The sequence below is a fragment of the Panthera pardus genome, unplaced genomic scaffold (genome assembly GCF_024362965.1).
Source record: "Panthera pardus isolate Hobbes unplaced genomic scaffold, ASM2436296v1 HiC_scaffold_16, whole genome shotgun sequence".
NCBI classification, from domain to species: domain Eukaryota; kingdom Metazoa; phylum Chordata; class Mammalia; order Carnivora; family Felidae; genus Panthera; species Panthera pardus.
In genome coordinates, this window is record NW_026526721.1 from 118551990 (window position 1) to 118624078 (window position 72089).

A 72089-nucleotide genomic window follows, 5' to 3' on the forward strand; every position below is an offset into this window, starting at 1 on the left:
GTTATTGGTATTACATATTATTTATTTAGCTACTGGTAGATTTCCCCTGGCCAATGCATCTAGTGTTCTGTACTTTCACAGAATAAGCCTTAAAGAGCCCAATAAGAGCACCTAAAAGTCTCTTCTCATGAACATGACTGGAGGCTCGTAAGTAAAACTGGTAGAGCTATTGCCTCCAAACACCACCTATACCTTCCACGTCCCCATTCCCACCCATCACAGCCAACTTTTACAATGGACCACATGTTATTCTAAATCCTTTATGTGTACCAAATCAGTAATCCCTCAATACCCCTCTAAAAGGAGATGCTATTATCATCCCCTTTGTACAGATGAAGAAATGGAAGCCTATCTTTGCACAAGATCTCATGGGCAGAACTGATATTTGAGCTCAGGTAGTCAGTTGCTTGAGTAAGGGAAAATAAAGAAAAATGGAGAGGGAAAGTAGAAGGCAGAATAAGAAGAGAAACAAGAGGTGGTGCTGCAGGATGGACCACCCGGAGACTGTCAAAGGAGATGATAAAATATGAGTGTGTTTTGTATCTATCAGCCCTACTAAAATATAAAGGAAATTAAACTAACGGGATCCAAAGTGGAGCCAGAAGCACTGCTCAACCCATTTCTGAAGCAACATTCATAAGCCTCGTGAGGAAGAAAACCAGGCTTACTGGAACCCAAGGTCTCCCTGTCAGAGTGAATTATTTCAGAAGCCCTGGCCCATAAACAGAGCTGTTCCATCTCTGCCTTCACCAGTCTATGACTCAAAGTGGGCAAACTAAATCATTAAAAGCTCTGATGGACAAAACCTATTGTCTTGACCAGTCATGATTTCCAGGTCAGGAAATAGAACAAAACAAGGCATGATAATTAAAAAAGAAAAAAGAAATCAGACAAGCTATTATGTCTATATCCAAATTCCTGGAGGAGATTGCAGAAAACTGCTCATTAATTCTGGTGCAGAAAGGATATAAACTGTGCTAAGCCAAATGTTGCTAACCTTTGGGAACTTGAATGCATTTCCGAATAGAAGTGCTTCTTGAAAGAAAATAAATAAATGTGTCCCCATGTTGATATTTTATTGAGTTGTATGCTGCTGAAGATGTGGCACAAACTCATAGTATGATTCATTAAAGCAATTTAGACGATTATCAGTCCTTTGCAAAAAAGAGCTTTTCATCCAGAAACAGCAGATGCTGTACTTCCCTTTGTCATGGTTGGACTCTGATAGTCCTTGCCCAGTCTCAACATACTTTTTCCTTAAAGGACTGTTTGCCTCTGTCTTGTTTTTTTGCTTGTTGGCTGGTTTTTATATTTTGGAGCTTGGGGCGGGGGGGGAGGCAGGATTTTTGATCTGCGCTTCTAAATTGGAAATTATTTTGTACCACTTCGTAAAATCACAGTATCACAACAATGGATCTGCAGAAGTTTAGTAAGGTAAGGAGTGAAATAAGGTGTAGAGGTTTAAAAAAAGACAAAAACACTTTTTTGTCTGTATGCTTTAGTATCCCCAACTTAAATATGCCTCAGGTTTCTCCAGATCCCTCTCTCTTCTCCTTAGGGGTAACCAAAGAAGGCAGCAAGAAGGTAACACCACTGCTAGGACTGCTTGCCCTCACGGCTTCATTCCAAAGTGAGAGAGAGGCAAGTGTGTGGGCCTCTGCGGCCAACACATTGAGTGAAGGCACAGGCTCCTTTGGGGAAGAAATGTCAGGTCTTCTTCTCTTCTCTGAAGGAGGTAAGTCATTCTCCTTTTTCTTTTTGTTGCAACTTCATTCTTCCTCTTCAGTCTAATTCTGAAATGGCTTATTTTAAAATTCATGGTTTAATTTTCCTATCATGTTTACAAGAGCCAGTAAAATTCTGAAGCAGACAGAAAATGTAAACCAGATGTTTAAGGCTACAGGCAACATCATACAGTAGACTCAATTTTTGCCATCTTTCTTTCTTTCTTTCCCTTTTGGAAGTAGCTACAGATAAATAAGCAATTCAAACAATAGCAATGGAAATGATGGAAGAGATGATGGAATAGTGTATTCAAATGCAACATCCTTCATTTCCTCCTTCTAGTTGAAGAATCATTCCAGCTGGTTTTATCATGAAACTTTGCCCCAAAGGAGTAAATAACTAAAAGCTAAAACCTCCCATAAACTCTTCTAGGATAGTTGGAAAAATGCCTTAGAATAAAAAATAACCAAATATTGGAAATGTGCTAAAGTGTTGTGGTAAGATATTGTGTGCCCATTGTACGTTTCCAAAGTAATTACAGTCCGTTCAATACACGCCCATCAATTTCCAGGATCATACTATTTGTTGTTCTCACCAAAACCCCTAAACAAAAATGAAATATGCCATGACTACTATCTCTTCATGAAAATGTTTCCAGACCAATCCTTCAAAGATACCTCTACAATTGATGAATGAGATTCCACTCATGTTTGACTTGGCCCAGTTTATAGGCTTCTTTAGTCTCTTTGAAACATCTAAGAGCTTAGTTATGAAATACAGTAAGACTTCACGAATTTAGATCATTTGTAGGAAGGATAGCATGTCTACATGATAAAGGTTTCACTGAAATTTAGTTGTGGTGTCATGAGACTATATGCGTGAGTCGCTGCCGTTATCAAAGTACTGCCAAATTTTACAAGACCTAGTTTTACTTAAGCAATTATTTACTGGGTACAAGAACGTCCCTTTCTCAGACACTACTTTTTTTAATAAACTAAAATCTGTTCTTTTACCTGAGTAACACAGATAGTCATGACTTTATCCTTAGAAGATTAAAAAATAAAAGCGTATAATAACATGGCCTCTAAAAAGGCTAATTTATTCCTATCCACTGATGGCCCCAGTATATTTATAGCTGTACCCTCTTGAATGCTATCTGCCTTGAGAACATAATTTGGAAATAAATGCTTATAAGATGACTCCTTACCTCTTTGATGGGAAAGCTTCACAGGGTATGCAAGCAGGGACCTCATATCACCAACCTCATTATTACACTAATTGGGAAGAGGGATATAACCTACACAGTCTCAGAATTACAAAAGACTGTGATAACCTTGAGAAGCAGTCAAAAGTTGAAAGTGAATCTTCTTGAGGATTTACATATATCAAGCTTATTCACAAACCAACTCTGAATCAACAATGTAATTTCTTTTTAAGCATGTTAAAGTACAATATTATGTTGCATTCTGAACACAAGCAAAAATGGAGACACAATTTTTACATCCATTTTGTGAAGCTAAAGTGGCTACTTGAAACCAAGATCTTTCAGAACGAGTGAAAAATAACCCTATGACGTTCTTCAAATCAATTAGCACAGTATCTTATCTATAATAGAGAACAAGTTACTGCCGATGAGAAATATGAGTGATTACTGGCAACCTAGAAGAGAAATCAACACTACTAACTCAGGTTACAGCTATTTTTCTGTAGTTACCACATTATGAGGATGTTTGATAACTGCATGTAGTATTCAGCTGAAAGAATTTCAAGCTGCCTAAGCTTCAGAGCTTCTCTGGTTGGAGAATCCCTCGACAGTGTTTTCCAATACAGGGCCATTCAGTTTAACAAGAAGAGGCTTAAGACCCCAGGGAATTATAATACCATGATGCTCATCCTTGAACACACATCAAATTTCCACTTCTTATCTACAAAACCATTTGGAGAAAAATTATATACTCTTCTGAGAAAAGAAGGGCTTGATCAAACGTTTTCAAATTTGTTCTTGAAGAAAAACAAAAAACTAAGAGCGATACTAGTAAATATACTTATGGACACAATAAAGAGAAACCTTCCAACATCTGAAGAGAAATCTTGCCGTTTCAAAAAGGCCCAAGCCAGGCACTAAAGAATCAGACTCAGCTGGCTGAAGGGATATTAATTTGTGTTCTGAGACAGCCAGAAACTAATTCTATTCTGGAACAATTTTATAGCTAAATAAATCGTTTTCAACCTGATTCACATTATCTTCGCCCTATTACTTTAACTTCATTTTCCCTTGTCAACGGCCAAAGTTCAATCATTTACTGCCTTGAGAAGAATCTGGAACATGCAAGTGAGGTCCATGTTTGGAAGAGAAATTGCATGGGTAAGGTGGTCAAGAGAAAAGTAATAGAGAAAATTCTCACCATTTTAGCTTCTACCTCATGGAACCTTACGACTTGTAAGTTAGAAACCCCAAACCTACACACAAAGGTATAATTGGCTCTGCTCTAAAGCACTGTTTACCTTACTAAGCATATGACCCAGAAAGATTATTGCCAACATATTTAGCTTCAGAAAGTAAAAAAAAATGCTGAAAAGGGAATGAATTTAACATAAATTATATACAGCTTCTCCCCCAGGAGATATACATTTTATGAAGAAACAGCAAACTGTACATATATATATATATATATATAGCAAATCCTTATTTACTCAGCATTAACAGGAAATCTGTCAGATTTCTCATAACCAAAGCTTTTCTTAGCCACTTAAAAATATTACACATTTCCTTTTGAAACATTGATTGTATTTTGTTTTATTTTTCTCAAGATCCTTGGCATTAATTATTCTACAGTGACATTCTTACCATTGAGGAGTGTTATATACCCACATCATGTAATGTTGGTTTCAGGGCCGTTGCTTCTAGTATTTTTTCTCATCATCATATCAACCAGGTTGTCATCTCTCCCCTGCTATATGGGCAAACACCTAATAGACTCTGTAAGTGTCTAAACAGAATCACTCTAATTGGTTACTCTGATCTGGCTGTGTTCTCAGAAACCAGACAAACGAGCTTGTTAAAAGTAAACTAAGAATACACAGAGAGGTGCCTGGGTGCCTCAGTCAGTTAAGTATCTGACTCTTGATTTTGGCTCAGGTCATGATCTCATGGTTCCTGAGTTCAAGCCCCGCATCGGGCTCTGTGCTGACAGTATGAAGCCTGCTTGGGATTCTCTCTCTTTCTTTTCTTCTCTCTCTCTCTCTCTCTCTCTCTCTCTCTCTCTCTCTCCTTCTTCCCTCCCTCCCTCTCTTTCTCTCTCTCACAAAATTAATAAATAAACTTAAAAGAAAAGAATACATAGATGCTAGATGAGGAATTTTTTTGGTTGGCAAAGACCACAATACTTTGGCTACTCAGAAGCCTTTCCAAGCCTTACTTTTAGCTTGTTGACTATTTCCTGAGTGGCAAAATGTGCCACTTACCTTTCATATAAGTGAGGTGTTGCATGGTATATATGTCTGTTTGTGGGCTGTTGTTTTTCCTTAAAACAAATTTCATTGTTCCGATAATTTTTAGTCTTAAATAAATTGAGCAGTGGATCTTTCCAATCACACACTGCACATGTATTTCAGACTTGAATGACCTTCTATAACCAAACTAAATTAACAGAACCTATGTAATGGGGATGAGGGAATGTTCTCACACATGGAATAAACCAAGGTCACTGTTTGGCTTCCGATCATATACTCGGTTGATGTGTGTAATCCTGTGCAAGATGAGAACACAAACACACTCATGCCATGTGCTCACACTCATGCACACAATGACCCCCAAAGGCTTGTGTGGTGGGTTATTCTAGTAATTAAGTCCAGTTCCTCTTCTAGCTTGAGTACACTCCAGACTGAATCTCTTTACTTCCCACATTCTACACATGAGATATTGCATAGGTGGTACTTTGTTCTTGGATGTTATTAGGAAAAGCAAAAGATTCCTGGGACTAACAAACAGATGATGCCTCAAGGCATTTTGGCAAAAGGAAGAAAGCAAAAGAAGATCAATGTGTTAGAAATAAAAAATATTTTGAAGAAAATTCAAAATCTCACTCTAACAATCTATTCATTTTTTAATGGTTTATTTATTTTAGAGAGAGAGAGAAAGAGGAAGAAAGAAAACACGTGGGGGAGGGGCACACAGAGAGGGGGACACAGAATCCGAAGCAGGCTCCAGGCTCTGATCTGTCAGCACAGAGCCCGACACGGGGCTCGAACCCACAAACCGTGAGATCATGACCTAATTTGAAGTCAGAGTCTTAACTGACTGAGCCACACAGGCACCCCTAACAATCTATTCATTTTTATACCACTCTTAGAGATGGCTCCTCTTCCATATTTCTACCCTTCCCTCCTCTATTTTTAATTTTTATTATTATTTTTGTATTCCTCAAACATGAGAGCATTCTCCTCTCTAGCCAATATTGAAAGTAATTTCAGGCAATGGGATGATTTGAAGCTGCATCATTACCCTAGAGAAAAATGAAAAGCAGTACATTGGCCATTATCATCATGCCAAAAAGGGAGAAAGCACACTTAAATAACTGCTGAGTTAAGCCATAATCTTCATTGCCCGGGCAGTTGCTGTCCGAGCAGAAATTCTCTCATCGACTTATCTTCAAATAGATATTAAAAGCCTAGTTTCATTTTCATTTCTGAAGATTATATCTGATCAGTAACCATCTTGGAGCACAGGGTAAAAATATTATGCCTCTTACATGCTGATCATTAGGTCTTCATCTATTCAAAACTACTGCTAAGTGTCTCTGAGAGGAGGAAGAGCCATTACCTCTATCAGTGAGAAGATCAACTGATGTTGAAGTTCTGAAAGACTTGGGAGCATTCAGAACTAACTCAGAGTTCCGTATCCACATTGTAATACTGTGGTAGACATCGACTAGTCACATGCCCTAAGAGATTTGACATCTGCAGGTAGACATTTCTCACCACTCTCCCCTTTCTATCCCTTCACTCACCAGCCGATTTGGCTAAGACTTAAGAGACTAAATTTGAGGGCTTAAATTTTAAACCTGAATGCAGACAACATCAATTTTCCCTAATGCTCCATTCCCTCACTAAACACTGCTTAGTACAAAGCATACAGATTCATGGAAATGGCATTGAAATGTTGTAAATTCTGCAGCAGGATGAAGAAATAATGCAAAAATGGGTGAGCTTTGGGGCAAGTATTAAAATAGGTGATTTGCTTGTGTAACCTCCTCTTCTCACCTCACTTCCTCATTACTTTTCTTTACATTTACCCACCCTTTCTTCACCAAACATACTTAGGGAAACCGTACGTTTTTCCCAAAGCTTTTGAGCAATAGTTAATTTCTTTAGACCCAAATGTTGGGTTTATCACCAACTGAAGCTGCCCCCTCCCTTGCCACCAGCGGGCTCCGTCTTTACTTCTCTGTTTCTGTTGATGTTCTCTTTTCTCCCTTTCAATGCTTCTTTACTCAGTATCTTCTGCCTTCTTTCACTCCATTTAATTTTTTTATTTCTTTCATATCTTTGTTGGCATGGCAGAGCATCAGCACCGAATGGGAACCTTATAAAGATCTGTAGAAAGAAGCAAGGCAGGGAGGGAGAGCAGGAGGGAAAGAGTCAGCCCAAACTCAACCTGATTCCCCAGCCCAGAATGCTTTAGTTCCTAGACCCTTTCTTCCAGTTCAGGGGCAAGATATGTAGAAAATAAAAAGAATAGTGTATTAAGAAAGTACAAATAGAAAATAGATTTTGAGATATTCTCTTTTTCTATTCTTTATAGTTCCAAGGAAATAGAAGAGAGAGTCATAATTTCACGACTGAGTTTATTTTGTAAGCAAAGGTTAGAACTGAAAGGGACCAGTACCCATCTCCTTGGGGCCAATTAGTCCATTTGGTTTCCATTTATGTGATCATCATTCATCATACTCATTTATTTGAGTTTAGATTCCTTACTGTGACCATGTCTTTCCTGTTTCTATTTTACAAAGAGTCATCTTTTTCCATGAAGAGAAACTACCCACACTCCAGGCCATGTTGAACTCCCCACCCCCCATTTCCAAATTCTGCTCTCTGTGGCCAGAACTCTATCAGTATCCCCTGGTGAAGGCCCACCTGTGCTGCCTGGGCCTGACAATGATTGAGGAGCCATTTCGACTTCCAAGGCCTATTCATATTATTTTCTCCCTCCCCACTTCCCTTCCCTCAAAGTTGTTTTGAGCCAAGAAAGAAGCTGCTAAATACAGCTTATTGTCTTAACATACCTTGTGGAACTGAGGAAATCACACAGCATGCTTCAGCACCTCAGAAATAGAAATTATCAAGTTTTGAGATAATATGCTTAATAATCACCACAGCTTCAATTAAGGACATCCACTAATAAAGGCATTTCTTTCTGCTTAATCATCTTTTCTTTGCATTAGTAAGTTATTTCTGGCAGGAAACCCAAGGATTGTTAAGCTGCTGCATTTCCCTACTTCATTTCTAAGTATTTCCACCTGGACTGGATTTGTGAAGATTCAAACAACCCAAAAATATCTCATCTTTCAACAAAATATTTGGACTCCAGAATGAACTGAATCTCTGAACACAACATTAGAGAAAATGACAGCATCAGCTCAATATTTTTAGGGATGTGTTCAGTTTAGTCTCTTTTAAGTCATTACCAGAAACATCTTGGGAGCCAGTCCACCAGCCTTCCATAGTACCAGTGCAACTTAAAACTGGCTGCACTGCATCTCATGTCACTCTGCCTCATCAGGATAAGATAAAAGGCAAAACTAACTCATCACTCAACTCCAAAGAAGAAAAAGTATTTATCTGAGAGACGGTCTTGACTTATCTAAGAAATTACTGCAGCCTGTCATAATTTCTTCTCCGAAAGCTAACAATTCTGGGTATTCATTAGTGGTAGTATTTTCAATGATTGCTAATGAAGAAGATATTTAGTTTCTTACATCTTCTACTTGTGCTGCATTATAAAATGTTACTTGAGGGTTTGAAGTATTTCTTAAATCCTAAAATTAGAAATCAATCTGATTTGAATGAAGAACAGCTCTGTTTAGTTCAACAGTAATTTTCTGTATTGAAACATATTTCCATTAGTGTAGTAATAGAAACTTTGATATGAAGATTAATCAAAATAGATCCCAGTCCTTAAAATAGAAAGCATATGTAGAAGAGGATGCTATTTACAACCACAGTCTTCTGTATCTCTGAACAATGCAGAAATAATACAAGAGAAAGAAACTAGATGAACATGGCTGACTGAACCCACTCAAATTTGTTAGGATATATAGCTAGTTAGATAATTAAATAAATTCATACAAAAATATATCCATAAAATCATTGCTGACCAAGAAACAATGTCAATAGTGAATCAGAAATTTGGATGAATCTGTGAAAAGCATAAACAAAGATAAGGTTAGCAAAGGAAACCACACATCAAACACATGCAGGCAGGGGACCGCTGCAGAGGTGAAGGTGGCTTCAGGGTTGTCAGGGATTCAGGAGAGGCCCCAGGGAAATTACTGGAAATGAGAAATTGCATTGGAAGCAAATCTGCTCGTTGGCTCCTCTCTCCTTCAACATTTACGCTAAACAACTGGCAGCAGAAGCACGTGTCCATGAAGGACACCAGTAAGGACAGAAGTGTCCCCACCTAGTTTGAAACCAAAAGACAAGCTATGCATAAAGTCCACACATTGAAACTCTCACCTCTTCTGCACAAAACAGTATTTACTATAGACAACCTCTGGTTATCAGAATAGCCTCTCACAAGAGGGGAATAGAGAACCTCAAATACAAAGGTGAACAGATGATTGAAAATCACAAGTGGTTCAGGAAAAACACCACCATGAAAAACAAGTACAAATAACCAAAGAGCCCACCCCCTGAAAAACAGAAGTACAATAAGGAACAGAAGAAACTTTAAAATAACAATTGATAACTTCAGAGAAAGTTGAGAAGAAAACAACTAGAGATCAGAAATGTTTAAGATATTCAAAAACGAAATTAGCAAAAGGACTAAATAACAGAATCTAACAAAATCATGGAACTGAAAGTAAACTATAAAAGACATGCTAAGAGATATGAAGGATAAAGTAAGAGATCAGAGAGGCTAGATGCAAGAAATAAACAAGAAATTTCTAAAAATATATCAAAGACCTAGTGAAACATGTCTTCAGTTTAACATGGCCCATCAAGTACCCAACAGGATGTATGACAAACTGCCCCACCCTCCCAAAATATCCTCCTGTAATCTCAGAGCACAATAAAAACTGACAAGTCAATTTTCATTAAGGACAGATTTTACCTTTCTTAGAAATCTATACTATTCTTAGAAATCAACAAATCATGTAGATTAAACAATAGTAAATTATAAAAGATTTAGATTAACAAAATAAGGTTGATTTAGTAGAGATATACAGAACACTATCTTGAATATACTTAAAGGAAAAAAAAAATATATATATATATGGCAGAGAGAGAGTGCACTGGGTGGAGGGGAGGGGCTCAGGGAAAGAGGGAGAGAGGGAAGGAGGAGAGGGGGAGAGAGAGAAAGAGGGAGACAGAGAATCTCAAGCAGGCTCTGTGCTCAGTGTGGATCCTGACACAGGGCTCTATCTCAAGACAGTGAGATCATGACCTGAGCCAAAATCAAGAGTCAGACAACCTACTGAGTGATCCAGGTGCCCCAAAAGGAAAATATATTTTAAGCTTAGAAAGAAATCAACAAAATATCATTTACTTCCTAAACTTTCAATAATTGTTAATGATTCAATGCTATGCTCCTCAAAACCAGAAACCTCACCTTAAAATACAGAAGTAAATAAAACATGAAAAACCTTAAAATATAATTAGCATAGTCTTAGAGGATATGGAAACAACAAAAAAACCCTCAAACTCAACATCTGAAGGACTTTTCTAGGGAAAACACAAGCAGGTTATCTTTTCCAAAACATTCTTCACAGGATGCAATGCTCTTTTTGTCATGTTTCTGTTTCCTATACCAAAAGATGCCACAAGCAAAAACCCTCCAGAGAAACAGAATATTTATGATAAAGCAAGACACTTAGAGAACAACCAGGCTCACTGGCAACAGCAAGAACAGAATAAAGGATGATGGTACCACAGATAAGTCAGGTACAATTTAGAGCCACAAACTGCCTCAGCACCACTGTCCTGCACTCTTCTCCCTACAACAGAATTTGAAGTGGTTAGATCTTATCAATATTCCAGTTGTGCAAGTTCTTACTGAGGCCAGTGGATATTAAAGGAGGAATTCACAGAGGCTGCCTGGCAATCAACAAGTCCAGGACTCCAGCTTTTTATATGAGGTCTTCCTGGTTGGGCTAACTTCTCCAGGCCTCCCTGGAGGAAATGGTGTTTTAGCTTTATAGGGCCTCTGCATTGCAGGAGACAGAAACTTTGAAATGTGTGCACTACTGGAATGATCTAGCAGCAGGTTCATTGATTTTAGGTCAGAATGAAGGAGAAGGAATGGGATTCACACCTGAAGCAGCTGGGAGGGGTTTTGCCTGCTTTCCAACTGCTTAGGTTCCTTGAGAGCCCAGTCCATCAGTTTGCCTAGAAGAGGTACAGATGTGGCATTTTTCCTAAATCCCAGCTTGCAAAACAAGAGCCACACCTCTAGAGATTGGTCGGAGAGGTGGGAGTGGCATGTGGGAAAGCCATATTTTGCACGTGGTGATATCTTTTCTCACAAACACTAGATCAGTCGTTGACAAATGAGATTTTAAATTCTAAGTTGAAAGTAAGAGACCAGTGAAAGCATTGTTTAAATTGGGTCAATTTTAGTACAGTGAATGGAAGAAGATATATATAATACAATAATATATGATTTTTCAAACTGTATTATAGGAATGGCAAACAAGGGCAATCTTATCCACAAAGGCAATTAAAAGTTGGGGGTGCTCACCCAGATCTTTTGAAATGGTAATAAGTTTGGCTAAGACAGAATGAACTTAGAAAGCCATGTTATTTTTGTAACTGTACTAACAGTTTCATGAAAAACTTGAGAACCCAAAGTACAAATATGCCTCAGTTTCTCTAACCATAAAATACATAACATAATTCTCAGGATCAATCTGAAAAGAACTACAAGAAAAAATGGGAAAATGTCAATAAATACCTATAATAATGTATCATTAGTTAATCTAGGATCCTTACATAAAATCACCAAGGAATAGACACAGGGCCCTCTGAGTACTGTTTGTTTAGGTAAGAGTGAAATCCACTCACATAATTGATGTTTAATATCGATTATGTTTTCTTAAATCATACCAGAAAATAATACTGTTTTTTGGTTAAGGAAAGCATAAAAAGGAATACTGAGGCAAATTTAGAGACTGACTGAAAAAGAGACTGAATAAAGTATAGAAGTATGAAAAACCATACAGCTGAAGCACAAGTATAAGTTATCAAGATTTCACAAAATCCACATTCAAGTATTTCAATAAAAATAAAATCCATGAAGAAAATAAGACAAATATTTCGTGAGACACTATAGAAATATAACTGGAAATGACTGAAAAAATAACCAAATACAAAATAGAAAAATCAACGGAAGCCTCTAATTTGGTGTATTCAAACTCAGCTGTAGCCAAAGTCTAGAAAGCCAGGATAAAGAGAGTGATCCTGCACTGAAAAGAAAACTTGGGCTCCTGGGTGACTTAGTTAAGCATCTGACTTCGGCTCAGGTCACGATCTTGTGGTTCATAAGTTCAAGCCCCACATTGGGCTCTGTGCTGACAGCTCAGAGCCTGGAGCCTGCTTCAGATTCTGTGTCTCCCTCTCTCTCTGCTCCTCCCCTGATCACACTCTGTCTCTCTCTCACACACAAAAATAAATAAACATAAAAAAAATTGTTAAAAAGAAGATTCTCACAAGAGGAAATAATTTGCCATTAAATGTGTAGAGCAGGATGCTTCTGGAACAAGGAAAGTCTCAAAGTCAGATTCTAACATTGCTCTTTTTCCATCTTCCCATAAACATTTAGATCTACTTTAATAATTCAATGATAAATCATGAACATAACAATGGGAGGCTGTTTTCCCAGCAAGAAAAATCAACACTTAGTCTTGCAATTGGATTCATTACTCAGGTCCACAAGTGGGATAGAACCAACAGGTTGGTGTGACCCCATCTCTTCTCCCTATTACATTTTCTTTCTCTCCCTGCTTCAGTAAGGAATTGATCTGGTACCTGGAAGGTCACCTGTGACCTTTTCTTAAGCAGTTAGGTGATTCTGCTTACTCACTTTCAACCTCCCTCTTCTCCCAATTCCCAGGATGGTATGCTCTATGCCCCTCAGCACGTTTTACAAATATTCTTTATCCTACAAACCATGTTCATCCATGTTAGAAAGTACAACACTCTCCTTGTCAGGCCTCAGCTGAGGCTCCAAGCCCGAGGTTGGCATGATAAAATTTTCTTTTAAAAAGACGTGAAGCAATAATGGAATAGAAGGCAATTATCACAGAAAGCTGTCATCCCTTGTACGCTCACAGGGACCAGGGACTCATTCACATTCCCTTTACCAGGAGCTACATAGACTATGCCCATGCACAGGGATGGGGCATTTGAGTAAGCAAATAACTGGCCATCTAACTGCTGAGAGCTTTGTTTTTCTGGCTGAGTCACAGGGTTTTCCTATCTTTTGCAAGAAGAAATTATCCACAATCATGTTTGGTATCTTACTTTTACTATAGGGATAAAAACTGGAAGTTAAGGTAGGTATGAGTAAAGGTTATGCCAAAGAATAAAAAGCAGCAAGAAGATAATGGCAAAATTGCAATCTGGGCTCAGCTTACACGTTTCTTCCTGTTTTCACTTAAATCTATTACTGACAGCAGTGAGCGGGAGTAACTTAGAAGAAAAGGATTATTAGTCAAGCAAACCTTTTCCAAAGGTTTCCTGGTTTATTCAGAAAGGTCTAGTTTTCAGGGTGAGCAACTGAGTGTCAAGAATTATGAGGAATATTCTCCCTCGTATCTGCTAAATGTACTGCTCCAAACACTACACAGATCAACCCCAGTGTATTTTTCTTTCATTTAGGAAAGAGAATCCATTTTGAGCATCTCTGTAAGAAAACAATTTGAAATACTTACTTTTTTGTAATGTCTTTCTTTTTTGAGGGTTCAAATAATTTTTAGTATTATTCAAACATATACAAAGCATTTAAAACAAGCTTTCTTTCCTTTATGGGCAAAATGCCATTTTAATATGCAATTCTTTGATATCACTGATGTCTTTGTTAAGTGACATCATGGCAGAACCTGGGAATACCATTTAAAACTATTATTTTCCCTGTAGCATTTCATGGATAGAGGAGAATAATTAATATTTAATCACCTTGAATGTGAACATAATTCTATAGGAACTGAAGCATTGTCCATTTTAAATGCATTTACCCCCTATTATAACAGATCAGTGGTCAACACATTTCTTTCCTATACAAGTGTGCAAAACAGCAGAATGCCCTAAATCATGACTATATTAAGGAGAATTTAATGGGGTCATTATTTCAACTCCCTGCACCTGAAATTGGTTAAAGTTAGGTATTATAAGGAGAAGAGTTGTAGACTGTTCTGCCTTCTTCAAAAGCCATTTTATTTGGACAGCATATTAACCAACTTAGCCTAATAATTGAGATGCTGAGGCACTCTCGGCCTTTCAGCTAGAGCAGAGCAATTACTGATAGTGAAAGCTTTACCACAGCTTTGCAGCTTCCTGGCCTTTAAACCTGGATCTCTATCGGTTTCTGAATGAGGTGTCGTTTTAATAGTTATAGGCCCATTTAAACATCATTGGATCCATTGTGATCATTGCCTGCTAAGCTGCCCTACTCCCTCTATTTCCCAACCGAGAGAGTTTTTGTGACTGTTGCTCTGGATCTTTCCTGTGGTTGAGAAAAACACTGCTCTTGGCAAGATTTGAGTTTCTCGACAGCCACTCTTGTTGGTCTGTCCCTTTGCTATTTGGATTGCTTATCACAGCAACAAATTTATGTGTCTATCTTGCTCTATCCTGGAACATAACACTACCCTGACCTGTACTTGACAATAGACCAGCAGTTAATTACCACGATCAACAGAGAAAATATAGAGCCTGCACCAACTCTACGCTGACTAAACATTGGTCCTTGCAATAGGAACTCACTCATTGTGTGATGAACCTTTTAACAAATGAGAGGTCTCTATGCTGAAGATACAATTACCTAATTTGAACCGTTGTGAATTGGAAAAAAAAAAATCTCAAGAGCTCTGAAGTCTGAACCTTTTCCATAATGATCCAATGAACCAATCTTTCAGGACTGCAAGCCCTGAAGTAATCTCAATTCTTACACCATAACCAGAGGCATCACCACAATTACCCTAATGGGGCATTGAAAGTCTGACATTATTTCTTTCAGTTGAAGCCACCACTTAGTTCAATTTTTGAGTCAATGGTTTCCATATTTGGTAGAGCATAATCATCTCAGCTATATCTAGAGTTCTGCTTTGTTATAATGGAGCCTAAGTATAAAATAGCATATCATATTAGATGTCCATGGGATTATAAAATAGCAGATATTCATCTTGCTTTTCCTTCCCAAAAGAACCCCCTGAACACATACACACACAGTATATAAATGCCAAAAAAAAAAAAAAAAAAAAAGGAATTCTATGGCTGCATGTAAACAGCTTGGATATTAAAAAAAAAAAAACACTTTTTATTACAAATTCAACTTTTTCACTACTATTTGTTTAAAAGAAATCCCTTGAAATCCATTTGCCATTGATCCTTGGTTCCTTTCTTCCGGTCAGAAATTTTTGAATTCAATTAAATATGGAAACTTTCTTTCCTTTCGTAAAGAGAAGTGCCAAATTAGCTAAATGTTCCGATGTCTCACTTAAGTCACCCATGGCCATTTCATGAATGTTTGAACACTTGCTGGTTTCCTGGTTCAACATCCTTCAAATGAAACAAGGAGGAAAGTTCTTGCCACTGAGCCAGGGACTTTCTCCCCCTTGTGCATCAAGGAAATTGTGTCTACACTCGGCCCGTAGTCCCCTCCATTTTGCTGTAACACCACATCTCATTTTGTAGCTCAGCTTTTTTAGAGAAAAATGAAATGAGTGGAGAGACTATTATTTTTCATCAACCTCTCTGGAAAAGCAGACATTTAAAACTGTTTCACTGACTGAGAGCATTCCTTTATTTTTCCTGTCAGATACATTGTCTTCACACAAGATTCCCGAGCACATTATGAAGCCTTGGAGGCTCGTCTCAGATGAAACAGCTGCTCCTGGTCAAAAGGAGCGTCTTATTCTCAATGTCTCTACCATCGCTCCTGGGCAGAGAATCAGTGAGCACAGACTTCTGCATATCTGTGGAGTTAGGCCTTCCTCTGTCCAACAGCACATAATTCTGACAAAATCCATTCATTCTAAAGCTTAGCACAATTTTTCAACTCCACAATCACCTTCTACCCTTTTCAAAATGTGTTTTTAAGAAAAGTGTCTATTGTACAAATGTTTGAGAAACACACATAAATACAAAAATAATAGTCATGAATAGCCCCAACACAAAGATGATGACTGTGGTTCATATCTGCAGGTTTATCCTTCCAGAAATAAAATATATGTCATCTCTTTTTTATTTTCAAAATTTATACCACCCTATACTACAGTTTTGAAAATTGCTTTTGTCCATTTAATGCATTTTTGTATTTGTCCATGCCTTTTTAGTGACCATGTCATGCTTTATTGCACAGATGGCCCATAATTCCTTTGAACCATCCCCTTTTTTAGGACATTACCTTTTCCTTCAATTGTTTGTTATTATAAAGCAGAGGTAATGTTGCAGTTTGGAAGTTCACCAGCAGGGGAGGAAGGTTCCATCCCTTTGACAACATTAGGCTTTATGACTAGTAATTAATGGCAATTGTAGTTCTGATTACTTGTATTTTCAATATTGGGCATGTGAGTCTTTAGTAGAAGTGGAAGAAGGAGAAAGAGAAGTTACAGAAACAAAGAAGAGAGAAGAAACAACAATCACGGAGGGCTTTCTCTGTGTCACATTCTGCTGAAAGCTTTTCAATGCGAACTCATTTAACCTTTACAACAAGCCTTGACTTACTACCTTCTGTTGTACAATTATTATCCCATTTTAAAGATAAGTTTGAGGAAAGAGAGGTTATTAGGAACACAGACTGTATATGGCTTGAGTACCTTTATACCAAAAAGCTGTGTGACCTTGGAAAATTTGCTTAAGTTCTCAGAAACTTCATTTTCTCATTTATGAAACGAGATGTTCCGCTCTCTTTAAATTCAAAGAGCCTATGATTCTAAGTTTAAAAGCAAGAAGTGCCAACGCTGTATCACAGGCATCCTCACAATCCAATATGAGAGCACTAGGCCACGTATGGAAGATTTATAAAAGGGGACAAAAACTTGTTCTGCCATCAGTAATCAATACCCACCTTGAGGATATAAAAAGATGAAGGCTGATGAAGAAAGTGTTTCCCTGGAGAAAGTCCTCCATGTGCTGTAGCAATGTCCCTGACACACCCTTCTCCTCCACCTACACCTTTTCCTACTTTGGGGAAGGGAGTCATTTCCTCTATCTTTCAGTTACATGAGAGGCGCGTCCTGGGGCAACTCAGAGTAGTCCTTCGGAATTTAAGGTTTACATAAAACCTTACGTAAAACAGTGTCTCATTTTTGACCCGGTGCTGGCTAAAAACCCTTTGTGACAATGATGAAAAGGTAGTATTGGGGAAATTCCTGCATTACCACTGATAGCAGTTCAAAAGTGTGTGTGTGTGTGTGTGTGTGTGTGTGTGTGTGTGTGCGCGCACACACGCTTCCCTAAGTCCAAATGTGAAGCTCACTGTAAGATGTCTGCCTAGGCATTGGCCAGGGTAAGGATATCTCAGTAGAAAGAGGCCAGAGGGGGTAGGGAGGGGAGGAGAATGTCATAAGCTATTTGCACAAGATTCTTACTATTCAAAGGATTTAATCTGGGCACTCAGGAAAGATGATCACAGATGCTCCCACAAGGCAATACTTCAGCTTTAAATACCTTCCAAGGCCAAGAGAAACCAAAGCCAGTTTTTCTTAGTAACTACCTTGCCTCTTACCTCCCCTGCCTACCTGCTACCAACCTTAAAGGGCCAGGGAAGTCCAGTAAGTAGGGGAGGAACAGATAGATGGAGAAGAAGTTGACACCATAGTCACTCTGCACAAGCTTGCAGTCCGTTCTAGAAAAACAGAATAAAGTTTGGTCTTGGGATTTTACACTGGACTGAACATGTCAATTAGTGAAATGAAGTTATCCTACTAGACAATAATGATTGGAGGAGGACATTCTATTATCTGAGAGTGACAAGAAAAGTCACCAAATCTACTCAAATTTTTATCCAAGAGTGAGAATAAACTAGCGCCCTGAGCAGGTTAAAAGAGGTAGATGGAGGGAAACTAAAATTGCTTTACAGTCGTACCCTGTGGAGTTCCACCTCTTTCCGCAAATAGGTTGATTTAGACGTATCAAAGGAACCAAAGACCTCCTCAGCTTGAGCATGAATATGCCTACTCCAAGTTTCAAATGGGTTTTCAGCATGCCCAGGGAACTGGTGGGGTAGGCCTGCTAGGCATCCCTTTGCTGGGACACTCTCAGGAAGACAGAATATCTTAAAGGAAGAGGAAAAATAGGAAAAACAGTGACAAAGCTGTATGCCTCAGGGTGAAGAGGTGATTCCAATATGGTGTTTGTCAAAGAGATTTTTCTGCTGCCCTCTCCAGACTCATGTAGTATATAAGAAGGAATGAAGGAGAAGGCTGTATAAAAATGAAAGATTTGTCCCCAAAGATCCCTTTCTTTCTTATCCTTGCCATGGCTCACAATGACTGGAGTATATAATTCTTGGCCATGTGACATGCCTGGGCTAACAGGATGGTGTGGACAGAAGTTAACAGCATTTTCTGAATGCTTAAGGGGCATGATGTTTTTTCCACTCGGTACTCCTGAGCCACCATTTCCATAAAAGAACATTCCCCCAAGTAACTACTGGACCCAAAGGAGACGATCCATGGGATAATCTGAACTCCACCTGCAGCCTAAGCCCAAGCAATCCTACATGAGTCCAGGAGTCATAGCCAAACCACAAACTCATGAGTTGAAAGCCGCACATATTTTGGTGTTGTCTGTTGGGCAGCATTGCCACAGCGAACAACAAAACCGGTCAATACAAACAATTCCTATAAAAGCACTGACGGACATTAGGGCATATAACTGGAGTTGGGTCGTGGGCCGGAGGTCCCCTAGGATCTGTCTCTTGCTTCAACTGTATTCTGATGGAACAGACCCAGGGATGCCCCTTTTTCCAGCCTCCCGCTACCCTGCAACCTCTTTTCCAGTCGCAGCCTTCGGAACCATCTTCTCAGCCATCCTTGACCCCCGGGACCGGCCAACGCTGGATTTTGCGCTTAGCTCCTCACTGCCCTTCAGCCACGGGCTGCCAGATTCACCAGAATTATTCCACCGAGATGGAGTCCCGACAACCGACCGCCTGGTCAGCGCGCCACGGCGGCCCCTCCACCTACCTCTCCCTGGGCCTCGGGTCACTGCGAAGGTGCAACTGGAACACGAGGGCCACTTCTTCCACCAGTGGGCTGAGGAGGAGCGGGGAGGGCCGCGCGTCCCTCCAAGATGTAGAACCGGCGCGGGGCCGCGCCCTCTTCCGGGACGTGCAGTTGTCCCAAGGCCCTGGGCCTGAACGCCTGATGCCGGGGAACCACGTGGCTCTGGAGAAGAGCCCGAAGCAGGCCCTTTTGGAGCTGCGTGCTCCGGGCTCCTCCCGCGCAGACCCCAGCTCTGGGACTTCCTGGAGAGCCACTTCCTGCGTGGGGAGGCGAAACTCCTCAAGGAGATGAGAACCACCTGACAACCTGCGCAGGCTGCCGCCGGCTGCTAAACAAGGGTCTCTTGGAAAGGCTCACCTTCAGGCACCACCGGAAATCTCCGGAGCCCAGCAGCCTTCCAGGGAAGCCTCTGACATCCGCCTACTGCCAGGCCTTCTGCCTGAGCCGCTCCCTGCAGCCACGTGGCAGTTTTTTAACCACCCAAGCCGTGGACCAAATGATGACAATAAAGCTTTTTGCATCAGCTGTGGAAACACGCACATGCGACACACACACACACACACACACATATACACACACTGGAGTTAAGAGGAGGTTTTCACTCCTTATTTTGTTACTGAACACTCAGAGCTGTGGCACGTTGAAGGATCCAGAGCTATAGCAGTGGCAGGACGGCCTGGGAGGGACCATAGTCCGTGGGAAAGTTCAAGGCCTCTGCCACAGCAACACCCAGCACCTGTTGCCTGGAAACAGGTGGCAGGCAATGACCATGCTTTCATGGGTACTCAGTGATATTAGTAGTGGAAATTTGTGTATTGAGATGCTTAATAGGCACAAAGGAGGTAGGAAAGGGGAATGACAACACACATCCCACACTGTGGCTGATCATGCTTCTGCAGACCAGATGTGATACAAACCCCATGATCTCCTCAACAGACATGTGGTCCCGCAATGCCAGAAAGAGCCAGAAGCAAAGAAATACAGGTTACAAGTCCATCCTTGCAATGGACTTTTACGAAAATCGTCAAATTCTTGGATAAAGGCAAAAGACAAATCTGCTGAATTTATTTTTTTTAATGTTTATTTATTTTTGAGGCAGAGAGAGACAGAGCATGAACGGAAGAGGGTCAGAGAGAGAGGGAGACACAGAATCTGAAGCAGGCTCCAGGCCTGTCAGCACAGAGCCGACGCGGGGGCTCGAACTCACGGACCGTGAGATCATGACCGGAGCCGAAGTCGGACGCTTAACTAACTGAGCCACCCAGGCGCCCCTAAATCTACTGAATTTATAAATGACCCAAATTGTGGCAGGGAAACTGGTATTTTCAGTGATGGGATAAAGGTTTAAGATTCCAAATGGGTGAAAACGTGGGATGAAATAAACAAAACGAAACTTACAAGGATAAATGTAAACCTTTGTATTTAGATTCAGGAAATCAGGTGACCAAATCCAGATGAAGGAATATGTGAGTATGACAAAAAGGTCAGCAGATGTTATATTATAAGCCCACGTGATTTATAATAAAGCTAATGCAATCTTATGTTGTATTAATAAAAGTGTAATGTCCAGATGAAAGATGGGAAGAGTTTCTCTGGACTCTGCACTGGATACGGTATGGTGTTCAGTGAAGTTAAATTCTGTCAGCATTTATCCATCTACTTTGTGCAAGGCATTCTGCTAGATGTGGCATTTTGAGAGTACACAGTGACAAAATGGAGTGACTCCAAAGTACTACAATCAGGGAGGTACGAGGTCTAGCAGCTATAACATGACAGGAATTATTGAAGAGAAAAAGAGGTGTTTAGCCTGAGAAAGGATGATTTTATGAGGAAATTAATGATAATTATTTCCAAATATATGAAATTCTATTCTTTGAAAGAATGAATAAACTTACTTTTTGAGACTCCAGAGAACAAACCCAAGGATAATGAGTGGATGTTATAAAGTTAAATTTTGATATAATGTAAAGGGAACATTTACGATTAAGACTATTGCAAAAGTCAAACTGGCTTTGACTCTCACAAAGGAGTGAGGCTTATCTTCCATTCTCAGAGGTATGGAGGCAGAGGTAGAGTGACCGTGTTGTAAAGGAATTTCTGTTTGGGGTACTGTGTGTGTGTGTGTGTGTGTGTGTGTGTGTGTCGAGATCTCCAAAGTCTATCAAACCATGAAGTCTTCTGTTAATTTACCACTTCCCCAGATGTAAAACAGTCTTCATGGAATCCCTCTACTTTGTCACCCAGAGGGGAATAGATGAGAAACAATCCATATGAGAATTTCCCCACATTTAACAGGAGCATGTAACTTGCTCACATGATACTTTCTTATGTGCCCTTTGGAAAAGTGAGCTCAGAAACAGCCAGGGTTGTTTTGGAGTGTATATGTGTGGGAGGTTGGCCTTGCTCACATGTAAGTAGTATGGTATAGATGGACGGTGGATTGATAGAGACAGAGAGAGTGACAGGAGCAAGAGTAGGGGGTGGGGAGTGAGAGAGAGAGGATAGGAGGGGAAGGGAGGAGAAGAGACAGAGCTTGTGTAGCCAAGAGGGTAAAAATTGCCATTTAAATCTGGACAACCAGTGTCCCCATCTCCTAGGAGAATGGGATAATTTTCTTCTCATATGTGTTTTTAAAAAAACTTCCTAAATATAAAAAATGAAGCACTCAGGCACCATCAGCCAGAGAAGTTAAACAAATAAACTGAATTATTTAGCAGAATATTTAAGAAGTTTAAAATTCAAGGGCAGGGACATGACAGAGGTCCTGGGAGAAGAAAAAGGAGAAGAAAATGATCCACAAGAACACTGGGCAAAGCCGGTGGGGTGAGTAGAGGACAGAGATGTCCAAGAGGTAATTGGAGCAGTGATGAAATCATTATTCTTGAATTACTCCCAAAACACCAGCAAAGGTTGGCTGTTCATGCAATCATGTGAGGAAAGGCCTTTGGAGGGTGAAACAGTGTCGGTGGTATGGTAGGACAAGACCAGGCATGAAAGGTACAGAATGCCCAAGAGCTCAGAACGTAGCAGATACAGAAAAGTAGAGGAAGAGACGACAGTAATAAATTTAGATCCCACAAAGATCTCTGAAGTATTGAGATGGAAACAGTTTCTCACAGGATTTCCTGGTCTGAAGGGAGAGTGGTTTCATTTAAATCCTGATGGTCAAGGTCAGCCCCACAGACTGGAAGATTTGGAACCTGCCAGCAAAGGGCAATTGTGTTTAACAGAAAAAAAACAAGAGACTCCATTATCTGTAAGTGGGCTGATGAGTCTATCAGGTTTCCCTAAACTGAACAAACAAGGAAATGAGAAAGAAACAAAATAATCAGTGCCCACTTTGAAATAGTTTGCAGGCCTACATTTATTGTTAATGCATTATTTATAAGAATCACAAGTATATAAAGGAAATGCAACAAATATCATTCATATTTTTGAGAATTTTGTTTTGTTGGATAGGAGTTACAAAAAAATACATGAAAATTGGTGCAGACACTATGAGAAACAGCATGGAGTTTTCTCAAAAACTTAAAAATGAACCACCATATGATCCACCAATTCTACGTCTGAGAATTCATCTGAAGGAAATGAAAATCTCAATTTGAAAAGATATCTGTGCCCCCATATTCATTGCAGCGTTTACTACAATACCAACACATGGAAGCAACCTATGTCCATCGATGGATGAATGGGTAAAGAAAATGTCTGTGTGCTTATATATGTGTATGTATATGTATATATGTGCATGTATATATATGCATACATGTATATATGTATACATATACATATATACCTATATACATATATGCATATATATACAATAGGATATTATTCAGGAATTTTTTAAAAAAGGAAATCTTGTAGGGGCGCCTGGGTGGCTCAGTCGGTTGAGTGTCCGACTTCGGCTCAGGTCATGATCTCGCAGTCCGTGAGTTCGAGCCCCGCGTCAGGCTCTGTACTGACAGCTGAGAGCCTGGAGCCTGTTTCAGATTCTGTGTCTCCCTCACTCTGACCCTCCCTCATTCATTCTCTGTCTCAAAAATAAATAAACGTTAAAAAAAAATTTTTTTAAATAAAAAAAAAGGAAATCTTGTCATTCTTGTCAACATGAATGGAGCTTGAGGGCATTATGCTAAGTGAAGTAAGTCAGACAGAGAAAGACACATACTTATGTTCTCACCTATATGTGGAATCTCAAAAAAAAAAAAAAAAAACAAAACAAAGAACAATGAAAATAAAAACTGAGGTCATAGATACAGAGAACACATTGGTGGTTGCCAGAGGTGGGGGTCAGGGGTGGACAAAATGGGTGAAAGAGGTCAAAAGGTACAAACTCCTATTTATAAAATAAATGCCATGGGATGTAATGCATAGCATGGTGCCTATATTTCATAATATTGTATCGTATATTTGACAGTTGCTAAGAGAGCAAATCAAAGTTCTCATCACAAGAAAAAAAAGTGCCTATGTGAGGTAATAGATGTTAATTAGACCTATTGTGCTGATCATTTCACAATATATACAAACATGGAATCATTTTATTGCACACAAAACTAATATTACATGTCCACTATAACTCAACAAATCAATCAATAAATAAAATTCTAAAATTAAATAAAAAAAATAAGTGGATTGTGTTATGGACTCTATTTTTTCCAAATAACTGACAGTAGAAGCAAATATTGAGTTATTCTGATTGCTCCTATTTCCTGGCTAATGGACAATAATAGTATATGAGAAAGTTTTGTATGTCTTGTGTCAAGACCCTGTATTAACTTTTATAAAACAAACATAAGGGTTTATAAAAGAAACACTTCTATTTGTAGACTATAATTTTTCTCTTCAAAGAACTATAACATGTATTGTTTTGTAAATTACGTTTCTTCTCAGTGTGTTTTCTTAATGGTTCTTGAGATAACCTGGTTACTTGCTTTAAGTTAGGATCAACTTATAAAACGTAAAACAAATGTGAGATTTCAAGTAATGAGGCAGTGATGAAACTTTGTCAGTAGATATGTAGGCATATCATTTGGCATATCTTTATTTTCAATATCCTTTTCATACTGAAGTGTTTATGGACAAAGTGATATTATGTGTGGGATTCCCTTTAAAATACTTCAGAAAATAGGGATGCCTGAGCGGCTCAGTTGGTTAAACGTCTGACTCTTGATTTTGGCTCAGATCATGATCTTGCACTTCATGGGTTTGAGCCCCACATCAGGCTCTACACTGACAGCAGGGAGCCTGCTTGGGATTCTCTCTCTCCTCTCTCTCTGCCTCTCCCCCACTTGTGTGTGCATTCTCTCTCTCTCTCTCTCTCTCTCTCTCTCTCTCTTTCAAAATAAATAAATAAACCTTTAAAAAATTACTTCAGGGACGCCTGGGTGACTCAGTTGGTTAAGCATCCAACTTCAGCTCAGGTCACGATCTCATGGTTCCTGGGTTCAAGCCCCGCGTCAGGCTCTGTGCTGACAGCTCAGAGCCTGGAGCCTGCTTCAGATTCTGTGTCTCCCTCTCTCTCTGCCCCTCCTCTGTTCACACTTTGTCTCTCTCAAAAATAAATAAACATTTTAAAAAATTACTTCAGAAAATAATGGGGAGCACAATGAAAACTAATAGCAGAGTGTTGTTAATCAATGAAATTGGGTAATGGGTATGCAGAGATTCATTGCAATATTCTTTATATATCCTGGATATGTTTGAAATTTTCCATAAGAGAGTTAAAAGATAGAAAAATAAACCAGCCTATATAATGTAGATTCTTCTTCTATAGTTTTTTAATAACTGCAAACAATTTAAAAGCTAATTACAGTTAATATATCAAAATTCCTTTTGCTGGCACTCACTGCCTTAAACCACCATTTCCAATATTTGTAAATCCTTTAGGATAAGGGGTTCTGTTGAGAATTTTTTTGTAGCTTTCATAATGTGTTACAGATAAAAATTACTTAGAATAATGGGATCTGATTTCTGTTTTTTAAAAGCTTTCCAAAACCACTACCAGAACCCCCTGTGATCATCATAGATCCCTGTGAACTCAAGGAACCAAAGAGAGAAGGGGATCTGGCTCACAGCATCTTATGAAACTTGATCGGTCTCATGATGCTCACAAGACTATGGGAAGAGATAACATGATGGCCCTTTCCTATGTTAGAGAAGGGTATTCTGACAGAATTTTTAAAGCCAAACCTCCTCTCACATTGCAACATTTGGCCATCCACCTCTTTTTGGCCATTCTCTTACTCATAACCCCTGCCTACTATGATAAAAAATAGGCATATTATATGGACAAAGCTTGCATGCCAATATGAGCTTCACCAGGAAGTTGGAGATATGTGTTTTTGTGATTTCATTCACAGGCTATTTTGATAAATAGCAGATGGTTCATTCCCAAATGTCAATCTGCAGCTAAGGTGGGACTAGATACACAAGAATTATTTAGGGAAGTTTGTATAAAATAGATTTCTGTATAGCATCCCCTCAAAATTACAATTTGTACATTTGAGTCACGGTCTGATATTGTGATTTGTTTTTCTTTCTTTCAACTTCCCAGATTATTTTGATCTGCAGACCAACTTGGAAATCATTCATTTATAGCATTCGCCAAAATTCTGAAAATCTTTATGAGAATCCAGGCTCTCCTAATGTCTTGGAACCAATGGTACCAATGGTATTCCTTGGAATTGTTCACAAGAGCAAAACTGAAATTAAATTATCTACATATAGTCTAGGAGGGAAATTAAAACTAAACATTTTGTGACAAAAGGGAATAGGTTATCACACTGACTCTGCTTAATAGATTAAAAAATATCATGTGTCAGAGGGCTCCACAAAAGCCTAATCTAGAAGGAAAAAAGAGAGACATAATAGACAAGAGAAGCATGACTCTAAACCCAATTCTTTAAAAGGGAAATCAGTACAATTCCAACTTAATATCCCATTTTTTATATGTTTATTTATTTATTTTGAGAAACCGGGGGGGGGGGGGATGAGTGGGGGAGGGACAGAGAGAGAGAGAATTCCAAGCAGGCTCCACACTGTCAGTACAGACGTGGGACTTGATCCCATGAACCATGAGATCACAATTCAAGTGGAAATCAAGAGTTGGAAATTTAACTAATGAGCCACCAGGAGCCCCAAATATCCCATTTTAAATCTTCCTCAACAATATATTTGAAAATATTTTCCAAATATAACATGTTCTTCTGTAAAGCTCATTTATCTCATGAGGAGCTAAGGATATGAGACACGGTTTCATCTTTAAGGTCATCCAAGGAAGAAGTAACCTGAGAAATTTTTAACTTCGTATTCTATAAATGGGTAAACAAAATAACCTCTGACAATGCAACATGGACTTTGGGACTTCACAATGGATCTTTTTCCTTCCTTCCTTCCTTCCTTCCTTCCTTCCTTCCTTCCTTCTTCCTTCCTTTCTTCCTTCCCTCCCTACCATTTCTAAACTACAAAAGTAATGCATACTTAATAAAGATTTAAACAATAAAGAAGTATATATTGAAAAAAGGAGAATTTACCCCTCTGCCCACCTCATCTTCTCCTGGAGGTAATTATGTACTATTTACAGTCTACTGGAATCTTTCTATATTATCTCAGTTTGAGCTGCTATACCAAAATACCATAGGCCAGGAGCCTTAAACAACAGATATTTATTTCTCATAGTTCTGAAAGCTGCAAAGTCTGAGATCAGGGTACCAGCATGGATGGGTTCTGATGAGAGCTCTTTCCCATGTTTGCAGCTGGTGGCTGTCTCACTTTTTCTCACATGGCAGAAAGAGAGAACTCTGGTCTCTTCCTCTTCTTATAAGCACATTAATCCCATCATGACCACACTGGGAACCTCATCTAAATGTATTTACCTCCTAAAGGCCCTACCTTCAAACACTATCACATTATTAGAAAATTAGGGCTTTAACATGAATTTTGGGGAGACATATTCATTACATAACACATATTTTTGTTTACACATTTAAATAAGTATATATTTTTTTATATTAAAAATAATAGGAATACATACTCTTCTAAAGTAAGCTTAAAAAAACTTAAATATATAGATAATGGAATCTTTCCATGTCATAGATGCACAAATGTCACTTTGTTAAATAGCTATGTGATATTCCATCGTATGGCATTTCCAAAATTTATTTAACCACTTGTCTCTTGACTGACATTTAGATTTCTTTCAGTTTTTCTCCATTACAAACAATCTTGCAGTGAACACATTTGGCCTTATGAGTGTGTGACAATATTTTATAAAATAGAATCAAGTCCTAGAAGAGGAACGGGGAGGTGGTAGACAGGCCCAGGACACAGACACTTAAGGCTCTGAAGGACACTGCCATTTCCAGCTAGCCCATTTTCATTCTCACCTACAAGCCCTTCCGTTCACATCCTTGTACTGACAATCTTTTACATTTAAAACATATCCCATTATCTGACATAATTAATATAAATAATAAGTAGTGTTTTTATGATTAAGAATTTGATATAAAGATTCAACCCATAATGCATCGTGCTAGTCAGTACATTGCTTCATTATTAACCACAATGGTCCTGCGTTAAATGACTTTCTGTGCATGTGAGTTCTCATTAGAACATCACTTGACACCCCACTAACTACCAAAAACTGTAATTCTCAAAATTCCAGAGCACATTAGGTAGAATAAGAAACTCAAGGAGAGCTGGAGGTTACCAGTTGGGTTCCTGCATTTCAGGACCAGCAGCAGAGAACACAGAAACACATACCTTCACATATTCCTCACATCTCACAGCCAAGGGAGGCAATACACCAAATTAATTCTGAAAGAAAAAAAATGAGTGTCACTTGGTGAATAAAACTGAGAAAAAATGTTAGCATGAAGGAACATCTGCTGCCATCACAATGAAATACTGGCACGTAGACCATTTTAAGACGACTTAACACCCACAACGATGAAACTAACCAATGGACAGAAGAACCAGTAACTATCTCTATGTACCTGTGTCCTCTTTAACTGATTACTAAAAATCTTTAGCTCACATCATTCTTTTTTTTTTAAGTTTTTATTTAAATTCCAGTTAGTTAACAGACAGTGCAATATTAGTTTCAGTACAATATAGTGATTCCACACGTCCATCCAACATCCGGGGCTCATCACAAGTGCACTTCTAAATTCCCATCACCTGTTTAATCCATCCCCCGACCCATCTCCCCTTTGGTAACCATCAGTTTGTCCTTTATTAAAAAAAAAAAAAGAATTCTTTGGAGCTTAATAAAATAAAACTAAAGAAAAAAAAAAAAAAAACAAAAACAACACCTTAGCCCAGACCTGTGAATCACTGGAATTACCGCAAAAATTGCCAAAATAACCTCAGAGAAGCAGATGGTTATGAAGGCTTCTGTCCAGATGCCAGAACCCCATATGCTTGCCAATCTGTGTTTCCAGCATGCACCATTATACTTAAAATTATATTTTTCCTTTTCCTGCCATGTTCACTCTACCATAATTAACAAGCTTCTAATACTTTCCCAGAAAACCAGAAACATTACAGCCTGTTCACTTTCCTTTTATAAAAAGAAAGGTGAAAAGTAAGTGTCAGATGCCCTGCAAACCTTCAGCATAAGCTTCAGCTCAACTACGTGGGGCTCACATTAGTGGTCTTCATGAAGACATTTTACGGTTTTTTATTCCAGCTGTACCATTGTCTCCCCGGGGCCCTTCAAGCACCTAGCAAAGAAACCAACAAACAAAAACCCCAGTAGTTTCTTGGAAGAAACTAGTCACTGGTTTGTTGTTGTTGTTGTTGTTGTTTCCAGGAGTGTGAGAGAGGACGGTAAGGAAACAGATTCTTTAAGACAATAGTTGGATTTCTCCAGCCAGCAGTATCAGTGAATATACTCCAAACACCATGACAACAAAACCTTTGGCACCATCCTGGAGGTTGAACGTCTAGATAGCAATGATAGAGCACTTTGCTCAGCACCTAAGTTTTCATATCACAGGGAGAATTGCAATATTTGCCAAACTCAAGCTGACCTTTGGGGAGTTCGGAGATGCCACAGTTCAAAGGGCAGTCTTGCCAATGATCAGTCTTTCCGTCGACTTGTTTACCTGCTCTTGGACCAGACTGCTGCCCCCTCCAGGGTCTGGCACCACTGAATGTAGAAAATGTCCAAAATTCCACAAGTTGTCTATTTCTGTACTAGTCAATTTGGCATATTTACATGGTGTTCCAATGTGGAGCTTTTATAAGCAACCTTCTCTCACGTTCCCTGTGTTCCCACTAATCTGTGCACCACACCCATGATACTGGAAAGGAAATCCCCTTAAACATTCAACCGTTTAGCAAAAAGAAACTAAATCTTTTTAGTGAATATTTTGGAGTTGTAGAATGCTATGTCAATTTTATCAGTAAATCTGAAATAATGTTTTGTTTTATTTTTTAATTTCCTGTAGGGAGGCATGATGTTTTAGAACAACTTAGATTACATTGTAATGTGTAAATTTGAATCAGCAATTTTAAGTAAGCATTATGACATTTTAATTACATTTTAATGATTAAACCTTGGAAATGATGCTGATTTAAGTCAAAATAACTTTTGAAGGTATTTTCTTGCCTGCAGCTATCTGGATATCTGACAGGAGAGAAATAGAAAGAGAGAGAGTAAAAGGAAAATGGTGTTCTAACCATGAAAAAAGTGGGTTTAGGGGTTTTATTTATCTGAATTAGGGTCAATAACCATGATGGGAAGAGCTAGTTACAAAGAGCAACTTTTGGACACGTTTCAGCACTTGGCTTGCATTTGCTTTACAAAAAGCCAACATTAAGAATAAAACATTAATGACAAAGACAGCAACAAATAATTTCTGTCTGCATGTACACCTACATCCCACTGTCACATGAGCTTATGTTTAGTTCTGCTTGGACCACTAAAAAAGGAAGAAAAAATATAAGTTTAGAAAGAGTTTCCTCATCAGAAAACTGAAACTGAAGTTCAGGGAGATGACAGGCAAACACTAAAATTCCAGAACATTTTGTTCTCAGCATTTCTTCTTCCCAAGGAGGGAGGTGGAAGCTACAGAAATATAAATGATGAAAACTGTTTACTTTTGAAAGCTAACAATTATGTGCTAAAAGGTAAAGCCTTTTTAAAACACTGCATTTGAACACATTGGCTTTCCATAAAAACTAACAAAGGGCTAAAATAAGTCTAAGCATGAATGATCTAAAACAAATTGGAATGGGTAAATATTATGCTTTTGTTGGAGAGCAGTGTTTTATTTACAGAAAACATTTTCATTGATTTTGCTGTGGACCTCCTAGTGACGTTAGTAATCTTTGTTCATAAACTTAAAGCTCCAACTACTCTACAATTTTGCATTTTACAAAGCACATTGCCCATGCTCCCAGGTCCTTGTACATGCTGGTTCTTCTGTGGAGAATTTCACTCTTTATAATCCCTGCCAGACAGAAGACTGACCAGCTATGATGTTTCTTGTTTGGATGGAATGAAAGAGAACCCAGATGGTGACCTAGGTATCAGATATTATAAAGGTGGTAATTCAAATCAGTGGGTTAATTATTTAGTCTGTAACTAGTACTTAAAAATTTGTTAATTACTTGGGAAATAAATAAATGTACACCCCTGCCTCATGCCTTAATCACGACTGGATTCCAGAGATCCAATGGTATGAATGAAAAACAAAGCCGTGTTATAAAAATGTTAGAATATTGTTTAGGAAAATAATTTTTATAATAAGCATGTACAATGAGGAAATTCATGGAAAAAGCAAATAAGTAATAAACATGTGAAGATGACAATCTCAATAATGATCACATAAATGTACATTGAAATATCTAATCTATACCAGCTTTCAGTTATTATAATGTCTTATAAACATGTGAGGGAGTAAAAACAGTCATTCTCAATGTTGTGCGTGAAATTCTAAATTTGTATAAGGACTTTAAAGGGCAACTAGACAATAACTTACAATTCTGAATATGCATACGTACAAACCCAGAAATTCTACTTTTGAGGACTCTCTATCTTATAAAAAATATTCCTGGCTCAGTTGGTTAAGTGTCTGACTTCGGCTCAGGTCATGATGTCACAGTTCATGGTTTCATGCCCCACATCAGGCTCTGTGCTGACAGCTCAGAGCCTGGAGCCTGCTTCAGATCCTGTGTCTCCCTCTCTCTCTGCCCCTGCCCGGCTCATGCTCTGTCTCTCTCTTTCTCAAAAATAAACATTAAAAAAATTAAAAAATAAAATAAAAAATAAAATAAAATACTCCTGCATATGTACAAAGGCATGAGAGCATGCACACACACACACACACACACACACACACACACGTTAATTACAATATCATTTGCTATGGCAAAAAAATGAAGACAAAAAAAGTCCATCAATAGGAGGTTGGTTAAATCAATTAGAATTCAAATACACAATAAAAAACTGGACCACTATTAAAATGAATGAAGTTTATCTGTAGCTACCAAATAGGAAAAATGTCATTGATACACTTTTAAGTCAAAGAGAATGTTTCAGGGGCGCCTGGATGACTCAGTCAATCAAACGTCCAGCTTCGGCTCAGGTCATGATGTCATAGTTTGCAGGTTGGAGCCCTGAGTTGGGCTCTGTGCTGATGGCTCAGAGCCTGGAGCCTACTTTGGATTCTGTGTCTCCCTCTCTCTCTGCCTCTCCTCAGTCATGCTCTGTCTCTCTCTGTTTCTCAAAAATAAATGTTGGAAAAACAATTTTAAAAAGAGATATTTCGGAACAATATACACTAAATCTTTACAGATACAAACACAAAATGTATAGTTTGAATGTTTTACAGGTACATGCACCACTGTTATAATTACACATGCATATTTCAACCTGCTCATGTGCCATCTCCTTTTTGAAACTTTCTTGATCCCCCTATAAATATGATCCCCACCTCTTAAATTAATTCCATACCTTATACATACATCTACAATTCCACTACCATTACACCCTATAGTTTCTGAAAGATTAAAAAGATTAAAAAGTTTAAAAAGATTAAAAAGTTTTTCAGTGGACATGGGGTGCTGAACTTTCAGAAATGTATGCTAATCTGCCCCACCCCAAATATCAAAGTCATGTTGGAAATTAAAAAAAAAAAAAAAACAGAGGCAATCTTCCAACAAATACTCAGATTCTCAAATGTTTGCCTAAACAGTCTCCAGATGATGCGAGATGTAGAGATAAGGCACCATGGTGTGCCCACAGTCATGGCATTCCCCACCCCACAGAGGGCAGACAGACTCCCGGGAGGAGATTGGGGGCATCTCCTCTGCTAGGAAGGCTGCCCCTTGTAATGGTCCCTAATTTTTAAATCTCTAATCAAGTGTGCGCAGGTGGGAGTCAGAGAAGGAGACAGAGTGTGAACCCTTGTGCAGGCTCCAGCAGCCCGCCACAGGGAACAGCGGGCAGCTCAAACAGATGTTCCAAGGCTCTTCGCCTAACATCTGCTCCCATCAGTTGCCAGGCAAGGTTTTATAGACATTAGAATTGCGCTAGTGGCTATAAATTTGAAGATCTGCATGGATTGGGGAGGGCTGACTAGAAAATGTTTAGTGTGAGAGAAAAGAAAGCAAACACGTAGCTGAGTCAGTCCAAAATAACTATTCACATACACCTGGTTATAAAACCAGCATGTTTAAAACAGCATCAGTCTCAGATATTAGAACATCTCAATGCTGAAACATTTCTGTAAAGGGACAGAATTATTCAAGATATCTGATGTCTTTAAGATTGCCTAAAATTGTCCTCACCGATCTCTATTTTTTTTATTTCTTTTAACACGAGATAGAGCATGTTTTTATTTTTTTTTAACAGCCGATAGAGCTGTCGGCACAGAGCACGGCACGGGGCTCAAACTCACAGACTGCAAGATTATGACCTGAGCCGAAGTTGTGTGCTTAACCAACTGAGCCACCCAGGTGCCCCACCAATTTCTCTTTAAAAGTCAATGATGTGTCACTCAGCTCTACCTGAGAAAACTGTAATGTTAAAGCCTTAGAGGTTTCCCTCCAGCTTTCAACCGTTTCCTAACCATCATCTCCAACTTTAAGTTCAAAATCACTAAGGGATTTAGAAGTTTAACAGAATGGAAACGAATCCAACATACAGTTATATTTTGATAGATGATGGGTAGATATTATACATTCATAAAAACTTACATTTTAGATATACGTTATTCATGTTCGTTGGCATATGAAACCCAGTGTAAAAATAATTGCAGACAGCATCTTACAGTGATGTTACAAAATGTTAAGGTCATTTCTTTCTGATGAGTTACACAGAAAAAAAAAAATCTAGTGAAGTGCAAACTGGAATAAAACAAGGAAAACTTTTCCGAAAGCCTCAGAGGCATCTTCTAACGTAGTGGTTCTCAAAACATGACCCCAGATAGCAGCATCAACATCACCTGGGAACGTGTTAGCAATGCTGAGGGTGGGGCTCAACAATATGGATTTAATGAGCCCTCCAGTGATTCTAATGCTCACTCAAGTTTGAGAACCACTGTACTCATGGTTATAGTTTTCTAGGCTCTGATAATCTCCACTTGGGGTGGGTTGACTATTTGTGTTCGGCTGAGTTGGCTTACTGGGCTTATTCAGTATCTAAGAAGGAATCACTCTGTCATTAGAGATATACACATATATTTTTAAATGAACAAGTATTTGCATGTGAACCATGATGACAGTGGAATATGTAATCTAACATTTTATTCTGACTTACAGGACGCTTGTATTTGAAGTCTTATAAAACTATGACAATTGAATGCATTGATTTATAGTTAACAAATTATTCCTATTGAAAAACTATGTGGTAACTGAGCTTCTCCCAGTATATTCCAATAGCTATATCTAAATGGAAAACCAGACAATACCTGTTCTTATAATAAAACAAAGCTATTCATAATATGTCTCTCCCTTGACTTCAACTCTACTTTTAGAACTCTTTCTTGCTATCATAGTAAGTAGATGATTATCTTTCTCGACACCCTCAAATTATTAACAGCCCTTTGTGGAGTGCACATGTAATTTATGATACAGATTAAAACCCAGCACCTTCTTATTACAAGTGTGTTTATAATAAGTCTCCAAACATTCTAAACCTTGGATGAATTTTATATAAAGCTATGGTATAAAGTCAATGCTCATATTTCTTTCTCAAATAGTTCAAAGGTCAATCAGTAAGATGAGAGGCATAAAAATGTACATGTGAATTATTAGTATTTGCCATTGAGTCTAACTAAATTAGAAATCACAAGTACCCCCAGGCAACATAGTAATCTTGATTATGAAAGAAATAAGTTGTATTCTATTAACTCCAAATACTTTAATAGAAACACTAATTATATTCTAACTTAATTAAAATGGGTCAGAAGTTCAGATGATTATATAGAGAAGCAAATAAAAGCAATAAATTAGCAAGTGTTTTATGTAATTACTAGAGTATTTAGGACACAATTAAAGTAATTTTATTCTTATTTCTGATTTGCCTTAAATCCCTACATTAATATTCCTAAGATGAAGGCTAAGTAATTGGACATTCCCAAAGCTCTAACTTACTGTTCAGTATGTCTCTTCAGTTTATTCTTTTAACATACTACATATAAAATAAGCCATAAATATTACAAGCTATGGGTTAAAGTCTCCATTTGATTCCTGCACATGTCATGTGCCTTTAAAGATTCAATTAATCACAATTTTCATATTCAAAATCAAGTAGCTTAGCAATTACAATTAAAAACTTCTATCAGCTCATATCTCAATTGCAAATGTCAAACCAAAAGTAGTATTTATCTTTAGGGAAACATAGCACTCATTAAAATGTTTTGCATGATGTGGATTACGTAGAAATTTGAATTCCTGAAGCCCTACGTAAAAAAGTAAAAGATCTCCCACCACATGAATATACATCTTCATTTTGAGGGAGAGGGTGATATATCACTTCAAAATATTACATAATGTCTTTCTTATCAGTTCTAGGACGCCTCTGCCTCTCTCTCATTCAGCAATGCCAGTGCTGGGAATTGGGGGCAGTAACAAGGAGAAGCTGCTGTTGCAGTTTGTTTCTACTCTTGGCTCCTCCTTGCCCTGAGCCAGACATAATCGGCGGTTGTCACCAGCGGCTCAGGTAGCAGACAGAAACCCCAGCCTGTTCTGAGACCTTGCCAAGAGCAGCAATTGTGTAGCACCAGTGGGTGCAGGAGTGAGCCTGCCACCTCCAAGGGAGCGTTCTGAGCCGAAAGACAAACCTCTATTAATGGCGCATACTAATGATCTTTACATTTTAATTAGAAATGCTTGAGTTAAGATCACTGGCTGAAACCTTAATGAGCAAAAGAAGGCTTACCTCTTGTTCCTCTGCTTTTCAACTGCAAGAAAAAGCAATAAGCTGACCTGAATCGGGTCAGAGCAAATATCAAGAAAACTCATTAGAAATCTGTGATTTAGTCCAAGCTGGAAATACCAGATATTTCCACTTCAAAGCCAAGAAAACATAAGGTTAGCAAAGGGAATAGTCCACAGAGGTCCCTCTCTCTCTGTTTCCATTCACTCACACGTGCATACATTTTTTACTTTGCCATATCCAATCCCTTCAACATGCAAAAACCAAAAGCCACATGCTTAAATCAATGTCTGAAGGCTCCATCAAGTTTGAATATTTTCCTAAGCAATTTGAAGTTGTTTGCTTTGTCTAAAAGCACCAAGTTTATACTAAATAAACTCAGATTTATTTCTTGGCTATTGTAATAACACAAAAAAAGGTAGATTTAATACTTTGGAATACATTTTCGGAAAATGTTCTTTAAGCTGAAGACTAATGTGTTTCTTTTGAAAACAGACAAGATACAGGCAGTTTTAAAAGATGATTTTATTGGGGAAAAAGTTCTATGAGGTTCTGTTGTCCCACCGCCAATGACTTCTAGAGCACCATGATCACTATGCAAGCTTTCAAACAATTAATAAAGCGTTCTCAAATGTGGAGAAGAAAGTATCGGGTCTAGGCTTAGTACCAGGGAATGGCTTTGAGCCTCTCCACCAATAGAAGTAAAAGCATGAAAACAGGGTAGAGGTGAGAAACATATCTTAACTATTACACTTCTGTATAATTTTAACCCAGATGTTGCATCAATTTCCATTCCTCAAATATGTGGAGCAGGGTTTCCTGAGGTGAGGTTTCCAGACATCTGGTGATCAATTAAGTGGTCTTCAGATAACACGGAAGCTTTAGAAGAGAAAGCAACAGAACAATTACACTGACAGGCATTCCATAAACTTATGATGTGAAATGATTTGATTTTTGCAGAAATCTTGTTACATGTATAATGATCATCACCTTCTGAAAGTTGTTGTAGGCATCCTAAGTGTGTTTATCAATTCTTCTTGCCTATTCTTCGGTTAACAGAATGTATTTTTGTCTCTGCTGATGAATTATTCTACCATTTGTGGTATATTTTTTATAATTGTGAATTTAATATTCTCTATTGTGAGTATCATGCTGAGTTAATGCTCCTATTTGAAAATTTAGATCAATGATTCAAAAAGGGTTCAATGAAGCATGCAAGTAATGATGACAATAATAATTTCGACATCTCAGAAGGTCATACAAATAAAAAGAAAATGGAACTCCACGGCAAATATAGAATATGAGTTTGTATGTATTCGAATATGCGAATCTGCTTTTGTGATGATTTTCCATAAACAGATGAAAAGGGAAGTAAACATTTGAAAATGGATATTTTGGGGGGACAACACGCTTATTGGATCTCAGTCCAACTCTATTTTCTACCTTGAAACGTTTTCCAAATAATGACATAAACCGATAGAAGCTTCATTTCTAAAGACAGTGAAGTAATTTCTTATGAACACCACTTGGGCTAACACAATACAGATACTTAATAATACTTTTCAATGTAAAGCTAATTTTGTCATCTGGTCAAAAAGGGACAAAAACGAGAGTGGCGTCATTCACAGTGGCCCTTCCCACAGCCTAGATCTTTTCTTTCTAATAATGGTTTAAGTCTGTTAAATCATTAATGGTCTTAAACACTTGCTGTAAATTCATGGTTTTTCTATTTTAGATTAGTTTCTATTTTAGATTATTTTACATATAATGACATTTGCCTCATAGTTCTCATTCTACTTCTTTTTGTGTTTTTTTTGTTTGTTTGTTTTTGTTTTTAAATCAAATTTACTGCTTGGGCTTAGTTCTCAAGCACAGTGTTGAAAAGGTGCAGTAATAGCATCTTCACCTTCTTCCTCACTAAAAATATGCTTCAAAAGTGGGGCGCCTGAGTGGCTCAGTTGCTTGAGTGTCCAATTCTTTATTTCAGCTCAGGTCATGATCCCAGGGTCATGGAATCCAGCCCCATGTCAGACTCTGCGTTGAGTGTGGAGCCTGCTTAAGATTCTCTCTCTCTTGCCCTCTGCCCCTCCCTCAGCTCACTCACTCTTTCTCTCTCTCTCTCTGTAAAAAATGTTTTAAAAAATAAAAAAAAGGGGTTCCCTGGGTGACTCAGTCAGTTAAGCATCTGCCTTTGGCTCAGGTCATGATCTCCTGGTTTGTGGGTTCGAGCCCCGTGTCGGGCTCTGTGCTGACAGCTCAGAGACTGGAGCCTGCTTTGGATTCTGTGTCTCCCTCTCTCTCTGCCCCTCCCCTCCTCATGCTCTGTCTCTCTGTCTCTCTCTGTCTGTCTGTCTCTCTCTCTCAAAAATAAAAATAAACATTAAAAAAAAAGAATGCTTTAAAAGTGACACCATTTTCTGTGATGCTTGCTATAGATAGCCCATGGGTACCTATCAACACATTAAGAAACTTCCCTTCTGTTCCAAGTAAAGAGTTTTTAAAATTAACTGGTGTTAGATTTTATTAAATGTTTTTCAAGTGCATCAATTGAGATAATTACATGGTATTTCCGGCCACTTTAATCTGTTTCTATAGAGAATCACATTAGATTTCCCGATGAAAAATCTGAATTCCTGATATAATCCCTACTTACTCATACCTTCAATACTCTGCTGCAATTTCCTTGTTAATAACTTATTTTGACTTTTGCATCTATATTTATAATTAGAATGCTTTGCATCTATATTTATAATTAGAATACTACTAGAAATTTTTCTTTTTGTTAAAATCATACTGTTTTGGTATCACTCTAAATCTACCCTTAGAAGAGTAATTAGGTAGCTTTCCACCTTTTTGAATCATCTGGAAGAATTTCTAAAACATGAGAATCAGCAATTCCTTTAAAATTTCTAAGAAACTTATAGTAAGCCATCTGGCATTAGTTTTTCTTTAGAGAGAAATTTTTGACTACATTTTCAATTTCTTCTGCAGTTATTGATGGTTTTAAATTTTCTACTTCTTTTTGAGTCACTGCTATTAACTTACATTTTCTTAGAAAAATAAGTTTTTCTCCTAGAATCACAAATTTATTGATCCAAATCTGTAAATAGTATTTTATTCAAATTTATTCACATCCACAGCTCTAGTTAATAGCCCTATATCTTATATTCTGTTGCTATTTTAGTAATCATGTTATTTTCCCCCTTAATCAAACTTAGCAAATATTTATTAATTTTTCCATCTATTGCTTTTATTTACTGATAAGACTTTTATTCTGTATATATTTCAAATTTCATATGTATTAATTCCTTCTTCCTACTTTATTATTTATTTGCTTATTCTTCTAACATATAAGAATTGGGACATAATTTCAATTTGTCCCTTTGATAATGATATTCACTTTGATCACTTGATTAACATGGGATCTGTCATGTTTCTCCAAAAAAAGATTGCTTGGTAACTATTTTGTGAAAGGATACTTTGAAATAATTTAAATATCCTGTTTCTTATCAAGCTTTTAGTCTATTCATTTATTTGTTTGTATCATCACGGACTCCTGGTTTCCTATTTTATCAATGGATTATAATCTACAGATTACTTTGATACTCAAATTGAACTTAGTTTGGCCAGTGGGAACCCCTTCAAGAAAGTGTTAGAGTTCTTTGGTCTACCATAAGATGACAGGCTTATCAAACTTCCCCTGTCTCAAGCCTGAAAGTAGCATTTGTCAAAGATCCCTGAATCATTTTTGTGGAGAATGGTTGCTCCAGAGTACTCTCAGCAGACAGACCTAGGGAATATATGTATATATGCACTTAACACATTCATAGATACACATATATATCAATGTTCAGAGCGTTTATACGTAACTATATTTATTTTTATAGTTCTTTATCTCCCCCAATCTATATTGAAAGCCATAAATTCACATCAATAGTTGAATCCAATCCACAGGGTTCATTCTAGTTTTCTCTCTTGCTATATTTATAACACCTTTTCCAACCATGGGAAACTGATTCCCATTATCTTTAGTATATGTATTTATTTAATCAATTCCTCTCTATATAGCCAATATTCTGTCTCTGCCACCACTCACTCCCCTTCCAGGAACTCGAAGCCAGCTTGGATATTCTCCTCACCCCAAACTGGGTTCTCACCTCCCATGCCAGCCACCCCACACCTTCCCCCTACACACACACAAACCCCCACACAGAAACACCCTCAGCTTGCTCAGACTCTGACATCCTGTGGAAAGCCACCCATCCATGGGATTTCTTTATAGATTCTGACTAATCATGCTGGGCCACCCTTCTATGCAGAAGCTCTTCTTACCATGTGAGACCTCTGACTGCTAGCCCACTCTAGGCCACCAAGGCTCCCCATTTCCAATGACATTGACACCTTTCTCAACCTTATCTGAATTATTTAGGAAGGAAAGGGAAACAGGAAAAGGAAAAAACTATATTTTATCCTACACTGAGGTTTTATAAATATTATTAAAAACTTGAGAAAACTTTTTACACGGATATTTATTTGTTCATATAGATCAATCAACAAACATTTATTGAACACCTGCTTTGTGCTCAGCTGAGGTAATATAAAAGAAATATGAAAAGGTTCTTGTCATATAGCTACTTGAAATTAGATTGGAAACGGAACAAGGAACAGAATAATAAAGGTTCATTATGTTTTCTAAAACAACAGAAACACAAAAAAGGCAAATATATAACTATTAGATTCTCAAATTGTCATAATACATAGTTTGCTTTGAGGTAACCTTTTCACACCTGATGTCTAGCCTTTTCTTCCAAATGCACTGAAGCTCACTTAGCACAGAGCTTTTTATTAATGCTTCAGAATGGATGGTGGTAGGTTTCACTCTGTTAAATTACGGGAGCAGACACTGTTATTATTTTGGTAGCACTGTCATCAGAACTAAAGTATAATAAAGAAAGTCACAGTATAATGTAAAAAAAAATCATCACTTAAAAAAATAAAAGAAGGGGCGCCTGGGTGGCTCAGTCAGTTAAGCGTCTGCCTTCGGCTCAGGTCACAATCTCACGGTCTGTGAGTTCGAGCCCCACGTCGGGCTCTGGGCTGATGGCCCAGAGCCTGGAGCCTGCTTCCAATTCTGTGTCTCCCTCTCTCCCTGCCCCTCCCCCGTTCATGCTCTGTCTCTCTCTGTCTCAAAAATAAATAAACGTTAAAAAAAATTTTTTTAATAAAAAAAATAATAAAATAAGAAATATATTGAAGAGTAATTCTTAAAATGTGCTTGCTGGAGGTTGGTCTGACTCAGAAACGCAAGTTATATTTTAATCATTTCCAGAAAGGTCTACGTTTCCTTTTTAAAGTATAAAGCATAAAGCATAGCTCCCTGTTCTGACTGAAAGTATGGAGGTTAACTGTGGAGTCATGCAGTACTCTACAGGAGTGTAGAAAAAACAGAACAGGTGCCTTTCGGGAGAGGAAGAGGCAAGGAGCCAAAGGAAACAAAGGAAGACAACAGTCTGCTGGGAGGCCCTGAAGGAGTGGAGCAGAAAAGGAAGTCACTGCTGCCAATTGCTACTGTCACCACAACTATCATCATTTCTGAGGGTTCAAAGAGAACTGATATCGTTCGTGTCTTGGTCTACACGTTTTGGGTTTTTTTGAAGTGATTACAGTGGCTGAGAGTACAATGTCATAGCTGAAGGCCAAATACCAACTAATGTCCACAGCAAGAAGTGACAACTGTTATTAAAATCATTAATTGTTGTCCTCAGATACTGCTTTTGTCCAGATAAATGTGCAGAAACAATTATGGAAGTAATTATTCATGCTTTTCAATTTCACAAGGATGGTTGAACTTCACTCTCTGGCTTTCTACAGGAGTGACTGAGACTCAGTACTTCTAAGTAATGTCACTTAAGATCAGGCACAGTCTTCATTAAGGTACAAAATATCCCTCCCCCATAGTCAAAGAGGAGTTAAAAGCTGATTCCTGAATGCTCTGGTTTTCCTTCCTTGCAGTGGACAAAAGCTCCGAAAGGGTATTCACTTAAGTGCAAATGCGGTCAGTCTTACTTACATTCATTAAATGAGATCTTTGTAAATGCTTCCCAGACTCTGCACCCTTTCTCTAACACCCCTCCCAGCAGTCAACCTATAGGACTCTGCCTCTTTTGCCTACATTGTTCAATTAGGTAGATACTGACCCAGGCTGGATTAATGAGATCCGCCCTCCTATGGGGTTAGAGTTAGGACTCAGGAACTCTAACCACTTATCTGATGACACTGAATCTTTAAGAACATCTACATGTAGGGACTGAGGAGATGTGCCTCATGTTGGTATTTGTAGTTTTTGCATGAAGAAGCAGGGAAAAGAGACCTGAAAGTGGCTAGAAGGTGAAGCAGACAGGCATGGAGAAACAGGACCTCTGTCTCTCACATTTCAGTTCTGGATCTACCATGAGTCCTTCCATTTGGTGACATTCCATTGGTTCCTTTTAAACACGTCCCACCTTCATCCTGCCTTTTACTTAAACTGGCTAGGACTGGACAGAGTTAAGGGAACCTTTTGTTCCATGTATCTGTCAGTGGTTTACAAGTCTAACCTCTCACTCTGTGACTTCTTGTTCTTACTGGTGGCAGTAGGTGTATGGAATGCCACTGAGATATTTTTATATATCTGGAGGTGGCTACCAAAGGATTACTGAGCACCTGATCACAGACCCATTGCTTAAGTCCTCTTTCCACCCAAATTTAATACCATCAGTCCTAGAGCAGATGATCCAGTGGCAGAGCCCAAGCCTGGCAGCGTATCTCTGCTCAAGGTACTTAGTAGAGACCTCGGTGTTTGTTTCCTACACAGGACCTGATTTTATTAATCCAACTGATTTTATTAATGCTTAAATCCAATTTAAGCCCAACTGATTTTATTAATGCTGTGGAATATGATAATTAATTATGTTAATCATCTGATTGATTATGCTAATTACCTAGTCCCTCAAAGAAGAGTCTTAACAAACACTGGTTTAATTATGTCAGAGACGTTGTGCAGTGTTCCCTTAGAATGAATGTATAAGAGATTGCCTTAATTAAGCTGCACTGTCTAGCTTTCTTTTCTCTTGCCCACTTTTATTATCTGGCTCTTAATGTTTCATTTGCTTTTCATGTTTCTTTGTTGTTTTTTTTAGTTTAATTTTTATTGTTCTGTTGTTTTGTTTCATTTTATCTATACTCTTTTATGGCAAATGTCCCCAAATTACTCTTGAGTAAAATAATAAAAACGTAATACTGAAGTCAACCATGAGAGGAGAATACTATTTTCAGGTTCATCCCCTTCACTGGTGAATCAGCCAGAGATGTGGAGGCACCATGAGATGAACCATCACTCAGACAAGAAGCTACTAGACTCTTTCTTTCCTACAAGATTAACAATACCATATGCTTCCATGCGGTTGGGCCTCGCTCATGATCTTTTATCCGTATTAACAATTACTGAGCATTTACTCCCTACACAGGAAACAGAAGTGAAGAACAAAAATCTCTTGCACTTGAGGAATTTACAGTCAGTGGAAAAGATAGACATGAAGTCAGCTAACAAGAGCATAAGGAAGAAGGAAATAAACTCTAGGAACACAGGAACATTTGCATGATAAGATAGAGGACAAGTAGCTGTTTTGTGGAGGGGACAAAAGAGGGAATGCTATTAAATTTGGCCCGAAGGAAGAATACATTGAGAAAAACCATAAGGATAACAAGACATCCCAGACTCCCAGACCAAAGGGACAATCTGATCAAAAAGGGACAGATGCCTAAAGAGTCATCTTCTGTTTGAAAAAGAGTGAAAAGCCAATCAGGAAAATCTTGATTTTTTTTTAGAATTTTTTAGAAGTGTGATCTATTTGGAAAGCTAAGTTAGGGGGTTTGGATTGAAGATATATCAGATAATGCACATTTCACTCATAAGGCTAAGCTTTTGTCATTTCAAGTGCTTCTGAAATTTAAAAAAAAAAAAGTCTAAAGAGAAGGAATAAAATGAGAAAAGTCAAGCTGGGATTGGGGTGAATGGAGGTGAAGAAAATATACGGTAGGCTTAAGAACTGAAACCTGATGTTGCTGCTTTTCTTTTGTTGGGATCCTGACATCAATTCAATCAAGAGCTGAATAGCTAGCTTCCTGTTCTACCAACTGAGCTAGCCAGCTGAAACCTGCCTTTTAAATATGTATTGTATCCTTTATGAATCTGTGCTTGAGATCAAATGTCTCCAAGGTAACTGGCCTCCCCTTCTGGTGTGCCAGATGATCAACATCTATCCATACTGGCGTCACACTAGGTTCTTAATCTTTCTGGAGTCATACACCACCAGAGAGTATAAACAAGCATAACTACCCAGACAAGTCATTTCCTCTGATAGAGCAGAGCATGTGTAAACTTTCATTGCCATAAGTGAAGTTGGTGTTAACATATCCATATTTTCACTAACATTTTATGGTAAATATATACACAATTAAAGGATTGTCATTTAATGTTTTAAAATCGTTCATTAGTTTTCTGTTCAAAATGTTTCATTTCTTATAAACCAGATATTTAAAAAATCCTTTTCTATCACTTAGAAATGATTCTTAATCCAACACAAAACAAATTAACTCAAAAATAATTTTTAGATTTTGTCCCAAGAGCTACTTCTCTCCTTTTCCTGGAGGATTTATATTTAGCACACTACATCTCTTCTTGTCAGTGTATGTGTGACAATATGCTACAAGGAGACACATAACTAAAACTGTCAAAACTAAGCTGCTGACAGCACATTTGTGTGACAGGGCAAATCTAGGTTGGCGTACTGTGATAACAAAAGCAACCCAGTCAAAGGGCCACAGGGCAGCTATTCTAACCCCCAAAGGATGGTATCTTGCCAGAGCTCAAGGCAATTCTTACATATCAAGATGAACCCATAATTTTTAAAGGGAGATTATGTGATGGCCTTACATTGCAATTTTCACACATGCTCATTTAGAGGCCACCTCATAATGTTGTGTAAGGTAGGAAGTGGAGGAAAGGTGAGGGGTGAGGAGAGAGAATTCCACCATCACACGACCGGGGAGACTACATAATAAATTCAGGGCAAAGGCGTTTGCTCTTCAGTCATCTCGCACCACCCTCCCAGGCCTCCTCTCCTCCTCCAGCCACAGAAAGCAGACAGATCTGCAAGGAAAATCAGTTCATGTACAAGCAAGCTCAAGGGGTTTCGGTTTAGTTCTTATCATTTATTTTCTTTCTGGAAACTAGGGTGAAACAACACACATGATCTTATCTACTGGAACTCAGGGAGACTGCCCCCCTCTTACACCTTCACTTGTGCAGCTGCCTTTGATCTCTCTTAATACATGAAAGAAAAAAAAAAGAAAGAAAAGAAAAGAAAAGAAAAGAAAAGAAAAGAAAAGAAAAGAAAAGAAAAGAAACCTTCAGCAGGAAAGTTCAGGGAAATTGATTACTAAAGCGTTTGAAGGCAGATATGAAGAATTATCGGTTCTTACAGAGAATTTGCATGGTGACACATTTATGATGTGCCCTTACAGAAGAGAAACTCTTATCCAGCCAAGCAGAGATTGGAACAGGATGAAAACATAACCTCATAACAAAGTCCTGGGAAGCCCACTGTTCTCTTGCCAGCTGGGCTGCTCCCTTCTCCTGTTGAGGACGCAAACAACTGGGTGGCATGGGCACCCCTAGGCTCCTATCTAGGGCCTCGCTGAAACAGATCAGTGTTCTGCTGATTGTCAAGTGTGCTATCTGTGTCACCAGGCTGCATGGGAATCCCCCGTCCATCATTCCTCACCTCAGAAACTCTCCAGACATAAATAAAAAAACATTCCACCCACAATCTATTATTTACAGGCCTGGGGCTTCTCCAAGTTTATCACTGGAGGCACCAGATGCTCCATTAACCCCCTTATCTCTGAGTTCTACCATAGACAGTAAAGGGTTGACCAGAAAAGAGTATTAAGTATATAGTCACCAGAGCACAGCAATTATCTGACAGTCAGACTTCCAGCCACTCAACTATTAGATTAAACAAGAAGTGATCTTTAAATGACAAGGAAAGACTTATTCCCTTTCCATATGGGAGGGCAGGGGAGCTATTATAGACATTCATTTGGCCAGAAACTATTGATTTAATATGGTACCTAAAATGAAGGTCACTGATTCAATATGTTAGATTATGTTTAGGCCAAGCATTCCCATTCTACCCTAACAAACAGAGGAACACATTAGAAATGGCAATGGTTGATCAAAGCAGGACCAACTGATGTAGGAAGAAATGATATTTGAGAACAAGAAAGGAAAGAGCTACACAAGCTTAGTAGATGTGAATGTAGGGCCCAGAAACAGACTTTCTGGGCTCAAATCTGGCTCTCCCACTGAACTGCTTTATGAATTGAACCATGTACTTAACTTCTCTGTGCCTCAGTTTACTCAGTTATAAAGTAAGAATAATAGAAGTACATGCCTCATCTGGGGTATTGAATGAGTTTAAATGAACTCAGTCCTGTGAAGTGCATAGAACTGCATTTGGCACAGAGTAAGTTCTTGGTAATTATTAGTTGTTAGTAAAGGTGGTGTCAGGGAAGCACAGCAGTTAAGAGAATTTGGGTAAGAGCAAAGGATCACATACACCACAATAGACCCAGAAGGGATCTCTGTGTAATAGTCTATGGCAGACAATACATGGTATTTATATATAGTTCCTGAGTAATTCTTTAAACAAACAAAAGGGAGGGGGTGTTCAAAGGGCACATTGTGTTTTAGAGTATGTTTTTTCACTTAAATTTTAGCGAACATTTTCCTGTGAAATTAAACCTAAAATTCATCGTATGGTCATATCTTGCATTTGCCAGTTTCCTATTATCAAGTTATTTTCAATTTTTGATATTAATAGATGTAGTGGAGAAGAAAACTATCAATATTTGAAACAAACAAACAAAAACCTAATACCCAGGGCTATTTCCATATACCAGTGAAGATGGCTTTTTATTTAGGAAAATACCTGGAAAAGTCTCTGGACTTGAAAAATAATAATCCATTCATGGTCTGAAACAAGAGGAAATTTCAAAAAGAAAGGTGAGCTGCCTTGCATAGTAAAGTGAAAGGAATTTTGTTTTTGCCTGGTTGCCAAGGGGACAGGAGGTGGGGCTTGGGAGTGAAGAGGCTCCACAGGGCAGAACTGCTCTGGCTCTGCAGTTAGAACACAGGACATGCACTGGGGCTCTACTGAGGACATACCAGCAAGAAATTTCCCAAGGTGTAGGATAATTTTCTCATCACGGTAAAATTTCACGCTGACATTAAAGCTGTTTCTGGTACCATGCTATGCTTCCCATTGGTTATCCCTAGACCTGATTACCTCCAAACAATGCCTTCATGTCACTGATAACGTAGGGGATTGAAGGAAGATAGATGTCCAGTGTGGAGAAAAGTGGGTCAGCAAGAAAGGTCAACAGACAACTTTCCTAGAGTGTTACTAAGCCACGCTGTGCATCAGTTTTCATCTACAAAATGGTGATGATGCCTCTCATTTCATATAGCTGCAATGTAAAGTTTAAATGTTAGAAACATTTGCTTTCTAAATGTTTTCTGAAGCATTGTGGCTGGCAATTGCATGTGTTCAATAAACATTAACTATAAAAGTCTACTCCGATGAATCTTCTTGTACACATCCCTAACTGGATGTTATGCCTACAAAGTCACCAAAAGAATTTCTAATAAGAAGAAAATCAGGTTTTTCCTGTTCTGTAGATGAAAACTGAGATGGAGTCAAAACTCAAGCTAATGCACAAACACTAAAACAAATACGTGATTAACTAAGTATAGTATACAACCTTTCCAAATTCCTTTCCGTAAAGAAATATCCCTGTAAGGTAAGCATTGTGGAGATAAAGAATAGACTCCTACCGAGGACCATGCTTTGTGTCAGTATCCTTTGGTTACACATGTTCTTTTTCAGCCAAGCAAAAATTGCACAAAAGAAGACTCCTGAAATTTCTAGATCCATACCTAATTTTAATTATTTTTAAAATACAGTTTTCACTAATAAGTATTGAGGGAACTGTTAAATTATATACAATATATTCAATTTAATAAGGCAGAGAACTAGGGCTTTTTAAAGAGAGCTTATTCAAGAAGCAAATGTATACTTTGAAGGCAAAGTTTCACTTATTCAGGAAATGTGGTTATCTAGAATAAGTCATCTCCTAAAAGTGCCAGCTAAATTAAGTTCTAGTTTACCACTCTTCTGGGCTTTATTCATTGTACTCTACTAACCATGAAAAAACAACTGGTAGAAAGTTTTTTCAGCCATTTATTCTTTCACTGTCTGCAAGTATTCATTTACACATTCATCATGCGGCCAACAAATATTTATTGTGTAGTTACTATGTGCTAGGAATTGGACACCATGTAAGGATATGTTCTGATTTTAGAAAGTTTTGTTTCACTGAACATCAGGTTACATATATATATGCTGCCATCCTTCGGTTATGCAGAATGTCCCTTTTTATTTTGCGAACTGTCATGAAGGAGAGCTTGAGAAGATTTCCACAAGGTCATTTAGTACAGATTAAGGAAAGGGTTTCACTGAGGACATGTGCAAGCCAAGCATGGAAGGCAGGGACCCCACCCTTTCATCACCCCGCAGGCACATATGCCTGGACCCACCATGGGTGAAGCTTCCAGGGAAGAACTCCTGCCATCACGCTGATCTCCCTTCTTATAAGGTAAACATGCAAACAACCTTGTCAGTGTGTGTGTGTGTGTGTGTGTGTGTGTGTGTGTGTGTTTGAAAGAAAAGGAGAGGTAGGGGTATGGGAGAAAAGAGATAAAAGCAAAAGCAAGGGTATGGTAGTAATCAGAATACTGGGGAGGCAGTCACACTAGATTAAGTTCTAGACTTTTCTGCAGTTATAGCAGAAAGTCAATCATCCAGCTCTTGGAGCTCAGGAGAAGTTAGGTTCAAGCACAGCCCTTCTGTCAGAGGGAAGACATCCCCGGTCCTGTGGGATGCTGAGTTTGAATGCAGGTACTCCTATGGAGAGAAGGAATAGTCCCTTTCCCACATCTGTCTCCTCCTCCAAGTAAACAAGAAACCCTCAAACAATTTTCAGACAATTTGAGGTCTCCCCATATGCCAGATATTATGCTAGGCATCAAGGACATCAGAATAAATAAATTGAATAAAAGTCCCTATTGTCATGTAACTTGCAGTCTAATGGGAGATACAACTAGTGCAATTGAAGCTATCATATTAAGTATTATGTGAGCATAATATCAGTGTTGTCCAAAATGTGCAAGAGACAGTTTTACATTTATTTTGATGTGTAATAAAAATATATATAACCAGCGCATCAAATTTTTGCAGATATCGCTTGGAATGAGGCCAAAGGAGCAATAAATTTTAAAAAGTTGGGGGATAGCTGATTGTTAAAACATTTTAAGTAAATAATGATACAGACAGAACCCAGATATAACATTAAAATGTGCTCAAACGGCATGTGAATAACAAGTTTGGCAAATACAACTTCCTGCCGCTGAATCCTCACAAAATTCTGTGAGGTGGGCATTAATATACATTACTGTCAGGAAACAGAGTCAGAGAAATCTAGAACATTCTTTTCTGTTCCTCAGGATATGAAGGACAGACTGCCCGGCTCCACAGCCCTGCACCGACATCAGGAATGCCAATAATCATCAAAAACTCTAATTCATGTAGGATTTCCCCAAATGCTAACCCATGTGATTAACCCTCTATCCCTCAGAGCAATCTGGAGGCATCACGCTGAGGACCACGAAAGGAGTGCCAACTTGCCTCTCCCCCGCAGGAATCAATAGCTCAGTGTTAGTAGCATTTACTCTGCCTGTGCCTTTGCATCCCCCAAACCTGAGGGCAGTTACTTCAAAATTCAGGAAAACCGCTACTGATAATCGGTGGCCCCATGGAGAGGTTTTCCACCATAGGAAAAATCAGTGAGAAGAGGAACTAAATATGGACTGAGAGAAAACTGCTGAGCTGGCTTCTACCATGAAAGTCATTAACCAAGTTGGATTAGGAAATTCTTCCAAAGCCACATCTGCCCTATTAAAGCTTTAAGGGCCATATGCCAAAGTGAAAATTAAATAAAGCAACAAAAAGACTGTGCCCAAATGAATTTGGTTTTATTTTTACTACACAGAGTGAGGCTCTGCACTATAAAGCAACCACAGAGAGACCTTGCCAAGTTGTGGCGGTTTCCCAGAATGCATTAAAAACTCAGGAGTCTCCACCGTCTCCACTAATGATGCTTGCTACTGGATCACAAAACGACTTCTGTCGTGACTGTCAGGGAAAAGCCCATTTGGTGAAAATTTCATCAAGCAATGTGAAATCTGCACATCAATTTCAGGATAGTCTGTTAGACATGGCTTAAAATTCTGCAACAATAAAGGTTTCAAAATGCCTTGTTGTAATCAAAAAGCTTTATTCCTGTTTTAACCATCTCTTTTCGTTCCAATGTTACTTAGTATTTCAACCCGTAAAAAAAAAGTCTTGGCTCTACACGTGGTAAAGGACAAAAGATATAGAGCTCCACAAAATTAGATCCTATACTCAAAATGCTGCTATGATTGCAAAGAACATTTCCTGTGTTGTTCATTGCTGGTGGAAGGCAGCATTAGAAAAACTTTAGCCCTAGATAAGTGTTAATATTGCCAAGTGTTGAAGTTTAAATTATTTTAAAGTTATTTTCTAAGTATAAACATAACTCTGTGTATCTTCACCAATTTTGTCAGATGATAAATCTGAATTGTGGAATATTTATTTTGCCTTGCTTTGCTTCTTTCATCTTTTTTTTTCTTTCAAGTATATGCAGTAACTCAAACCAGACCAAAAATTGTCCTAACAATCTGTTTCAGTGAATAAGAATAATAAAAATGATTTCTAATTAGTACAACAAATGTGCTTATTTTCAAGTGCCAAAACTGGTTTGCTCACCAGATTACAAAGACATTTTTAAGCAAATTATCCTTCCCAATCCTTGTTTCATAATCAGGAGAAACACCAAACTGGTAGATGATTGTATAAAAACAAGTTTCTAATATAAACATTTAGAAAAGCTGGCGGAAATATAACAAGTTCATTTCTCAATACATAGAATAACTTGATAAAACAGTAGGGATGAATTTCAAAAACTAAAAAAACAAGAGAGTTCTGAACACCAGTGTGTGAGTGTGTGTGTGTGTGTGTGTGTGTGTGTGTGTGTGTGAAATAATACTGGAGATACTCAGGGAGATAGCATCAGTACTCTTAATCTACGGACTTGGGTTTTTATGTTCATGTAGGAACAGAAAAGCAATGGCTTTGGAACTATGCTACTTGAGAACCCACCAAAAACTCATAATACTTGAATGGCTGGCCACTCCATGAATTGGTGGCTTTGGAATATGGGGGGAAAATTATCAAATTCCTATGGAGGCACCTACTCACAGCTCAAGCCACACAAACTGGTGGATAAAGCCAAACTTGCTAAAAGTTAGTTTGCAACCAAAGCTAATGTAACACATGGAAATATATATATATATATTTAAGAAATATATATATATATAGGAAATGTATATCAATATATTAGCACAATATAGTATAAATTATTAAGTAATATAAATGTAAATATGTATATTAATCTCTGAAACAAAATACAGGGAAAAATTACTGGGTAAATTCATGGAAAATCATGGTAGTGAGGAAGACGGAGCCAGAACCCAGCAATAGACTTACATTTTAAAAAGAACATGTCCATTTTCCAGTATACATAATAGTAGTATATTGTATATGGATACCTGTCTGTAAGAAATAACACCCCAAATTTTCATATTAGAGCTGTCTCAACAGCAGAAACAGGCTAAAAAATAACAAAGGGAATTAGATTTGTATATGATATTAATTTTTCAAAATTCTGGAATAATCAGTGAAAAATTAACCTCTATTTAATCTTCCAAGAAGTATGAGTAGTTTATTTTTATTATTTTTCCAATGTTCTTTATATTTGCATTTTTTAAATTATGATAAGTATGTACTAATGGTAACTTTCATTTTATTCCACTTCCAAATTATCACAACCCTGACATTAAAGGAATCAAATTTAAGTAGGGATTGACATAAGAAGCCAAATTATATGCATATTCATGAATAGGACATAAAATTGAACATAACAATACAAGTGATTAGGAAACAGTGCTAAGAAAAGGAATTATTAAATCTGACTGTGTGTCATAATGACAAATGCTTTCATCTAAACTATTACTCAAGGCTTATGAAACTTCTGCAGAAAACTTATCCAAGAATAGGGTTTCAAAACCATTATTATCCAACAATGTTTTTGGGGGGAGAGAGCAACAGGAGAGAGAGAGAATCCCAAACAGGCTCCATGCTCAGCCCAGAGCCTAACTTGGGACTTGATCCCACGACCCTGGGATCATGACCTGAACCAAAATCAAGAGTCGGACAGTCAACCGACTGAGCCACGTAGGTGCCCCTAGCAATATATTTTATATCCACCATAAATTAGCAATTTCTCTAGAATATACTAAATAATTCAGAAATCCACCCTGCTATCCCTGCTCCTTTCATCATTCATAATGAGCATTTGGGGTTTGGTTTGTTTTGGTTTGGTTTGGGGGGGAGGGCATGGTAGGGGAACTGTTAGAGATCCTTCAGCCCTCTCTCACATACCTGGCCCTGCTCCTGAGATTTGATTCACACATTTTTTTCTCTTTGTGTATGACAAAACATGTGAAGAAAAAATTATTGACAAACCTAATTCTAAAATATCCATGCCAAGTAAATTCCTTGTCACAATCAAATTGGGTTTCATAATACTTAGATCACACATAGGATTAACACCTTTTGAACCTGCGTCAACTGTCAAACTCTCCCTATTCTAAGATCTGCCTCTAAAGCTGGTTATTTTCCTCCAAGATCAAATCGAGAAATATAAGTCTAGAACTGGATGCGAGCTCCTTCTCCCTTGCTACGGGATTTTCTAGTAACTTGCCCATAAATAAACAATAATAAACAAATAACACTTTCAGTTGTAATATATGTTGCCTCCAAAATCCAAGTTATAGCAGCTTGTCCTTTACCTTTGCACAGACTTCCCTCCAAGACTCAGACTGCTGGACCTCAGAAATTTTAATAAGGAAGCAAGCCCCTCTGTTTTTATGGAATTGAATTCATCTGCTAGCATGCATTTTGCATTTGTCTTATCAAGATATCTTGGTAAGAAATTTGCTCTTGGTTTTTTAATGTTGGTCAAAGAGGAAACTTGAGGGGCTTATACATAGTTCCTTGTATCATAATATCTGCCACTCAAAGATTTAGGATTGTGGAAATTCTATAACTTGCTAAGTACATTTGTGACAATTACATGCACAGAAGTTGGAAAACAGCCAGATAATGGTTTTGAGGCACCAATGAGCTATCCAAGAAGTTGAATTGGATCAAAATTTCTTTCATTTGATCCACATAAGCCTCAATTCTGACTGATGGACAAAAGTGATGCCTGGGACCCAAGGATTTAGGTCTGTTCAGGTTCATTTCCAACAATGCCCGAAATATGTGATGATTTCTGTTTTTCCAGAACATAGTTACTAGGGTAAATGGCCACATGACATTTTGGAAGACACTTAGAAGGGTATCATACATTCTTGTGAGATTGGCAACTGCTCCTTCCTCAAGAAAGCCATCCCTCTTTTCAGAGGTTTAGTCTGTGAACAGACTACGTTTTGAGATTTGAGTGGAAACCTATGCCTCTTAAGTCAGATTTCTGTTCACTAGACTTTTTTTTTTAAGTTATAAAAATCAAGTAGGATCCTGGTAGACTTCTCTTTTTTTTTTTCAGGTCTAGGGATCAGTAGCAATTACCTACCACCATATTTCACCGTGAGCTAAACCTCTCCAATGACCACATCTATCCCTTTACCAGTTACTGCAACCATGTCTATGCCTCTGACGTTTAAGGGCTGCTGTGAGGAATCTACCATTCCAGGACCCTGTCTCCTAATAGCATCCAAAGACAACAGAAAACAGTTTCCAGAACATTCATCAAAGATGACAGGGCAACTCTCACCAATGCCTTTTTAAAAATTACAGTATAGTTATTAGTGTCAGGTATACAATATAGTGATTCAATGATTCTGTACATTGCTCAGTGTTCGCCAAGTAAAGTGTACTTTTAATCCCCTTCACCTATTTCATCCATCCCCCCCACCCTCTTCCCCCTGGTAATTATCCGTTTGTTCTCTATAGTTAAGAGTCTGGTTTTGGTTTGTCTCTTCTTTTTCTTTGTTTTGTTTCTTAAATTCCACATATGAGTGCAATCATATGGTAGTTGTCTATCACTGACTTATTTTGCTTAGCATTATACTCTCTACATCCATCGATATTGTTACAAATGACAAGATTTCATTCTTTTTATGGCTGAGTAATATTCCAGTGTGTGTGTGTGTGTGTGTGTGTGTGTGTGTATCACCTTTTCTTTATCCATTCATCTACTGATAGACATTTAGTCTCCTTCCACAACTTGGCTATTATAAATAATGCTGCAATTAAAATTAGAGTCCATATATCTTGTCAAATTAGTGTTTTTATAGTCTTTGGGTAAATACTCAGTAGTGTGAATACTGGACCATAAGGTAGCTCTCTTTTTAATTTTTTAAGGACCTCCATACTGTTTTCCAGAGTGGCTGCACCAATTTGCAATCCCACCAATAGTGCATGAGGGTTCTTCTTCTCTATATCTTCCCCAACACTTGTTTCTTGTGCTTTTGATTTTAGCCATTCTGACAGGTGTGAGATGATATCTCATTGTGTTTTTTTAATGTTTATCTATTTACTTTTGAGAGAGAGGAAAAGTGCGAGTGGAGGAGGGGCAAGAGAGAGAGAGAGAGAGAGAGAGAGAGAGAGAGAGAGAGAGAGAGAGAATCCCAAGCAGGCTCCTCACTGTCAGCACAAATCCTAATGAGGGGCTTGAACTTATGAAACCATGAGATCATGACCTGAGCCAATATCAAGAATCAGATACTCAACTGATTGAGTCACCCAGGTACCCCTCATTATGGTTTTCATTTGTATTCCCTGATGATGAGTGACATTGAGCATCTTTTCATGTGTCTGTTGGCCATCTGGATGTCTTCTTTGGAGAAAGATCTATCACGTGTCTTCTGCCCGTTTTTAAAATTGGATTATTTGTCTTTTCCAGTGTTGAGTCATGTAAGTTCTCTATATATTTTGGATGCTAACCCTTTATCAGATATGTCATTTGCAAATATCTTGTCCCGTTCAGTAGATTGCATTTAGTTTCGTTGATTGTATCTCATGATGTTTAGAAGCTTTTTATTTTGATGTAGTCCCAATACTTTATTTTTGCTTTTGTTTCCCTTGCCTCAGAAGACCTATCTAGAAAAATGTTGCTATAGTCGATGTCAAAGAAATTATGCCTATGCTCTCTTCAAGGGTTTTTATGGTTTCAGTTCCCACATTTAGGTACTTAATCCATTTTGAGTTTATTTTTTGTGTACTGTGTAAGAAAGTGGTCCAGTTTCATTCTTTTGCATGTAAGTGTCCAGTTTTCCCAACACTTTGTTTTTTAATTCCAACACTATTTGTTGAAGAAACTATCTTACTTCTATTGCATATTCTTGCCTATTTTGTCAAAGATTAATTGACCATATAATCATGGCTTTATTTCTGACTTCTCTATTCTGTTCCATTGATTTACGGGTCTATTTTTGTGCAAGTACAATACTGTTTTGATTACTATAGCTTTGTAGTATATATTGAAATCTGGGGGTGTGATACCTTCAGCTTTGTTTTTCTTTTTCAAGATAGCTTTGGCTCATTGAGGTTTTTTGTGGTTCCACACAAATTTTAGGATTGTTTGTTCTAGCTCTGTGAAAAATGCTGTTCATGTTTTGATAAGGATTGGTTTAAATCTGTAGATTGCTTTGGGTGGTATGGACAATTTAACTATATTTTCTTATGGTCCATGAACATGAAGTATCTTTCCATTTGTTTGTGTTGTCTTCAATTTCTTTCATCAATGTTTTATATTTTCAGAGTATAGGTCTTTCGCCTCGTTGGTTAAGTTTATTCCTAGGTATTTTATTATCTTTGTTGTAACTGTAAATGGGATTGTTTTCTTAATTTCTCTTTTACACCAACACATTTTTGAAGAGAGTCTTTTCCAAAGACTCTTTGGAGGTTGGTATTACTCTCATTTTTGGAGAGTAAATGAATATATTGTATGTGAGCAATCAATTTCAATATCCTATCTAAGTCTTCAGATTCCTTCCCAAAGCCCTAACTTTCACACAAGAGAACTGACATGGCTGTGAATTTAATGGAAAAATAGTAGCAAGTGCAGGGTCATTTGAATTTTGTTTTAGGTATTTCAGCTCCAGGACACAATTAATCAAGTATTTTTTTTGGCAGAGAAATTCCATGACTTTCTTCCTCTCTCTTGAACAATGGATTTTGGGTTTGTAATTATTTTTAGGTTGTCAAGTACCATCAGAATCAAACACTCACTCCATATTCCTTGAATTCTTTATGTTCCTGCATATTATTCTCTGGCTGCAGCTCTGGTTCCCTCAAAGACTCGCCTTCCATGACTACTTCATTGCAGGTGACCACTGATGAAATTTAGAAGGTTGTTTCACGCTGCTTGCCAAGAGCCTTTCATATTGGCTGGATTTCAGAGATTTTGTTCTGACTGAGACTAGATAACCAATTCCAAACACTTCCTATTTGCTGAGGTTCTGTCTTCTAAAACGACTTCTGGAGTCATAATCTATACAAGTCATGGTTTTTGATTGCAAGCAACGGAAGCTAATTTTGATAGCTTAAGCAGAAAATGAGTTTATTATAAAGATTTGAACAGCTGACAAAATTTTGAGAGGGATGGTGAGAAAGGCTAAAGGTTAAGATTCCAGAAAGTATGCCCACAACCATATCACAGAACCAGCCCAAGGAGGGAACAGTGACTGCCACTAATACTGAGCACTTGATACTCAAGTTTTTATGATTGCCAGTGATAAGACTTCATTTGCATCTGATGCTAAACACACTTCCGTGCCAGTAATTCAATCCTGTAGGCAGTTCACCCCTGGAGCCAAATGTTTAAGGATTGAACTGGCTAGTGTGGCTAGTACAATGGATTCTTCACGGAGCCTCCTTTCTTATATAGTTCATTTCTGAACCACAGTCTGGCACCAGAGTGTAATCAGATTTACTTACATCACACAAGTATCCCTTAAGTGCAAGAGAGGCTGACAAAATGGTTTTTCTGGTTTCTAATTTGAGGATGCTGAACACATAAGTAAGAAATCCTGCAAACATAGGAAGCCTTTCAAAATTGCTCGATAATCAAAAAACATAATAAATATTCACTATTACTTATGTGGGTTTTTATTTTTAATTTTCCTCTGTGAAAATTTTTTGACTTAAGTATGTTAAGAATAAACTACATAAAGTCCTGTCTTTGGTCTTATTTTGTTTTTTGGTATTTATGTTTTCTTTCACTTTTGTGATTTATTTTTCTAATATCTTTATATTACTCAAGTTTTCTTAACATTTTTTGTCAAGTGGTTTAAATTTTTGCTTTCAGTGTTTATCCTTAAGTTAAATTAACTATCAGAAATTGAGCTATTATTTCTCTACTACAATCAAGTAAAAGAAATCTCCCATCAGTAAGATAAAAAATTTAGCCTATATTTACTTGTTTCATTCTATACTCATTGTGTTCATTAAAATAATCTTGAAATTTTATTTTTTATTTTCTTATTGTATCCTTTCTTGAGAAAATAATATGCTGACACAATACTTCATAACTATGCTAACAATTTTTTTTGAAACTCAATTTTTCTGTATAACTTATATATTTATTTGGTTTCATTTACTTTGGCATTTTTTTCAGGAAGGCTATTTGAGTTGCTTACTTTCTAAATCATTCTATGTAAAATCTACCTAAAATTCCTCCCGGGGGCACCTGGGTGCCTCAGTCATTTAAGCATCTGACCCTTGGTTTCAGCTCAGGTCATGATCTCATGGTTCATAGGTTCAAGTCCTGCATCAGGCTCTGTGCTGACAGTGTGGAACCTGCTTGGGACTTCCTCTCCCTCCCTGTCTGTCTGCCCTTCCCTTGCTCATGCTCTGTCTCTTTCTGAAAAATAAACATGTAAAAAAATTTAAAAATAAAAGTAAAAAATAAAATTCCTTCATAAAGCCTTCACTTAAGAATATAAATTCATAAGTTATAGAATGCTTTGGTCACAATTATCCCCTGAAAACTGTGAAGCAAGTATGCCAGTGTTTCCTTCGTTTAATGTTATGGGGGATTTAATGTCACCATGAGAGTGTGTGTATGTGTGTGTGTTTCTTAACTCTTTGTTAGGTAACTTGTTTTAGTTTAACAAAGCTAGGAGGAGTATTACTATTCTGCGAAAAATGTGTGTAGTTTTCCTTTTGGTTCCGGAAATTCAGCTTTTGCCAAGATTTATTCTAGGTGTGTCATTTTTTTGTTGTTGTTGTTAATGTGGGTGCTATTAAAATCTGAAAGTTTGACATTCTCTGTCAATGAGGCAATAGGGAAATAGTTTATCCCACATATTGGTCTTCTGAATAACAATACATAACTTCTCTGGCAGGTAATTTGTTAATACCTAGTGAAATTATTTATGTATTACCTTCTGACCAGCAATTCTACTTCTAAGAATTTTCCCAAAGATACCTGGCAAAAGTATGAAGTCATTTGTACAAAGCTATTCACTGAAGATCATTACCTTGTAAAAACCTAAAAGTCCTTCAACAGAGCTAATTAAAGAGTGGGCATACCTATGAAGAGTGCTATGCAACACTAAAACAGAGTAAGGAATATCTCTAGATGCTTATATGGAGTGATCCCCAAGAAATATAGTTTAATTAAATTAAAGAACTAAAAACCAAGGCGGAGAAAATTGCATACATGCTATCATTCAGTTCAGACAGGAAGAATATGAACATTATTATATATCCTCTTATCTTAAAAAGTAAACAATAGAAAAGTAACCATAAAATAGAAGGAATGGTTTCCTTTAAAAGGAGAGAAAGAATATAAAGAGTCTACATTTCCTTAGATATATCTTGTTTTTTTAGAGTTCACATAATTATAAATAAAATTATTTTTAAAGCAATCCTTGACAGGAGCACCTGGGTAGCTCAGTCGATTGAGCGTCCGACTTCAGCTCAGGTCATAATCTCACAGTTCGTGAGTTCGAGCCCCGCATCAGGTTCTGTGCTGACAGCTTGGAGCCTGGAGCCTGCTTCAGATTCTGTGTCTCCCTCTCTCTCTGCCCCACTCCTGCTTGAGCTCTGTCTCTCTCTGTCTCTCAAAAATGAATAAACATTAAGAAAAAATTTTGTAAAAAAAAAAAAGCAATCCTTGACAAACGAAAATAAAATTTGGGGAATAAACAATGTTCATTTAGTTGATGGCCCAGAGATTGTTCCTAGGGACTTAAAAGAACAATAATTTATATATCCCCGCCAGGATATACTTAAGTAAGTAAAAGAAATGAAAAACACGTTTTTAGTAATCATATAGGAGCTGAAGTGTTGGTGTTATTAGTTTGAATCTGCTGTGGGTATATTTTGGGGAAAAAAATATGAATGTGATATTCTTATTCTACAGTTATTCCATATTATTGAGAAACAGGCATGTTTCTCAGGCATTATTCTCAGCATGAGGAAAGGGAGTTACAAATGTTATATTGAAATGATTAAGTAAAATCTCTTATAATCTTGAATTGCAATCAAAAGTACCAGTGCAAAATCTATGATGAGTTTTCCTTTGAAAAAAGCATTCCCTAACTCTGAATACTAAAAAAGCCAAGAGACAATGACCAAGCCACTTATGAGAAATGCCCTTATGGTAATCACATACTATTTCCCACTAAAAGGAATCAGGGCTCCTTGGAGAAATGGCTGATTCCAGGGCTGCAGCAAAAATTTTACAAGATTTACCCAGTATATTGTGTCATAAGACATAGCAAGAAAACTCTCTGAAACTATCACGGTCACATGAAAAGACCAGAAGTCTATCTTTCACACTAGTCAAAGAGAGAAATTTTCAGCATTAAAAAGATAATAAATAAGGTAGTTTGAAACTCATCATAAATGCTTAATCTCTAAGCATCTATGATATAAAAAGTTAAGTTTGTAGGATGTTAGTGAACCAACTCATAATTTTAAAAACTAGTGAAGAAGGGAAAGAATCACACATCTATCCTGCCTTTTCTTTGCAACTTTGTATGTGGGTAACCAGAGAATAATGAGGGAAGTTTGTTTTACAGAACTATTCCAGAGAATACCTAAGGAATAAATGATAAAATTGTAGTATCACTATTTTCTAAACCATAATGGATCTAGGCATTGATCATCCACTGCTTCTAATATCATGAAGACAAAAACTCAGACACTGTATGCTTCTTGATAGAAACACAATGCTACTTATGAAGTCACCTTGCAAAAAAAAAAAAAGAAAGAAAGAAAGAAAAGAAAAGAAAAGAAAAGAAAAGAAAAGAAAAGAACGATGGGAATGCAAACTGGTGCAACCACTCTGGGAAACAGTATGGAGGTTCCTCAGAAAACTAAGAATAGGACCACCCTACGACCCAGCAATTGCACTACTAGGCATTTATCCAAGGGATACAGGTGTGCTGTTTCGAAGGGACACATGCACCCCAATGTTTATAGCAGCACTATCAACAATAGCCAAAGTATGGAAAGAGCCCAAATGTCCATTGATGGATGAATGGATAAAGATGTGGTATATATATATATATATATATATATATATATATATATATATACACACACACACACAATGGAGTATTACTCGGCAAACAAAAAGAATGAAATCTTAGCATTTATAACTACATGCATGGAACTGGAGGGTATTATGCTATGTGAAATCAGTCAGTCAGAGAAAGACAAATATCATATGACTTCACTCATATGAAGACGTTAAGAGACAAAACAGATGAACATAAGGGAAGGGAAACAAAAATAATATAAAAACAGGGAGGGGGACAAAACATAAAAGACTCATAAATATGGAGAACAAACAGAGGGTTACTGGAGAGGCTGTGGGAGGGGTGATGGGCTAAATGGGTAAGGGGCATTAAGGAATCTACTCCTAAAATCATTGTTGCACTATGTGCTAACTAATTTGGATGTAAATTTTAAAAAATTAAATTAGAAAAAAGAATAAAGATAAAAAATTTTAAAAAGAAATGAAAGAAAAAAGAAATCAATCTTTTTTTTTTTCTGCTCAAACCTCTAGATTCATGTATTAACTTTTAGGAAATTCAGAGGTTAGAATATCTTTTTTATTCAACACACCAGGGAAGCAACTTGCAAAATTCAGACTAGAAAACCGCAGGATAAAAACAAGCTTTGTTTCTTCAACAAATAATCATAAAAATAAAGAAACAGATGGAAGGGAAACCTATTTTTAAAAAGGCACTTAAGACACATATAAGACAATTCCTGTGTGAGGACCTCATTTGGACTTTGATTCAAGTAAACAGTAAAAAACATTTTATAATATTAAGATTAATACAAATTCAAACAATACATTTGATATTTAATGACATTAAAGAGCTATTAATAATTAAATTTTAAGAATGATAATGGTTATACTTTTAAAAAGTTATTGTTTAGAAATAAAAACTGAAATATTTATAAAGGAAATGATACAGTGTCTGAGATTTTCTTCCAAATAATTTGGGAGAACGTAATTGATGTGGATGTACAGGAAACATGATTAACCAAGGCTTAAAAATTGTAGCTGGGCGACAAGTAGATGGGAATTCAATACCTATTTTGTCTACCTTTGTATAGGTTTGCAATTTTCAATAATAAAAAGTTCAAAAGTATCTGCTACTTAATAAGTCATATAATTCTGAAGATGTGAGTCTACATTCGAAGTCAACTAATTTAATATGTGTTTGATTATTTTTTCTATTTTGCTTTAGCTCCTGACATTTGGAATTTCTGTTGTACACATTTGGATCTACTAGATCTGCCTTTATAAGGCTTTTGTGTTTGCTCTTATTATACTCTTCTCTTCATAAAAGCTTTTTCTCTGATTAAGTTTTTGAGCTTTCATTTAAACCTAGCACAAAATTGAATCAGATTTTCCTTCAGTATGCAAACTTTTACTCAGTACTTTAATTTCACTATTTCATTTGCTATTGTATTTGCTCTCTCCAAAGCAACCAATTTTTTTTCTCAATCTCGTCAAGAATATTATTTTTATTAAATAATAATTGTTAAAATAGTTTCATGAAAGGCTGTTTTAGGTATTATTAATTTCATTAAATGCTTACTAGGTTTCATGTAATTTACATACATTATACTTTTAGATTATTCATATTTAACAGACAAGAAACCTAGGGTTTATAAAGCTGTAGTAACATCACATAGACACACACTAGACTTGGCAGGGCTCACTCAGGGGTCTGGGACTTAGATGTAGGTTGGCTGATCATGGTGAACTTATCTAAGTACTTATCAACTTTGCTCTATGTATCTCTCCTCCTCTTGCTGGGAACTGTGAGCCAGCCCACACATGGTCATTTCATGATAATGGTAAAGATGCAATGGGGCAAGTAAAAACATGCAAGGTCTCTTAAGACCTCTTCTAGGACATACCATCAATTCTTCACATCACATGCTTGCACTTAAAGTCTTGAAGCAAGAAAATATACCCTGCCCCTGTAGTGGGAGAAATATCACAGTTACAGAGCAAAGTTCCCTGCATATGAAATGACAGAGCCAGAACTCTGGACAAAAACTTGTGCCCTTACCCATGATTCCACAATGAAATTTTTAAAGTTTTCTCCCGATTTTTTCAGTATCTTTCTTCCAGGGAAGGACATTTTCACTGATGCAAGTGATTGATCTGCTTGTTGGAATCTGTTAAATCTTTTCACACACTTGTGATTTTTTTTTCTCTTTTCTCAAATAGAAGAATGAAAAACACATACCGTAGTGGGAACGGGGATGGTCTGTTAGATTTTGTGCACATGTCACTTTCATTTTTTTATATCAAGTAATTAGAGACATTCCAACATATCTCATAGGATTATAAGAATTAAATGCAACATCTGGAAATACCTGGCACATAGTAGTAACTTAATAGTGAGTCCCCTATTACCTCCCCAAAATTCCTTGTCCTCCTGCAGGTAAACATGAACAATGGTTTCTCGATGTTCTTAAATTTTCATCAGCACAACCTTCCATTCGTGCCCCCTGCTTTCTCATATCACAATTATTTCTCAGTCAGACTTGCCCCAGCCCCCATCTCTTAGCCATCTTAAAACACTGAGCTCTCAAGTGACACCAGTAATCCAATTTTCTTCAATTCCCATTCATTCCTCAGAAAGCTAACACTCCATAAATTGCTTTTGGGGTCACCAGTATCCTCCATATTGTCAAGTCCAATGATCACATTTCTTTCCTCATACTATTCAAACTCTTAACAGTATTTTACACAGCTGATCACTTATTCCTTCTAGAAACACTCTCTTCTCTTGCCCCATTACTTCATACTCCTTGAGTTTTCCCCCTTGCCTCTCTGGCCATTCAATCTTACTCCTTTCTGCAATTTCTTCTCCACTACCCAATTCTAAATACCTGAATTCCCCAGGGCTGACACCTGGAATCATTTCTAATTTTGTAATGTATGTCATGCTCTCCAATGACTTTAGACAACTTCCAGATGCTGAAAACTCCCAAATTTATATCTGAGCCTAAATCTTTCCTTTAAACATCGTGTTCTTCCCTGACATAACAAAGTATTTTAGTATGCCATGGACAAATTCTTGACTTCTACTATTGGCTCCAGACAGTTCTGGCAGCCATCCCTTAAAAATGTAACATGAACTAACTTTCCCAATACCCTATTTCATGTCACTTTGTCTTACTGAATTACCCACAAGAAAAAAAAATGAAATAATCCTTGTCCCCATTTTTTGGCATCTTCTTTTCTCTCTGATCATCAGCATAGGCTTCATGAGAGCAGAAACCTTGTCTGTTTTGTTTGCTGCATTATCATTAATTATGAGAATCCTGCAGATACATAGTAATAACTTAGTAAATATTTTTTGGAAGAAAGAATGAATGTTGTCTTACTTTGGTTGGTTTTCTGAAGAACAAGCTGAGATATACTAAAATTCTATTAATTATTAATAAAAATTGCTCACTTACTTATGCTGCTTTATGTTTTGTGCAAATATTTTCATTTAAAATGTCTCATTTAATGATCATAGCAACACTGAGAGTAGGGATTGTTATTCCCATCATAAAAGTGGAGGATATTGTGACTGAGAGGGCTCACACAGATGTAAAGCTGAGTTTTTATTCCAGGTTTTCTGATTCCAAATTCACTGATAGTTCTATCATACCATCACATTTGCTGTTTTTTTTCTATGGACTCAATAAGCAAAGACAATTTAAAAATTTATTATTTAGGGTGCCTGGGTTGCTCAGTTGGTTAAGTGACCGACTCTTGATTTCGGCTCAGGTCATGATCTCACGATTCATGAGATCAAGCCCCATGATGGGTTCTGTCTGACAGCATTGAACCTTCTTGGGATTCTCTCCCTCCTTCTCTCTGTGCCCCTCTCCTGTTTTCTCTCTCTCTCTCTCTCTCTCTCTCTCTCTCTCTCTCTTCCAAAATAAGTAAACTTAAAAATGCATTATTTAAAAGAAAAAAGTTATAAAATGCATATATTAATATTCAACATTTATTCATATAGATAGAAACCATGAAGTCAATAGAGTTTTTCCTGTTGCTGTATTTTTTTTAACTTCCCCACAGTAAAGGATGTGTTTAGACTACTATACCCAGTGACTTATAGCACCATTTTTCACCTGCATTTTTTTTTAATGATTCAAAGAGAAAATTTCATGAATCAATATGACTGGATTCAAGTAATGACAATCATAGTCATAATAACCCTTATAATATTAATGCCTTTGTATGGCATTTCATATATTTTCAGTGTACTTTTATGACACCTGTCCTTTTGATTTTCACACAGACTATAATTTTAAGATTCTCTGGCTAATCTAAGCAAAAGAGAAGTTATTGGAAGGTCACTGAAATCTTGCAATACAGTTTGAAAGTAAGAAGCCTAGTGCAGGAATTGTGTAGGGAACAAACTAGTCTACAACATGGACAATCTAGCCAATACATCCCCACCATCACGATGAAATCTACTTCCAAACACAACCAGTTACCTTATTTTATTGATCAAGATTGAAAAGGGCATCCAAGTCACCTCTCTTGGCTTATGTGCTGCCCCTTGGCTAAGGGAGGATATGAACATTAAAACAGACCCACAAGACTATATTTAATACAGAAGAAGTAATTGAAGGCTGGTTTAAAAAAAAATAAAAGGAAATTGGGGCACCAGGGTGGCTCAGTGGGTTAAGCATCCAACTTCAGCTAAGATCATGATCTCACAGTCATGAGTTCAAGCCCCATGTCAGGCCATGTGCTGACAGCTCGGAGCCTGGAGCCTGCTTCAGATTCTGTGTCTCCCCATCTCTCTTTGCCCCTCCCCTGCTAGTCCTCTGTCTCTCTGTCTCTCAAAAATAAACATTAATTTTTTTAAATAAAAATAAAGGAAATTATGCTGTATTAACAATGAAAAAATTTTTGCTGTGGCCCACCTCCTACAGTACACAATATCTATAAAGCTAAACTGTCACAATATCCCTGTATGACAAAATTCATCTATTCTCCCAGAGACAGAGTTCATCTAGATCCAAGCACACAGTTTCTGTCATTATAATTTTTCTCTTCTAGTTCCTTTATGATCCCATCTTAATATTCTACGACCTAGAACTGAATGGAAAACTTAATCGCCATGATAATATCTTTTACAAAATATTTGGTAATGAAAGAAAAAGAAGTGATTTTGATTTAAAATACAGAGATGTGTATATAACATACAAGGAAGAAAATAATAGTAAAAGTTAATTCCATAATTTCTGCTATTAATCATGAGGCTATTTCTTACTTCTTTCCTCCACTGGTTCTCATGGCCTTTAGCCAGTATCCCAGCTGGTAAGTTATTTGTTTTATAATGTAATCAAAATTTCTATTCTGAGAGATCTGTGTACTTGGTAGTAATGTGTGTGTATAAGAATGTAATAGTCTTACATTAACTGTTTCTTCTAGCCATACTAAAACAAGTTGATACCCCAGACTGTCTCCCAGGTTCTTACCATCCATCTTCTTTTCCCCATCATATTGCAGAAACCCTATTTCCCCTAGATAGGTAGGGCCAATAACGCTATGAATGTCATAACTTTGTTTTTCACAATTTTCCCAGTTGTATGACAAAAACAAAATTACTACATGGTAGTCCAAATGCAATGAACACATTGCTATGTTCCCTGGTGGAAACATTCCTCAAATGGAAACAAAATTAACATGAGTGGCAAGAGTTATAGTGTCAGAAAGTGAACATCAGCTCCCTCCACCTATTTTTCTTGATTACTAAATCCATATCTTCTGAAATTAGGGAATCAATAATTTCATAAGATAATAGGTGTCAAATGGAATCATAAATGAGCCTTCAATAAACTATTTTATGACTCCAGTGAATCCTATGGACATGAACTTGTTGCTTTACTTCTTTAGTTTAAACCAAATCCCTTGGTTAAAAGTCATAAAATAAGGAAAATCATTACAGGGTATTAGGAATTTCATCAATATGCAGAGTCAGTAAGCAATGCAAATTTAGAACAGATATCTATCCTAGTGAGTCTAAACAGCAACAGTTCCAAACATTATTAGTCTGCTACCATAGTCACAGAGGTACAAAATTATATTAAGGCCCCAGGTTGGTAGCTGCTTTCTTGCAAACTGGACTCCCAGTAGTTGTTATCCCCACATCAGCCTTGGTGTGAAGTATATGCTCTTGAACCTAAGCATGGAGTCTATCCTACCAATATGACTATTTTCTTTATGAGCTCATGAAACAAACATTAGAATGGCAGTGGTTAAATGGTTGACTGAAAATCAGAGTGGACATCCTATCCGCCTGATTTTTATGAAGTTCCTTTATATTGGAGACTCAGATGAGCATTTGGGTACTTAGTTTGAGAGATTCATCTAAAATTTTTCTTCCAGATCTTCTTGTTACTACTTCTGCAGTTATACTCCTTCCAATTTTCCAAACATGTGGCCAAACCATTAGCCATGGCCCAATCTCCACTTCATGTCATTATTCCTTCTAGTCAAAATAGAGCACTGTAACCTGGCTGCATATAGAATAATTATACAATATTAGGCTGGTTATTTCTTGAAGAAAGGATTTTCAGGCAGCCACAGCAGTAGGATTGTGCTGGGCATTTGCTGAGTTTTTTTTTCCTTTAAGTATCCAAATTCCTTTCTAACATCACACCAGAAATCTTGAGAAACGATTTCCAATTGTGTTATTTTGAATAAAGCTTTTAAAAATAAATTTTAGGGGCACCTGGGTGGCTTACTAGGTTGAGCATCCAGCTCTTAATTTCCACTCAGGTCATGATCTCGTGGTCATGAGATTGAGCCCCATGTAGGGCTCTGCACAGAACATGGAGCTTGCTTGAGATTCTTTCTCTCTCTCTTTCTCTCTCTCTGCTTTTTGCCCCTCCCCCCTCCCCCCTCCCCCATGCTCTCTCTCTCTCTCTCTCTTCCTCACTCTCTCAAAAACAAAAATAAAGACAAAAACAAAAATCAGGAGAGTGGAACTCTAAAATCCAAGTCCCAACAACCAAATTCCAAAATAACTGCCTTTTCCACAGTATGATGTTGACTCTTAACTATCTTTGTCCTACACTATTTTGCATATGTAAAATATTTTATTCTTTATCATTTCAATTGCTTTCCCCAAGAATTGGGGATAGATTGATTGTTGGGGATATTGGAAGTTGCCTAGTTCTCATAATTTTTTATATTTCTGGAAATTAATGCATACATTTTATTCTTTTTTGACATCAAAATGAATTACATTTCTAATTGTTCTAAGAGCACTACCGTGTTTCCGTGAATTTTAGTGAGACCATTAGTGAACTTTTGGGTTCTGGTTCTATAGGACTTGAGACAAACATTTCTTTTGGAAAGTATGTGATCGAATCTCTATAAAATATGCATTGCATTATAAATCATGGTCACCAGTGGAAGTGTGTTATTAAGCATGCATAAAAGATGGGGCAGTTACTGTTACTGTGAGTGCAGTCATCTGTTTAAGGATGTAAGTTGAAATTCCCAAATTGTAGGTCGGGTTAATCTTTCAATCTAATAAGCAGATTTTTGTATCTATCATTTTTATTTTCATCTCTTATAATTATAGTTTATTAATTTCTTTTGGCATTAAGCCATAAGCCTTGAAGTTAGCTTTACATTCTAAAAATCTTTTCAATGACTGCCTTTATTATAGATGGCTGGAACTGATAGAGAAGAATATATTTTCACTCCTTTTCCCTTGAATATGTGACCTCTTTCTAGGAAGGTGAGCCATTTTCAGATTCTCAGTGATTCAGATCTGTTCCTTCATTCTGAAATAGCTACGTGCAATGAAAATGAGGAGAAGTTTTATCTAAAATGGTCACATTGTACCCTGAAAAAAATCTCAGCATCCATGAATGTCTGATTTTGTATCCGAAAGCTGACAATTGAAGAATTTCAAATAGCTCAAATTATTACATGGTTACACTTCAGATCTCTAATTTTTTTTTACTACAATTTACTTTCATCTTATGAAAGTAATTGAGGTTTGCAGTTTAAAAAACAAAGAATATACTAGACAAAATGAAAAACTGCCATCTTCTGTCTCTTCTCTTCCCACTCCAGAGTCTCCTTGCCAACAACTGATTTCCACTCATAAAAAGTAACCACTTTCATCATTTTTAGTTTTTGCTTGGGGTATTTACATCCCATCCATATTTCAAAATAACATGATTATATGGCTATTAATTATTTAATCCTTACATGGAGAGAAAGATTAGCTGTCTTATGTACCATTCTCCATTCATGAGTGCACATGCATGCGTGCACACACACACACACACACACACACTTCCTTCATCTTCATCCATCAAATATGGTTATATCACCTTTTTGGATTAAATTAGTATTCAGTATTTATATTATTATGACCAGGTAAATATTGTTTACAGTTAACCTAACTATGTTATTATTCCATTTTCTTTCTTGTACAAACTTTGCTTCCCTGCAGACACACTTGCCATATATTTTGTATTTGCTTTAAAATGTATGCATACCTAACACTAATTTATCCCAGTTGTTCCAACTTTCTCTACGTTTATCCAATGTTCTAGCAACGCTATCGATTCATTGGAATATCCCTACTAAATCTTTTATCTAGGGGCACCTGGATGGCTCAGTCGTTTAAGCCTCCGACTTCAGCTCAGGTCATGATCTCACGGTTCATGGGTTCCAGCCTCACGTCAGGCTCTGTGCTGACAGCTCAGAGCCTGGAGCCTGTTTCAGATTCTGTGTCTCCCTCTCTCTCTGCCCGTCCCCCACTCACACTCTGTCTCTCTCTCAAAAATAAACATTAAAAATATTGTTTCAATCTTTTATCTACCTACTTCAGATTGCATTATCTGATCTACAGATTTTATCCTAACATTTTTTTTAATCAATTTTATCACAAACCCCCTTTATCATTGTTAGTAGTATTCTGAAAAAGGGTGTTTGGGATGTAAAATGTTCAAGATTTTACATATCTGAAAAATACCATGTTTCTACATTCATGATTGATTTTTAGTGTGGCTGGATTGCATTATCAGTTATAAATCATATTTTCTCATAATTTTGAAAACATTACCCAATTGTCTTCTAGGCTTTCAGTTTGGCTAACATTTTTTCTAGAAAGAACCAGATATTAAATTTTTAGGCTTTGCAGGCTGTGTGATATTTATTGCAAAGTACTCATTTCTGATGTTGTAGCTCAAAAGTAGCCATAGAAGATTTGTAAACAGATGGGCGTGGCAGTGTTCTAATAAAGCTTTATTTACAAAAACAGGTCATAATTTGTTAGTCCTTGTTCTAGATCCTAGTGTTACTTAATGCCATTATGATTTCTAATGCATTTACATGTAACTTGTTTTTTTTTTTCTTTTTAACATCTTTGAGTTTTAAAGATTATTTACTTTGGACTTGACAATTTAACTATCCAGATGATATATTTTGTTAGGCCCTTGAGATTTCTTGCTGAAAATTTAGTGAGTTTTTCAAACTGGAGACTCTGCAGAAGGTTTGTACATTTTGATGATTTCCACTCCTCCTTTCTTTGTTCTCTCCTTCTGGAACTCATATCAGTTGAATGTAAGACCTCTTGGATTTGTCATTTTTTTAACTTGTTTCTATTATTTTCATTGTACTTCTTGAAAGATATTTTAAAATTTATCTCCCAATCCTTCTGTTTGACTTTTAATTTATGCTACCATTTTTTAAAATTTCTAAGAGCTCTTTTTTTTTTTTATTATCTGACTGCTCTTTATTTTATGGTCTCTTGTTCTTATTTAATGCACACAATCTTTACCAGGGTTTTAATTAAGGTAGGGGTGCGCATGTGTGTGTGTATGTGTGTGTGTGCATCTGTTCAGGCTGCTACAACAGAATTCCAAAGACTGGATGGTTTATAAAAAGCAGAAATTTATTTCTCATAGTTCTGGAGACTGGGAGTCCTGAGATCAAGGTGGCAGAAGATCCACTCTCTGATGAGAACCCACTTCCTGGTTTGTAGATGACTATCTTCTCACTGGGTCCTCACATAATGGAAGAGTTTTCTAAGGTCTCTTTTATAAGGGCACTAATCCCATTTAGGAGGGATCCACCCTCATGACATAACTGCCTCCCAAAGTCCCACCACCAAATACTGTCAGAGTGGGGATCAGGTTTCAACATATGAGTTTGGGAGGGACACAAATATTCAGGCTATAGCAGTGTGTGTGCTTGTGTGTGTGTGTATGTAGTGTGAGCACACACACGTGTTTGTCTCCCAGTGTCACCTCTGTTTCTTCTGATTCTATTATCCCCTTCTCTTCTTTCCCTTCCCCTACTCTTCTTTCTTTCTCTGTTACAGAGGTTTCCTTGAAAGTTAGGGGATTTTTGTGTATCCTTTCACATTTAAGAACAGTGCACTAAAATGATGATTGGAAGCTCTGTATTCGTCTTGACAATTGCTGGGCTTTACTGTAGCATGATCAAATTAAAACCTACAACTTCATTGAGGACTCCAAATTCAGCATATAGGATTTTTCTTAGGCTAGTCAGTTTCCCCAGAAAGCGATTTTCCAACCTCTTGCATAGGGAAATCACCCAACTGAGAACATTCTAGGAACTAAGTAGGGGAATGATGGTGTAAGGATCTCATAGCGCAGTATGTAGCTTTTCACTTAATTCCTTCAGGTCCAGTGTGGCCCATCATAGCTTCCCTGGGTGTGTTCAATATTCATTCGCCAGTTCAGAATTTGTCTCACTCAACATCCTTAGTAAGAAAAGTTTATTCCAGGCTTCTTTATGGGTTCGAGAAAAGTAGTCTTGTGTGATCAGGAAGGCATTTTAGTAATCTGATATTTTCAAGACTTTCATCAGATCTTCCTGTTTAAGTCCAATCCTACATCCTTTCCTGAGGTACCTGATACCACCAACTCATTATTTAGCCTTGCCAAGCATCTATAGAACAAATCGGCTTGGTTCTTCTTGACTGTCCCACTAGCAAACTGAGATTTAAGATTCCTGTAGTTTGATGCATCAGTTGCCACTCAGTCATCAGCTTCCCAGAATTCACAAATTTTATGTTTTGAGTTTATTGCAGTTTTCTCTTTTATTCTTTTTTTTCTTCTTGTAGTTTTTTTTTAAATCTTCTTTATTCCTTAGGTGTCATTTTATTAGGGTTCCAGGGAGGACCAGACTTAAATTAACATGTTGAATCTAACATGTTTCATGTGATTATATTCTCAATTTTAGAAAACTCATGCCTACACCAGCTATTTAAAAATTCCAAAGGAAGTTCTGGAGCTGGGATGGCCCTGCAGAGTTGCCCTGAATTAGGGCAAGAGGGCTGGGCTTTCATCGCCCAGTCATTGGAAGCCAGATGCCCTAGGAAGGGGACACATTGTTGAACGAGGCAGCTGAGGACAATTCCAGGAGAGGGCTTGGAGCTGAGC